Source organism: Saccopteryx leptura, chromosome 3 (genome assembly GCF_036850995.1).
Source record: "Saccopteryx leptura isolate mSacLep1 chromosome 3, mSacLep1_pri_phased_curated, whole genome shotgun sequence".
Taxonomy (NCBI): Eukaryota; Metazoa; Chordata; class Mammalia; order Chiroptera; family Emballonuridae; genus Saccopteryx; species Saccopteryx leptura.
This window is the reverse complement of record NC_089505.1, coordinates 31,716,254-31,788,342: the sequence shown is the minus strand read 5'-3', so window position 1 is coordinate 31,788,342 and position 72,089 is coordinate 31,716,254.

Sequence of the window (72,089 nt, the reverse complement as noted above, 5' to 3'; positions counted from 1 at the left end):
TTTGAAACTAAATGGCAGAGAATTTCATTTGTGTGGTCAAGCTCCTGATACTGGATTTAAATTTTCATTATTATGTAATTTAAGTGTCTGCACGTGGACTTTTCATAAAGATTTGTGCTTTCTACAAAATATAAATGCTAAACTGGATGGCCCCAAACTCCTAAAATAGGACCCCAAACACCCCTAACACCTGACAGTAATGCCAAGAAGCCCACTAATACCCATGTTTGTAAACCACAGAGACATGCTATTGAGTAAAAAAAAGCATGTCTAGTCTCACTCCTAGCAACAAGAAGTTCGTTTGGTGGCACAAACCATTTCCGACAAGATGCAAATAACTAAACCACTGACTAAAGTTGTCAACCCCCAAAGTGGGGATTAGGTTATGGAGAAAATAAAAATATTAAATGAAGTGCCCCTGATAAATATTGACTTTCTGGCAAATTTGGATGTCTTCATGCTAAATAAAAATATGAGGTTTCTTACTGACACCTGACCTATGAAGTCATCTCCAATAATGTTATAATACATTGGACAAGAAATGCAAAATAAATGAATGCTCTAACCGAGCCAAATTATTACAACAGCTTTCTACTAATCCTCTCCATATTATGCTTTCCTTTTGCCAATTACCACCCACTTCCTCAGTATGGTTTTCTTGGTTTATTGGAATTTCAGGCTGTCGATGTCATAAACTTACTGAATAATAATGACCACAGACAGAAAGTATAAACAAAACAATCATAATGTGACATCTTTGGGAGATAAATGTGAAACTGAGTCCAAAATTACTGAAAAATGTACAGGAAATAGACAAAGTTTGTTGGTTGGGTTAAGTTTATCAAATTCTACTGTGGGAATTCTAATTTTGATTTCCCTGCTTATTTCTGACTTCTTGTAAACAAACGTCACAGGGTAAGTAAGGTTCATCAGCATTTTCCACTTTCTTCTCTCTTAAACTGGGCTTAATGCAATATGTCATCATATTCTTCTATACAGGATGACAGTTAATTCAATAATTCTAAACTACCTGACCAGACAGTGGCACAGTGAACAGAGAGCATCAGCGTGGTAGCTGAGGACCCAGGTTTGAGACTCCAAGGTCTCTGGCTTGAGCATGGGCTTACCAGCTTAAACACAGAGTCGCCGGCGTGAGCAAGAAATCATTGGTTCAGCTGGGTCCACACACTGGTTCAAGGCATGTATGAGAAAGCATTCAATGAACAACTAAGGTGCTGCAACTAGGAGTTGATGCTACTCATCTCTCTCCCTTCCTGTCTGTCTGTTCCTGTTTTTCTGTCTGTCTATCTGTCTCTCTCTCTCTCGCTTAAAAAAAATAATTCTAAACTCTCTACAAGTGTATGTCCAAGTAAATTAAGTCATAAATAATATTCATTTTGATTGGGTATATGCCAGAAGAAAAGCATCATAGCTCAGTACAGATTATGGTGTGTGAAAAAGGAGGAATAAAGATGAAAATAATGTGTGATCCCTGTACTCAAAGGAATTTACCATCTTCCAGAGGAAAAAGACATATTCAAAAACGGTTTCAGGTGTCTTGGTGTAAACAAAGAGGTAAGGTAGAGAAGAGAGCAAGCACTAACTGCATGCTGGGTATAGAATTAGGTTTGGGATTTGAATGCTGATGTTACGGCACGAACTTATAAAAAGTCCCACTTCGTTGCTAAAATACAGTGTTCCTCCAGGTCTGGCCAAGCAGGTCACCTTTATTATTCAAGATTTTTATTTTTATTGATTTTAGATAGAGGAAAAAGAGAGAGAAAGGGGAGCGGAGAGGAGAGGGAAGCATCAATATATAGTAGTTGTTTCTCCTATGTGCCTTGACTGGGCAAGCCTAGATTTTGAACCAGCAACCTCAGCATTACAGGTCAATGCTTTATCCACTGCGCCACCACAGGTGAGGCAGGTCACTTTTAAATATATGGTATAATGATGTAGAAAAGTTCTAGTTTGGATTTCAGGAAAGCCATCTTTGCCTGAAGCCAAATATATATATTATACATATAATTTCCAGCCAACTGGATATAATACACATACAGTTCAAGAAAATATCATATAATTCCATTTACATAAAAAAATTCTGGCTTTAGCGTTTACAAAACAATCAGTGGAACTTATCAAAGAAAAACAATCCACCACAACAATGTTCTTTTGATATTATGGAGATAAAAATGATTGCTTGGTTGACTGATTGAACTCACTTTTTCGCCAATTGTGGTTTTATAGAAATACAATCCTGGCTCTATAACCCTTTTTTCTTTTCCAATTCGATTCATGATTAATTTTATGACCGTGGGAATGTAGTAAACTAGTGCCCCATTTGTCAATGGTTTAGCAATCAATTCTTCTGGGCTCTAAAGTGAATCAATTGAATAGACAACCTCTATGACTGGAGGAAAAGGAATATAAAAGTGTGAAACAGTCACAAAACAGGCTTGAGTTCTTTCCTGCTTTGTCACTTGACAAGCTGTGTTTTCCTGGACAAGTCGCTTCAGCTCATCAAGAGGAATCCCTGGTGATTATAAGAGAGTCAACACCTGTTTCTTCCAGCTCCTCTACATTCAAAAGAAATTAAGTTGGCCCTGGCCGGTTGGCTCAGCGGTAGAGCGTCGGCCTGGCGTGCGGGGGACCCAGGTTTGATTCCCGGCCAGGGCACACAGGAGAAGCGTCCATTTGCTTCTCCACCCCCACCCCCTCCTTCCTCTCTGTCTCTCTCTTCCCCTCCCGCCGCCAAGGCTCCATTGGAGCGAAGATGGCCCGGGCGCTGGGGATGGCTCCTTGGCCTCTGCCCCAGGCGCTAGAGTGGCTCTGGTCGCAGGGCAGAGCATCGCCCCCTGGTGGGCAGAGCGTCGCCCCTGGTGGGCGTGCGGGGTGGATCCTGGTCGGGCGCATGCGGGAGTCTGTCTGACTGTCTCTCCCCGTTTCCAGCTTCAGAAAAATACAAAAAAAAAAAAAAAAAAAGGAAAGAAATTAAGTTAACATAGGTTAGTATAGATTACAGTAGTTTGTTTTGTTTTGTTTTGTTTTCATCAGGAAGGCAGAAAAACCTGTGCTGTAGCCCCAATTCTGCCTCTTGGTGAGTGTAGGACATTATGTCCTTCTCAGGCCCATGTGCCTCTCTACTCATCTGTTAAATTCAAGTTGGAGTGGATGATCTCTCTGGATCTTTCTAGTTCTAAATTCTCTTTTTGAAAAAGAAAAAAAGGAAAAGGAAAGAAAAAGAAAAGCACCTCTAAGCTTTTAATTTTAATGCCAGTCTTCAGCTTGATGTGAATTAAATTGTCTGGGTTATAAACCAACTACCATACAAGGTTTATAATGGAAACAGCAAGTGACCCTTGGCTGCAGTAAGCTAACGGTTCCCGCTATAATATTCAGTTACCGCTCCTATCCCTGGGCAGCAATTGGTGTATTATGTAACCGTAACTATTGCATGATTACCCAATCCTTTCACCTAACCTTAATTGTACAGTCAGCTTGTGGCTCCCAAAATACCTGGTTCTCTTCAATGACATGTTCTCTGGGGTAGATGTGGCTGCCACCACCAAACCTTGCTCTTGCTGGTTTAAAATACCACTGTTAAGGGCAATTTGCAAGTACCGTCCTTTTTACAGTACATTATTTTTGTTCTTTTTTCTGCCTTTTTCAAACTGGCAATGACTTCCTGACCAAAGTAACCAAGCAATAGAAAAAATTCTGACAACTAATCAAATGCTCCGGTACAGGTAGAGTACATGCCGTCCTCTGACGTTAAGTCACAGACCGAGTAAAGCACTCCAGCTGGAGAGGAAGCGAGAAAGGATTCACATGAACTACAACAAAGCTGCAGTCTAATGGAACTGACACCGCCCCCCCCCCCCCTTTTTGCCATTGGATTTAACCTATACTCTCATTATTACATGTTTTGATGCTCAGAAAAAAAAATTAATGGCAAAATTTTTAAAAGAAGATTATTTTTACAGCACAAAATAAAAATAAACAGCTCAGTATATATCAGTTCTGAATCTTAAGATAAAACAATAGATTTAGCTAAAGGTGTGCATATCATCTAAAAGCTTAGTGATTAGAAATAATGTAAATCTATGCTCCTCAAAATAGAAAAGTCCAAAGACGTGTTTTTCAAAATACTGTACCATATTAATTTTTTTACTTATAAAATATTTACTTTTCCATTTTAAAAAACACGGATAAGTAGAAAAATAAAGTAGCAAAACAAATAATTTAAATAATACTCTAAACCTTTCGATGAATGTTTATTTTAACATAATGAAATACTACATTTATAATTTTCATACTGTTTTTATCAGTCACTGTCATATAAACATTTATCTATATTATTTAAATCCTTTGTGAATAATACTATAAGTGGAGATGGATTTTATCAGTCATAATATCCACATCCATTCTGGCTTTGAATTTTAAATTGTGCCCATTTTTATATATGTATTTTTGATGAAGAATGATGCAACGAACACCTTTCCTCCTTTTGACAGCCAAATATTTTGTTGAAGTAGTGTCTGTAGATACTGGCTCTCTTCCCTATTGTCCAGTACATTTCAGTTCAGTCTAGTGTGGCTCCCTTTTCTATCGTTTAACTGCCCCATCAACTCCTTAGTTTTCTGTTACATCTCATTTCTAGCCACTTCTCTTCTGCCTATGGTCCCCTGCCCCCTCTTTTTAAATCTCTGCTCATTCTATCCACTCTCCCTGGGTAATTTCATTGACTGCCATGATTTCAAGTATCTTTTTTTTTCTCTTTTTTGTATTTTTCCGAAGCTGGAAACGGGGAGGCAGTCAGACAGACTCCCGCATGCGCCCGACCGGGATCCACCTGGCATGCCCACCAGGGGGCGATGTTCTGCCCATCCTGGGCGTTGCTCTGTCGCAACCAGAGCCATTCTATTACCTGAGGCAGAGGCCATGGAGCCATCCTCAGCGCCCGGGCCAACTTTGCTCCAATGGAGCCTCGGCTGCGGGAGGGGAAGAGAGAGACAGAGGGGAAGGAGAGGAGGAGAGGTGGAGAAGCAGATGGGTGCCCTGGCTGGGAATCGAACCCAGGACTCCTGCATGCCAGGCCGATGCTCTACCACGGAGCCAACCGGCCAGGGCCTCAAGTATCTTTTATAAGCTGATAAAACCCAGAGCTCCATCTCCAGCATAGATTTTTCTCTTTAGATTCAGAACTATTGATATATATTCATTTATCTATTCCTCTCCACTTGGAGATTATTCAAATACTTCAAATTTAACTATTCAAAACTAAGTTCATGATTTTCATCCCAATCTTGCTTTTCTTCCTGTGTCTTTTTGTTTTCTTCTAGTTAACATCATCATCATCCAGCTCTGGTCACCCAACACAGGAATTTAGACATGATTGTGCATTTTTTTTCCTCCATACCCTAATTTTGGTGTGTTGGGTCATGTTTGATTGTGTTCAGCGAGCCCTCCCAGACTGCCTTGGCTGCCTATCTGGTGTGAGCTAAGGATGCTCCCATGTTTTCCCTGTCAGAGCCTGCCTTACACAAGTAACTTTTCCAATTTGCGTGTTTCTATCCACCACAGACAATAAGCTTTATGTCTATATTTACATCCACTTAAATATTTGCTAAATAAAGAATAATCTATTATGTTCTACTTATTGAAAAGGAAAGTAGTGATACTTTTGCTTCTGAACAGCAAATGCTTATTACATAATCTTTAAACATATGGAAATATCATAGATTTATCTCAAATACATGATGGCATTTATGGGTATGTACATAATATAATATTTTTCTCACCCCTAAGGAGTCTGTGAGGTATACTATATTCTTTTACAAAGTCACAGAAGTCAAGCCACACCTATATATCCCAGTAAGTGGCTTTTTACGCATAGTCTACCAACTTTTAACCTGTCACTCTATCACCCCAGGTCCAGTTAAATCAACTCAGGATGATCTATAAGCTTACTGGAGGTCAAACAAATGGCCTGATACTGGGGCTCTATTAAAAATTCTCTGTTGTGGATACTCTTACAGGACCCATTCAGATTCCCTTTCTTTGGAAGACACATACAGAGAATGTCAGGTATTGGTGGAAGAGTCAGAAAAAGCAACGCTATCTGCTTTAAGAGCAATAGGAGATTGTAAGATTTTCAGTGGCCATAGCTAGTTAGAACACTCGCGGCATTCTTAATGGCCATGCATGGAGTCCAGGCTCTGGGGCTGTGGAGGCAGCCCCCCACTGCCTCTCTTTCCTGAGTATCAGTGTGACTAGCCAAAGACTATCTAGCATCAACTAAGTTAACATTAGTATAAAACCTGCCATTCCATATAATGCTTCATTTATGTCACAGTTTATTACCTTCTATCTTTGACTTTTCAATACTATATCATTGTTTAAGCAATGCAATTAACTTTATAAATGTGTTAGTAAATTTTTCATCAATAAGTATCTATTAAGTTTGTTTGTTCACAATTATACATTCACTTTTATGTCATAGTTTTTCACCTTTTCTTAGCCATGCGGCTGGAGCTAGAAAACCCTCATTTATATCTATTTTCCAAAATCCTAGAATTTTGTAACTAAAATGGTAAAAGTTTTAAAAATGAGGTTTAATGTTATTTTTAAGGAAAATCATGTATATCTTTTTGCTTGTTGTGGGGGGGGGGGTGTTGTGGAATGGTCCTTGAAAGCAATAAACTGATCATAGAAATCAAAACTTATTCCCACCATAAGTAAAGCTGGACGATGACCCTCAGAGGTTTGGAGCCCAATGACAGCTCTGTTCTCATCAGAAGTGCCTGGTACTGGTACTGGTACTGGAGATGTTCTCCTTTGTCTCCCTCGGACTTGACTCAGCAACTGCCGTCTGCTGGTCATGGACTGGCATAGTAAAATGTTCATGGAAAAGAAGCGTCCAGGTTGATGGTTTGTAGCTAGGATTCCTTCCCTCACGGCTCCTAAGAAGGCTGGGTGGTGTTTAGTGGAATGCATATGGAGCCTATGCCCTGCCTATTCCTTATACATACATCTTAAGACATTGTACTACAGTCCCTTTAAAAGATTTTGTATTTCTCAGACATTTAAAATGGACATTGTCTGTGTTCTAGTAATGAGCTTGATCAATGGAGTTGTCTGTTTCATAACACATTTAGGCTTTCTAATTAGATTTTTGTACTGACATAGCTTTATTTTCTTTTTAATTTTTTTAATTCAAAATAAATTTATTTCATTTTCATCTGATAATATTATTTATGATTTTTTTAAATTAATTAATTAATTTATTTAGACAATTAAATTTAACAGGGTGACATTGGTCAATCAGAGTACATAGATTTAGAGAAAAAATCTCCACATCATTTGGACAGTCGATTATGCTGTATACCTGTCACCCAAAGTCAAATCATCTCTGTCACCCTATATTTTGTTTCTCTTTAAGCCCCTCCCCTCCCTCCACCCCTCTCCCTCTCTTTCCTTTCCCTCCCCCTGGTAACCACTGCAATTTTATCGATGTCCATGAGTCTCAATTTTGTGTCCCACTTATGTATGGAATCATACAGTTCTTAGCTTTTCCTGATTTACTTATTTCACTCAGTATAATGTTATCAAGGTCTATCCATGTTTTTGTAAATGATACTATCTGACATAGCTTTAAAAGAGGGCCGAGCGCGCGTGCATGTGTGTGTGTGTGTGTGTGTGTGTGTGTGTGTGTGTGTGTGTGTGTGTGTGTCTGAATAGCAGAGCTAATTTCTGCCAGCAAATCTTAAGGGAACAACCCAGTGATAGAAGCAATCAGGTTACCTGTGAATGTGTTTTTCTGAATGTCTTCATATTTATTGTTTTATCGTGTAGGTTTATTTTTAATACAACTTTTGGGGGCTTCATTAAGTCTTTTCAAAAATATCATTGTCAAAAACATCTGAATGCATATAAAAATGTGTGTTAGACCAGAATAAAATTGTTACTTGTACTTGAAAAGTAAAAAACAGACACACCACATATAAGGATAAAATTCTCAGTGCGAGACAGAGCCCAAACAACAAACACCCTGCTGAAGGACGTCCGGTTGGTAGACTCCTGCCCTTGTCTGACACTGATCAAATGTTCCCAAAACTTGCACAGCCACCCAGTGAAAAGCAGACATAAAACGGCCTTAGCCATTGGGTAGCTTATATTACTTATCCAAACAGAAAAGCACATTTTTAGGGCATGACAGACTGAAATGTAAGAGCATACAGTACAAACTGTACACTAATAAAATTTTGTCTTGTGTGTGGGTTGGAGGCATAAATTCTCATGCTAGACCAAGTTATCATCACATTTTTGGGTTTTGGATTTTCTTATTTTTTTAATAGTTCAAGAATAACCTTCTATTTTGTAAATTTAATCTTAACATTTTGGATTATAGAGAAAAGTGGATATGGTAATAATGCCATAATAAAAAAATGTCAGATAAATCTTTGGAAAACAGTAGAAGGCCATTTTCCAAATGATTAGTCCGAAGTCTAAGTTAATTTGGAATAGATTTCTGCTAAGACAGTGGCAAAACAAAACAAAACAAAAAACACCACAACCACACAGACACAAAAATAAAATTAAAAACCAAACTGATAATGTATATTCAGGACTACCTAGGTTGATGTTTAGGATGAGCCATTGAACATAACAAATAACTATGTTTATCAAGCTGGGTGAAATATTAAGGACAACACTATTACTAAAGCTAGGATGCCATCAATTATAAAACACTTCCTTCATATATAGCAGGTACAATAGTTTAAAATAATGCTATGTAATCAAAGTGCTGAATGAAACAACCAATAATCCCACTATACTGCAGCTGTAATAACTTTAAGATAATAAGAAAGAAAAATCACCTGCCCAAAACTCATAAGCACAGTCACCCTACAAATACTTGGATAGATTTCTGTACAGAGAGTATGTCCTCATTTACACCATCGAGCTTAACTTCTTAAAGCAGACATTTATTTTGTTTTACCCTCAACACAGAGCATAATATCTTTCCTGTTGAATTCTACACAGAAGTTTTTTTTTAAATTAACTTACAAAAACTTCTGAAAATTTGGATATTTTCAGAAGTTGCCCTCAAAGACTCTAGGAGAGATTTTGAGGACTATTTTAATAGTCAAAATACTATTTGCAGCCATAGATGGAAAGGATCGTTTTAATCAAGGCATATTTGGGACATAAAAGAAATTAATACATTAAATAGACTGAATTTCTCCTTAGAGGCCTATTCTACCATGCTTTGTCAAGGCATAGAAAAATCCACTCCTCAGAGGCCTCATGAAGATATTTTCCTGTAAAACTCTCAAGATTCAAGCTTAAATTATTAAATATTATTAAGAAAGTCTGCAAGTTTTTAATGAGATGCTACTGTATACTAACTAATATTTACATTCTAACAACGCAAAGGGTAAATAAGATAAACATAATTTTGGCCTTCTTAGAAGTTTAGTTTTCAATAATTTTTTTCTAATGTTTTACTATGAAATTGTCAAAAATACACAAATGTTGAGAGAAAAGTTTAAGGAACTCATGAGCTTATTACTTACTTTCAATAGTTACAAATATATGAACAATTTATTTTATTTATATCCCTATTCTCTTTCTACATTATGCCAAACCAGATTATTTTACTCAGGTTTTAGACATCTATTATTTTATGTGAAAATATTTCAGTTGGTGTTTATTTTCTTTTTTTATTTTTTATTTTTGTGTGTGTGTGAGAGAGAGAGAGAGAGAGAGAAAGAGGGACAGACAGGAAGGGAGAGAGATGAGAAGCATCAATTCTTCGTTGTGGCTCCTTAGTTGTTCATTGATTGCTTTCTCATATATGCCTTGAACAGGGGGCTCCAGCCAAGCCAGTGGCCCCTTGCTCAAGCCAGAGACTTTGGGCTTCAAGCTAGTGACCATGAGATCATGTCTATGATATGACGCTTAAGCTGGTGATCCCACACTCAAGCCGGCAACCTTGGGATTTTGAACCTGGGTCCTTAGCATCCCGGGCTGATGCTCTATACACTGCATCACTGCCTGGTCAGGCTCAGTTTGTATTTCTTAAAGACAAAAATTTTCTAAAAATCCATAATAACACATTACACCTAATAGTGTTAACAATAGTTACCTAATCTTAAAAAAAAAAAAAATTGTTGTTCACATTTCCCTGATAATTTATCACACACACAAAAACAACATCTTTTTACAAATAAGATTCTTGTTAGATTGTTATGTCTGTTAAATGTCTTTTAATTTAAAGTTTCCTTTGCATGACCCAGTGGTGGCACAGTGAATAGAACGACGGCCTGGAATGCTGAGGTGCCAGGTTCAAACTCCAAGGCCGCTGGCTTGAGCATGGACTCACCAGCTTGAGTATGGGTTCCTGGCTTGAGCACGGACTCACCAGCTTGAGTGTGGGTTCCTGGCTTGAGCATGGGGTCATAGACATAACCCCATGGTTGCTGGCTTGAGCCCAAAGGTCTCTGACTTGAAACCCAAGGTCACTAACTTGAGCCCGAGGTCACTGGTTTGAGCAAGGGGTCACTGGTTTGGTTGGAGCCCCTTGATCAATGTACATATGAGAAAGCAATCAATGAACAACTAAGGAGTCAAAACGAAGAATTGATGCTTCTCATCTCTCTCCCTTCCTGTCTGTCTGCCCTTGTCTGTCCATCTGTCTCTCTATCACTCACTCACTAAATAAATAAATAAATAAATAAATAAATAAAGTTCCCTTCTTTATAACAGATTTTTTTGTATTGAAGATGCAAAATCTTTTACCTAGCTGAGTTTCCCACTCTCAAATTTGCTGACCACATCCCCAGAATGTCATCAAACATACTCATTTTCTCTTAAAATTTTAAATAAATTATTAGTAATTTACAGAGTCTTGGTAAGACTCGTTTGATTTTTTTCTTCTTTTTTGTAAAGGCCCATTTATAAGTAATTTTTTGTTAAATATATATGTATTTAAAACAATGTTTTCAGATTTTATAAAAATCAACTGTTAGAACTCAAAAATAAAACTAGACATAGATAAAATATTTTTAAAAAATGATATCTAAACTTTTAAAACTAATAAGTGATTATAGCATGGTTGCAAATATAAGAATAATATTCAAAAGTCAATCATGTTACTACATATAAGCAACAGACAAGTAGAATTTAAAATTAAAAATACAATAGTGTTTGCATTGAATTCCCCCCAAATTAAATACTCAGTCATAAATATAACAAGTTATGTGCATATTACTAAGTAAAAGAAACCAATCTGCAAAGTCTACATACTGTATGATTCCCACTAGATGACATTCTAGAAATGACAAAGCTATGGAAATAATAAAAAGATCAGCAGTCTTAGGAATTGGTGGGAAGGGGCGTTAAGTAGTCAGAGCATAGATGAGTTTTAGGATATTGAAAATACTCTGTATGGGCCCTGGCTGGTGGCTCAGTAGATAGAGTGTTGGCCTAACATATGGACACCCTGGGTTCAAATCTCGGTCAGGGCACACAGGAGAAGCGACCATCTGCTTCTCCTCTCCTCTCTCTCCCTATTCTCTCCCTTTTCCTTCTCACAACTAGTGACTCAATTGGTTCAAGTGTGGCTGGGGCACAGAGGATAGCTCTGTGGGAGGATGACAGCCCCAGGTGCTAATAATAGCTTGGTACTCAAGCATTGGCCACAGATGGAGTTGCTGGGTGGATCCCAGATGGGGCACATGCAGGAGTCTGCCTCACTATCTCCTCTCCTCTCACCTAAAAAAATAAAAGAAAGAAAATACTCTGTATGGTATTATAATGATAGACACATGTCATCACATATTTATTCAGACTCATAGAAGATACAACACCAAGAATGAATCCTAAGGTAAACTATTTATTTTGGGTGGTTATGATATGTCAGTATAAGTTCATCAACTATAACAAATGTACCATCTAGTGGGAGATACTGATAATGAGGAAGGCTATGTATGTCTAGGGGCAGGGAGTATATGGGAAATCTCTGTATGACCCTCTCAATTTTATTGTAAACCTAAAACTGCTCTAAAAATATTGTCTTTAAAAATTAAAGATATTTAGGCCCTGGCCGGTTGGCTCAGCGGTAGAGCGTCGGCCTGGCGTGCGGAAGTCCCGGGTTCAACTCCCGGCCAGGGCACACAGGAGAAGCGCCCATTTGCTTCTCTACCCCTCCCCCTCTCCTTCCTCTCTGTCTCTCTCTTCTCCTCCCGCATCCAGGGCTCCATTGGAGTGAGAATGGCCCGGGCGCTGGGGATGGCTCCTTGGCCTCTGCCCCAGGCGCTGGAGTGGCTCTGGTCGCGGCAGAGCGTCGCCCCCTGGTGGGCGTGCCGGGTGGATCCCAGTCGGGGGCATGCGGGAGCCTGTCTGACTGTCTCTCTGGTTTCTGGCTTCAGAAAAATACAAAAAAAAAAAAAAAAATTAAAGATATTTAGACCACCATGATGTGTGGTCTTACCCAAGTCTATTGACCTGCGGAACCACATTTTCTTATTGGTATTAAAGATTCCTCCAACTCTGAAAGTCTAAGACTCTGAGATCAGTGATCTCAGTTTGAGATGACCAAATGACAACACCATTTACCAACATCCTCTTACTGTTCAAAGGCAGTTGGAAGAAGTCCTTATGACTTATTATTTTTATGTACCATCAATTTCATTCTCAGTAAGCCAGAAACATGTCAGATACACTGAAGCACCCACATTATTCCCTTTGTCTTTGTAAGAGATAAATGGTCAATATTGCAGAAAATGATATTGCCCTATCTTTGTACCATTTCCTCAAACCTCTAAATAAGGCTTAAGTAAATTCTTTTCTGATAAGGTGAAGATGTCTAGCAAGTAAAATAAATTTGAATATTTGAATTCAAATGAGTTACTTTAGTACACTATAAACAAGGGCAGCAACAGTTTATTATTGCATTGTTAATGTAAACAATCTTTATAAAATCCCATTTCATAGATAGATCTTCGGTAAACCACATATATTGTAGCTATTTAAGAGTTCAGGACTTTAATGTATGTATTTCTTTGTACTGGAAAAATATTGACTTTCCAAAGGGCATTCTTTTTAGTTTCTCATTTTCATGAAAATAGTTAAAATTAATAAATATTTATTAGCTTAAAATACGGTCCGCATGAACAATCAGTCTCCCATAACTCCTCGATAGTATTCATGATGTCCTAACGATCACATAAGAAAGCAAACTCTGAATTTACTTCAGACCTCTCTTTGCATTGAGTGTTTTCAGGGCGACATGATTTCATAGGTCAGGGATCTGCTACCAGGGAGTGCACACTGGTTAGCCAGCAGGACAGTCAGAGCCAGGAGGGGCCACCACAGACATCTGCTCAATCCTCGGGAGGTCGCGGGCTTGTTTGTGTTGAGAGCTCTCACTGCTAGACAGCAGAACTCCTTTAGTATTTGTTCCCATAATAGTCCCTAAGGCAATGACGCACAGCTGTGGAGAGGAAATAGGCTCTTTAATTTGTTAACCATGCCCAGAAAAGAAGAAAACAAAATGCTCAAAAGACACTATAAAAAGGCTTTTTAAAAGTCTTCTGCAGAAACAGCTAAAAAAAAGCAATATAAATTTTCCCCAAATCACACACACACTATATAGATATATATACATACATATACACACGCACACACACGCACACATGTATGCACATACATGCATACATATGGCTTGTTTGTGCTTTTCTATATAACCAAACTTTGATTCGAATCCCATAAAATCTTTTCTTCTGACTTTCCAGTTTCCCTTTCTCTTAGTAGTCACATTTTCTAAAGATTCTGCTACTACAAGACCTCTGGATCATTACTACTGAAAGGTCCCATTTAGAAGAATTTAGAAAGTCATGAAAACAGGCCTAACTTTCTATCCAGAGGATTGAGATTAAGATAAGAATGTGATTTCTTTAAATGAGAGTTCCAGGTTTTCAGAGCAGGAAGTTCAATATTGTAACCCAACTCTACCTTGTATACAGCCCTTACCTAAATCCATTTCTTTAAAAATAGTTTCCAATTTATTATGATCTTTATACATTTACTTTGGTTCTCATAAAATATTCCAAGTACTGCCATGCGCCATTTATGGCAGGGATACATTGTGAGAAATGTGGCATTAGGCAATTTTGTCGTTGTGGCAACATGATTGAGTGTGCTTTCACAATCTTCAATGATCTTGCCTACTACACACCTAGACTATATAGTATAGTCTATTTCTCCTAGGCCACAAGCCTGTACAGCATGTTACTGTATAAAAAGAACACAGGATTAAATCAAGCACAGGAAAATGATGGACTCCAGTGATGAGACAGATACGAGACGTATGAAGCTACTGCAGGAGAGCGGGCATCCTGCTTTAGAGAAAACTTTGTTTTCTATAAGTAGAAAGCATGCATCCTAAGATAATGATTAAAGCATACAGTATTATAGTAAATGCATGAACCAGTAACATAGCCGTTTATCATGATGACCAAGTGTCACGTACTGAACATAATTGTATATCCTACACTTTAATATGAATGGCAATGCAGTAGGTTTGTCAACACCAGCATCACCACAAACATGTGACTAATGCTTTGGGCCACAATGTTAGTATGATTACATCACTAGGTCATAGGAATTTTTCCGCTCTATTTTGATCTTATGAGACCACTGTCATATATGCTTTCAGTCATTGACGAAACATCATTATGCGGGTGCATAACTGTTTTCAACAAAGTAAGACCATACCATAGTAAGTTTCTGGGACCAAGACCCAGATAACAAGCTCTGTCAAGTTTAAACAGTTTGTCATACTTATTTCAGCAATTTAACTTTTCAAAAACTAGCCCTGGCCAGTTGGCTCACTGGATAGAGCATTGGCCCAGTGCATGGATATCCTGGTTTGATTCCTGGTCAAGGCACACAAGAGAAGGGACCATCTGCTTCTCTCCCTTTCCTGGCTCCCCTTAACTCCCTCTTCCCCTCCTGCAGCCAGTGGCTGATTGGTTTGAGCATGGCCCTGGGCACTGAAGATAGTTCAGTTGATTTGAGCATTGGTCCTAAATGGGGGTTGCCAGGTGGGCCCCAGTCAGGACGTATGCGGGAGTTTGTCTCACTATCTTCCCTCCTCTCACTTAAAAACAAACAAATAAACAAAAAACCAGCTCATTACAAATACAACTGACGTTCCCTGACTACCTCTCTCATTTCTATGGCCATTCCTTCCTCCCTTTTTGCCGTCCCAGAGATAACCGTCAATGTGGATTTGGTTATCATTTTCATGAATATTTATGCTATTATAACACAATGTCCAGTACTGCTTGGCGTATTTTCAGATTTTTACATAGATGATATCATACTGCATGTGTTCTTCTGAAGTGATCTTTCTTCACTTAATACTGGGTTTGAGATTTAGTCAAGTTGATATGTACAACTGTAGTTTACTCATTTTTTCCCCCACAATTGATCTGTCCAATGTTTTCAGTTTTTTGTTATTATTTCATGATCCTAAGGACATTTTCATATATGTCTCTGAGCACATATGCAATAGACTCTTCATATTTTCAATTTTACTTGATATTGCCAAACTAATTTTCACAATGAATGTAGCAATTTACACTTTCACAGGGCTCCACATTTTAGCCAGTGCTAGATACCTCCAACACTAGATATAACTTTTGTTAATCTGAGGGGTATATTTTTTATTAAATTTCCCTTAATGAATAGGATGACAGGAGAAGAGAAAGAAAACATGGAGCTGGGCTCCGTTGTCAATGAAAACAATCAGGCACTATGTTTGGATACCTATGATCAAAAAATGAAAAACCATCATGTCTAACAATAAGGAATAAATCATCTAGTAATTGATAAGCTAAAGTGATCTTTAAATCATAATACATGAGTGAGGAACTGAAATTTTAGGAAAGACTATATTTAAATGTAACTTTTTGGTTATATCTATGTGAAAGAGGCTTTCAGTAATATAGAAAATAAGGATAAGCATAACTGAGAAAGGAGGGTATTAAAAAATAGCTGAATTAAAATGCCAGAAATAGCATATGTTTTCATTGAATCACTCACATAAAAATATTACAAAAAATATAATATAGACAATGAGTCTGGGCAATTTTTTTCCTTGCCATAGAACTTTCAGCACTTTGTTCCTAAACTTCAGTTTCCTTAGATCTTATTCACAGATTTTTATGGTACTTTCCCCAACTTGTGAACTCATGTTTCAGTATGAATTCTTATAATAGCCTTACAAGGAAGAAATACTGACACAGAAGTCCACAAACCCAGTTTTCTATGTGGTGCAGTGGAAAGAATACTTTTGAAATATGTCACGTTTTTGAATTCTGCCTCTACCCCTTACTTAGGTAGTCAGAAATTTTTATTTATTTTGGTATCTCTCTTAATCTACAGTGTCATGTTTATTACTTTATATAATGTGACATGTCACACTTTCTGAAACTTTTATAAGGTGATGTCATAAATTCTAGATCTACCTTTCATGTCATCTCATTTTTTTTTCATATTGTTGCTTTATTTTTTCTATTATGTTTTATAGTTTGTTCTGTAAGAATTCCTTGGCTTTATATTTCTCCATGTTAATACTTCTATTTAGTTTTTTTTAATTTTTTTAATTTTTTACAGAGACAGAGAGAGAGTCATAGAGAGGGATAGACAGGGACAGACAGACAGGAACGGAGAGAGATGAGAAGCATCAATCATTAGTTTCTCGTGCGTTGTAACACCTTACTTGTTCGTTGATTGCTTTCTCATATGTTCCTTGACCACGGTCCTTCAGCAGACCGAGGAACCCCTTGCTGGAGCCAGTGACCTTGGATCCAAGCTGGTGAACTTTTGCTCAAACCAGATGAGCCCGCGCTCAAGCTGGCGACCTCGGGGTCTCGAACCTGGGTCCCCTGCATCCCAGTCTGACGCTCTATCCACTGCGCCACCACCTGGTCAGGCTCTATTTAGTTTTATTAAGATATGATTTTTAGTCTTTTACTATGAAAAGTTTCAAAACTATTAATAGAAAAAATATGAAAATAAAACCTAAGTATCTAGTCCCTGGCCAGTTGACTCAGTGGTAGAGTGTTGGCCCAGCATGTGGAAGTTCTGGGTTCGATTCCTGGCCAGAGCACACAGGAGAAGCGCCCATCTGCTTCTCTACCCTTCCACCTCTCCTCTCTCTCTGTCTCTCTCTTTCCCTCCTGCAGCCAAGGCTCCATTGGAGCAAAGTTGGCCCAGGCATTGAGGATGGCTCTATGGCCTCTGCCTCAAGCACTAAAATGGCTCCAGTTGCAAGGGAGCAATGCCCCAAATGGACAGAGCATTGCCTCCTATTGGGCTTTCCAGGTTGATCCCAGTTGGACGCATGCAGGAGTCTATCTATCTGTCTCCCCACTTCTCACTTCAGAAAAAAAAACACACAAAAAAAACCAAAACCCCTAAGTATCTACCATTGAATTATCTTTTACAATTATTAACACATGACCAGTTTTGTTTCATCTACCAGCACTGATTTTCTTAAACTTTAATTTCCATACTCAGATTTTCCATTTTCGTACTCTGTTTAATTATTTTTCTGGGTTAACTATTCACTTTTAGCATTCTGACTTGATTTTGCAGGTATGAATTATTTGATTACTCAAATTTGTGGGCTCCTTTTCACTGTATTCTCAAATGTTTGGTGATTCTTGGTTGTGTTCTCAATTTTATGCAGAAATGTTTGATTATATTGTCTGTGGTATGTGTTTGCACAACTCAAGGAGGGGTGAAAGGTTGCGATGAGCTGCTGGAATTTGTGCAGCAGCCTGTTTGCAGACAGATGTTCTGGAAGAGGCAGAATGGACCACTGGACCGAGAGCCTCAGCAGCTGGTCTCGTGGGTATGAGTAAACCCTGCTTCTAGCTCTGGCCATGCACTCGGAGTTCTGCTCATTTCTAACTCATGCCACCACATACTGGTCCTTCCAGCCAAGAAATTATCTACCAAGACTTTGATCTAGATGCTCCTGCTATTGTACTAGCTTAATTACTCCAAGAGTCAGCCCGGCTCTGTCTCTTTCCCCTTCGCCACTCCCCCAGCCCCAGCTTCTGCTCCCATTATCTGCCTAGAGTGACCTCACTCTCGTTTGCTTTCCATCTTTCAGTTATTTCTCAGAGCTTCTGGTCAGGGAGAGATTTTTGTTTTCCTAGTACAGTTACAAATTTTAAGCTTTTTATTTTCTAGATGTCTTATGATAGGGATTAAGAGTGTAGGCTCTAGATTCCAGCAGCCTAGATTGAACCCTGGCTCTGCTATTTCCCATGTAGCATTGAGTAAGTTTATTAACTTCTCTGCCTCTGTTTCCTCAACTGTAAGATGGCAGTCAAAATGGTTCATGGGTTGTTATGAGGATTCAATGTACTGGCATCTAAACTGCTCAGAGTACACAATTCAGTGTACAGATGTGTTATGAAATTGTGCACCTGAAACCTGTATAATTTTGTTAACCAGTGTCACCCCAATAAATTCAATAAAAAGGAAAAAAGTTTTTCAGAAAAGTGCTTGTTTCTGAGTGTGGTATAATTCTAAAATAGAAAGCCAATTTTATTAAACTTGCCAAGCAAGGGAAATATGAATTAAAAAACACAACTTCTTCAAGCAAAGTTTGAAAATATCTTATATGTACTATTTCAAGCAAGCACAGATGATTTTGAAGAACTCTATAAAAACCTGGGATTTATTCTGATTGGCTCCTAGAGTCAAGCAGGACCACTTTAACATACCTGGCATCCTGGTATATTCCAGATTAAAGCTGGTTTGTTTTTATCTTGTAGTTTGGATATGATTCAAAGAGCCAAGTTCCCCAAGGCATATAATTTTAAATGAGAGGGTTTCAAATGTTATGTCCTCGCTGTTGGTATGAGTCAAAGAATAAGGCTTTCGTAACTCCATCCTTAATGGTCACCAGCTGGAGCATTATAGAACTTAACAATAGTAAGTGTTCAATAAATGTTACTTGCTATTCTTACTGTTACTATTTAAAGTAAGCATTGTTATATCTGCACTTTATATGGCCAGATGTGCCAGTTGTTACTTTCTTTTACTATTTGTGACCTTGGGCAAGTTACTGAGCAGCTTTCATCCTCTTGTGTTTCATTAGCAAATGGAGATAACAATACCTATCTCATCAGATTAGATTGCCAAGAAGACTAGAAATAAAGTATTTAATTGCACAATCATGGAAATTTTTGAATAAATTATAGTTCTTACAATAATTAGATATCCCATTCTGGCTCAAGTAATTAAAATATCTGCTAGAAAACATAACCGTCCTTAGATTAATCCATGACCAGCATGCTCATCAGGTGGGAAGATTGTGCCGTCAGATAAATGTATCATCATTTAATGCTCAGGGTAACTGTTTATTTTCTGACCCAATAGGAAGAGCTCGCATTTTCTCACTGTGGATTAATTAAGAATGGTGTGATTGGCATCATTGTCAGTCAGGGCATTACTCTGCTTGAGCTGTATCAGCTCAGAATAGTGGGAGTCAGGCTGTCACAGCAGGATGCAATGGTAGCCTACACCGTGGCCCTTAAATAGGGGTAATCTGGGTATACACAAAAACTTTAGACAATAGAACTCAAGGTAGTTAATTCCATTTGTATTCCTACCTCAAAATCATCTGCCTGAGGACGCAAAAAAGTGTCTGTTATAAAAGTGGACTCCACTCCCCCTCCTGTCCTCTCACTCTTCCCCCCTTCCTCTCTGTTTGCCCATTTTTCACTCTGTAAGAGAAAAGCACACCCAGGGGGACACGTACTTCAAGGATGTCAAACAAAAGGATCCTTTAGGTAATGTCACCTTGCTACTCAGGGAGTTTCAATACTCAGCTTTCAGCAAAAGTGAAGAAGGACCTAATCAATCAACCCATTAACTGATGGATTGTTAAAATGTGTTCAAAGACGGATAACTATGCGATATTTGGTACAAAGTCAAGAGTAGTTCAAAGAACTGGAAGTTAGCACCATAAAAGCCACTTTTTCACATTTTTTTTCTTTATGTGATTAAGTTTTTGGTGTTTATATCCATGAAAATTAAAAAGAAAAAGTAATACTAGGCCCTGGCCGGTTGGCTCAGTGGTAGAGCGTCGGCCTGGCGTGCAGGGGACCCGGGTTCGATTCCCGGCCAGGGCACATAGGAGAAGCGCCCATTTGCTTCTCCACCCCACCCCCCTCCTTCCTCTCTGTCTCTCTCTTCCCCTGCCAAGGCTCCATTGGAGCAAAGATGGCCCAGGCGCTGGGGATGGCTCCTTGGCCTCTGTCCCAGGCGCTAGAGTGGCTCTGGTTGCGGCAGAGCGACGCCCCAGAGGGGCAGAGCATCGCCCCCTGGTGGGCAGAGCGTCGCCCCTGGTGGGCGTGCCGGGTGGATCCCGGTCGGGCGCATTCGGGAGTCTGTCTGACTGTCTCTCCCCGTTTCCAGCTTCAGAAAAATACAAAAAAAAAAAAAAAGTAATACTGAACTCTGTCTCATTCTAGCAATAAGTGATATTCCTCTAGAGATACGTGACAATGAGAATAGGAAAGCCCCATAATCTCTCTGAGAACTGCATTTCTAACAGCATTTTACTTTTTGTCTTAATTGTTATCAATATTGTAATATATTGCTTTTTTTAATTGTATGTTAATAATAAGTGTCATGATGACTCAACTACAACAAAATACTTAGTACATAGCTCCTCGTGGTCATAAGAAAGTTGAACACTTTTAAATTTTGCTTTCATTTATTAAAAAAATATTTAGTCATCATGTACTCTGATTAGGCCCTGTCTAAAGTGTTAGGAATTCAGCAGTGAAAAAAAAAAAAAGGAAAATAAAATTTTTAACCATGTGGATTTTACATTCTAATAGGTAGAGTTCAGATAAAAACCAAATAAATGCATGTAAAACATAGAAAACTATGATAGGGTGTTTACTAAGACTTTCAAGCATAATCTATATTAGAATAATATTCATGGAGAAAGCATGTGTCTAAGGAAAGGATGACATTAAAATGAAAAGCTTGATCACGCATTTAAAACATGGATGGTGGTGAAGGCCATCTGGCTCTAACCTTAGATTCCTCTGTAATGTTAAAAAATGTCCTAAAGGTTTCATTTTGTCATTCTTTAAAATACACTGGAAATCTCACTTTTCAGAAAAATGTAGATATTGTCTTTAAAATATACAAGAGAGTACATAGTTTTGTGGAATCATGTGGGCCAATTTGAGGATCACTGGGTAGAATGTGCGAATTCTGACCTTGGGAGCAGGCAGAGTTTGAAGTATCTCTGTAAGCAGTGCCTAAAAGCTGGATTTTATTAAATCAATTTCAATTGGGTGATGAAATATTACTTAAGGACCTGAGTATAAATTCATGTTAGTTGTTCCAAAATATTTGTTTTATATTTATGTCAAAGCAAACAATTTTCTTGAAATTTGAAGACTAAATACCCTTTTCATAATAAAGTGATAGAACAACTCTTTCTGATGTTTAATTAAAACAGATTTTGTTAAATCTCAGAAAAAACAAACCCTGTTTATTCTGAAGATATTGATAAATTTTTAGGGGGGGGAAAAAAAAAGACTTGCTTTATAATATCATCATCATTATCATCATATCTTCATCCTAATTTAATTTGGAAATTATTCCTAATCATAATAGAAAATCTTTTGTGTAAACACATTCCTCAGAGCTCCTGAGACCTGTGATGTTGGGGGAATATGAGCCCTTCTAAAAGCATATCTGTTACGATTCTGCACATTCAGGACTGTACTAACTCAATTCTTTTGATTACTGGTTTCTATCCAAAGGAAGAAAACTATTATTGGTGAAGCTAGGAGGGCTTGTCTCCCTCTAGTGGTTAGTGTGTTATACTAATAGTTATTCTAAAATCAAAATACAGTCAGTATTTTATTTTCTCAGTAGTAGTGAAAAATGACTCTAGCCAAGATACTACTGTTACTTTCTAAGGATTTCTGTCAAACTTGTCAAGTAAGTAATCAGTTGGAAGAGGCGTAATTTTAAATAAATGCATTGAAACCTGTGGTTTGAATATATTGTCCAAAATTCCATGAAAACTTTCCCTGCTACAGGGAAAAAAATTTGCTTATAAAATGTAATTATTATAGTTTGTCCAGGTACCTTACTCACATTGTAATGGAAAGAGACATTGAAAAGCTTGATTTAATTTTCATATCAGGCATTTTATTTCGATACCTACATTTGAAATGATATATATTAGCATATGCTGAAGGTAGATGGTACAGTTTGGAGCTTTTCTTAACAGAAAATATAGTGTGTGTAATTAAATTTGAAATATTGCTTACCAAATAAAGACACTAACTTCTAATGGGTCTCCTTGTCATATCCAGTTTTTTCTTTGTAAAAGCATGTTATAATGACTACTTTTTCTTTTTCTTTTTGCAAACCCATATGGATAAGAGATTAGAGATAAGAAAATAAGTTACATATCTATTGAAATTGTATTATAAAAATAACACCATTTTTTGAAGGATGCCACAAATTACAAAAGATTTCAGATAACTTGTATTATTACCCCCATTTTCATTTAAGAAAGATGTTAATGAATCTTCCACTCTGTGGAGTAATATTGACTGTATGTTAATCTATGCCTTTAGAAGTCCAAATTCCTTCCCCAAGCTTTCTGTGAATGCCCAGAGGGCTCACATCCTCAAAGTCATCTCTGCCTCTGGGCTCCTGCATTAGTGAAGTACAGGCAATACAGCAACCCCGACATGGAAGCCAGATTTATACTTAATTTCTAAAGAGCCTGACCTGTGGTGGCGCAGTGGATAAAGCGTCGACCTGGAAATGCTGAGGTTGCCAGTTTGAAACCCTGGGCTTGCCTGGTCAAGGCACATATGGGAGTTGATGCTTCCAGCTCCCCCTCCCCCCCTTCTCTCTCTCTGTCTCTCTCTCCTCTCTAAAATGAATAAATAAATAAAAAAAATAAATAAATAAATAAAATTTAAATTTCTAAAGAAACCCAAAAAAATCTAAAAAAAAAATATCCATTTAACCCTGGTTGAGTGAGTATAGTAAATGTGACTGATGATTGGGAGGAAAAAACAGAAGAGAAAGAAGTTTAAGATCACATTCGTTCAAACTTCCACTTGAACATTAGTAGCTGGGCTCTACAGATGTCTCTTGGCTCTTCTCCACGGGGAAATTACAGTGGTCCTTCTCTCCACCTGCTCCTTAGACCCACACAGAAGGATTTATGACAATAAAATGCCTTCCTTTGAAAGGAATTGCAAGCACTTTTATGTGTGTGTGTGTGTGTGTGTGTGTGTGTGTGTGTGTGTGTATATATATATATATAAAGAAAAAGAAATTAATGTTCAGATGCACAATTTCACAGGAATTCTGTGCTGAGTACTTGAAACAAGAGAGTAAAAAATGGCCTCTAGATCTTAAAACTTTCTATTCTATTTGTATTTTTTTAAAAATCACCCCACAGAGAAATGCTTGCTTATCGGGTGAGTAGTTATTTCTTAAGTACACTATGGATTTAATGTGCAAGCAACTCAGAACAGAGGTTTATCCAGAACAGGCAGAGGAAAAAAAGTGTCTTTGTTTTTGATTAGGCCATTTTTATTTTGTAACCTAGAAATGGCTTACACCAAGACCTTAAAATCTGAGACAAAAGAAATTTTTATATCTAAATTAAAATTTTTTAATATTAGAAATGAAGGCAACAAACAGCCTGCCCTCACTTTCATTAGCAATAAAAATAGGTGATCTCATATGAATTATTCCAGGTTTGGTTTGACTTATTTTTTAAAATTGTGGTGTTTGGAATATCTCCTTCTAAGCCTCCTTAGATCTTTGGCCAGTTTTTTCTTGGCCCCGATTACCAGGAGGAATAAACAGGAATTAATCAGTAGAATAAATGGGTAAGATTAGAGACTTGCCTCAAATTAAGTAAAGAACTTCATGTTGTACAGTGTTAACATGGTGTGGAAAAGTGATAGACACCAGCTAGTATTACCTACTTGTGTTGGCAAGCGTGCTACACACAGACTGAGCAGTCCTTTCATGCCATAAGGGAATGTGTTTATTCCATAGCTTAAACTTGGCTTGACATGCTGTGCTGGAATAGTTAAAATATTTTAGGACAAGGATCAAATGGAAACAGATCATGGCCAATGACTTCCATGGTTATTTCCTCTCTCCGGGAAATTGGAAGCTATGTGGGCTTTTTTATGGGAAAAAAAAAAAAAAAAGATGGCTGAGTATAGTCAGAAAAATTTTACAGATTGTAACTCCCAAAGGATATATATAATTCATATTGGATAAAGAGAAAAGATGATAAATATCATGTATCATGTATTTCACTACTACAGTATATAGAACTAATCTCTCTAATTCTTCAAAATAAATAAATAAAGCCATTTTTTTTCCTTGTCAGAGTCAGTACCCTCTGTTTTTTCCATCACCTGCTAAGGAGCTGATCTCCATAGATAGCTCTCCAAAGAAACTTGCCTTCTTTTATTTATAACCTTGAGTATCTTTCCCCCTTAAATCTGGACTTCCCGTGTGACTCAAAAACAGTAAAACCTGGAAGGAGGGATGCTGTGTGATAATGAGCCTTGGTCAGAGAAGGGCTTACTGATTCCATCTGTCTCTTAATTCACTCTCTGAGCCTTGAGCCACTAAGAAAAAAGAGTGTTCCAGAGGACAGGTTTTGGTACATAACATATCATATGAGTATCTTGGAGCTCAAGAAACTCCCAGTCAAGCCCTGTCCAAATTGTAACGTAGGGAAACAGTTGTTTTATGTCACTACGTCTTGGGGTTGTTTGTTATGCAGCAGTGGATAGCCAGAACACTTGGTTTCCATCTACCCACTTCACAAGTCTCACTATAGATTCCACAGCTTCTGGGAATCCTTTATTGACCCCCAGAGTCTGGATTAGACATCCCTTCTAGGTAATGCTTCATCCTTGCAATTTACATGTTGTGTTATAATTGTCTGTTTACTCTTGTCTGAGATTTGTGAGAGCAAAGATCATGTCTGAACAGATAGGTCATCATTATTTCTTCAGACTTAACAGTGCCTGGTAAACATAATGAGCAATAAACAAACATGGCCCATTAAATCAATAAGTGCATTTCTGATGCAGGTAAACACTGATTGATCCCTTACCTCATTGGAAGTAAGCCCTTTGATAGTTAATTTTCAGCTCCCAATAAAGGCAGTCATGCACAATATATCTTAACAAAATGTAAGAGTGACATGCATTCCACAAGCCACTTAGCCACCTAAATTAAATTATTAAAATACATAGAGAATTAAGAAATAGATCTGGGCAGTCAGAATTATGTTTCTAAACATTCACTGAACTCTGTTGTTCTGGGTTTAGAAGCAATGAAAGTTTGATTAATCTTGGATCAGTGTGAGTGTCACAGATTTTGTAGATAAGAATTTTAAGCCTGTGAAGATTCATAATCTGTGTATTCTAACTGAAGAAAAATGTCTTCTTGTCTCCTCTAAATAAGGTGTCTGTGAACTGGCAAAAGTTAGGAGAAACAAGTTCATTTGTGACAATAAAACTGTCATGAACACGTTTGAAATGAAAATATGCAAGTAGGAAAATTTTACAAGATGCAGATGTCATGTAGAGCAGTGAATTGAGACAAAAGACCCAAAAGATGGAATGGGCAGGAATTTTTATGAAATGAATAAGAAATCAGGGAAAGTGAAGTACACATATATACACAATGTGATGACACTGTGTGTCACTTAGTGGGTTTCTAGAATCATCTGAAAAGCAGGATATGTTTCCACAAGAATCTGACTCTGACTGAAGAATCATCATGAAGAAGGTTCCAAGTATTCCTGAGCACCCAACTCTGGCTAATGCAGACGTGACTTTGGTCAGTCTTCTTAATTCTTGGAAGGTGCCATAATTCTTTATTACACCTACCTCAGCGCTCTTCTATCATTTTGAATCTGAGAAGGCAATCTGGGATAAATGGTGTTACAGCTTCTCCCACACACAACCACCGCACACATTGCCGCCTCTGTGGCAATCTTCAGAAGATGAGATCCCAATTTACTGACATATAAGTGAGAGCTCAATGTTTCCTACAACATATTTCTTACCAAGAATCTTCTATAAAAGAAAAATACAGTATGAGAACAGTGGACCAATGGAACCATACATTTTCCCTGATATCCTACAAAATATATTCTATGTTTCTTTTTTTTTTAAGTGAGAGGCAGGGAGGCAGAGAGACAGACTCCTGCGTGTGCCCTGACCAGGATCCACCTGGCAACCCCCATCTGGGGCTGATTCTCTGCCCACCTGGAACCACTGCTCCATTGCTCAGGACCTGAACTATGTTAGTGCCTGAGCAAGGCATGGAGCCATCCTCAGCGCCCACGGCCAACTTGCTCAACTCCTTCAAGCCATGGCTGTGTGAGGGGCAGAGAAAAAGAGAAAAAAAGAGAGAGAGAGAGGAGAGGAAGGATGGGGAAGCAGATGATCACTTCTCCTGTGTGCCCGGACCAGGAATCGAACCTGGGACTTCCACATGCCAGGCTGACACTCTACCGCTGAGCCCACTGGCCAGGGCTAACCTATGTTTCTTTCTTTCTTTTTCTTTTCTTTTCTTTTCTTTTTTTTTTTTTTTTTTTGTATTTTTCTGAAGTGAGAAGGAGGGAGGCAGAGAGACAGACTCCCACATGCACCCAACCTGAATCTACCCAGCAAGCCCTCCAGGGGGCGATGCTCTGCCCATCAGGGGCACTGTTCTGTTGCAACCATTCTAGTGCCTCTGGTGGATGCCATGGATCCATCCTCAACATCCGGGCCAACTTTGCTCCAGTGGAGCTTTGCCTGCGGGAGGGGAAGAGAGATAAAGAGAGAAAAGAGAGGAGGAAGGGTAGAGAAGCAGATGGGCACCTCTCCTGTGTGCCCTGGCCGGGAATAGAACCCAGGACTTCCAAACACCAGGCCGATGCTCTACCACTGAGCAAACCAGCCAGGGCCTAATCTGTGTTTCTTAACACATACAATAATTTTTGTGTTTGCTTGTAAGGTCTTGGTTGTCAATTGCGTGTTTTATTATTTAAAGATTATCTATAAGTACATATGAAAGGAAAATCCTCTCTGAAGTCAATATTATTATTCTAGTTTTCCCCAGGGAGAAAATGGAAATAGAGTTGAGAGGTTACATGTCACAAATTAGAATACAATACATTACAAAAACACCACCTAATTCATCAAAGCCTTTTTCTTCCACAACTGTCTTGTCTCTCTGAATTCAGAATCATATAAATTAGAACTCAGTATGAACTTAGACATGTAGTAGTTAAAACTCCTTATTATAGGCCCTGGCCGGTTGGCTCAGTGGTAGAGCATCAGCCTGGCATTCAGGAGGCCTGGGTTCGATTCCCGGCCAGGGCACACAGGAGAGGCGCCCATCTGCTTCTCCACCCCTCCCCCTCTCCTTCCTCTCTGTCTCTCTCTTCCCCTCCTGCATCCAGGGCTCCATTGGAGCAAGGTTGGCCTGGGCGCTGAGGATGGCTCTATGGCCTCTGCCTCAGGCACTGGAATGGCTCTGGCTGCAGCAGAGCAATGCCCCAGATGGGCAGAGCAACGCCCCCTGGTGGGCGTGCCAGGTGGATCCCGGTCAGGGTGCATGCGGGAGTCTGTCTGATTGCCTCCCCGTTTCCAACTTCAGAAAAATACAAAAAAAAAAAAAAAAAAAAAAAAAACCCAAAAAACTCCTTATTATAAAAGCAAGGCCTAGAAAGTTGAAGTAAATTGCTCAGATTCACAGAGCTGGTGGCAGAGCAGGATTTCTCTGCTAATGTTCTTATAAGGTTATTTGACATTTAACCTATTTCTCAGTGAGACTCAGATAATCAAACTTCTGAACCACACAGGAAGTAAAATTCCCTTGAAGAGGAGAAGAAATATTTTAAATTCTGTGTCCCAAATAACTAAAAACAATTCATAAAGATATACTACTTTCTAAAAGATATAATTTGCCCTCTAGGTGACACAGAAAAAAGTATGACGTATTCCCAAATACAAGCAGCCAAGGTGTTCAGATTTTTTCCAATATGTATCTCTCTCAATCAAATATGATATTCTTACTTCCTGAAAGGGAGAAAAAGTTAATCTATAATAAAACAATTTAAAAGAACTGATTTAGAAGACAGTGGCTCATTTTCTTTTAGTGAAATAATCTTTTGGATGGCAAGAGAAATATGGAAGAAAGGGCTGAACATGAGAAGAGACAGGGAAAAGAAGAGAGTTTTTTAAGGGAATCAGATGCATAGTTATTTGAATATAGTTACACTGAAGAAGAATTCTAGGCTGACCGGGGAGTGGCACAGTGGATAGAGCTTCGACCTGGAATGCAGAGACCGGTTGGAAACCCCGAGGTTGTTGGCCTGAGCATGGAGTTGCTAGCTTGAGCGTGGGATCATAGACATGAACCCATGGTCCCTCGCTTGAGCCCAAAGGTCATTGGCTTGAAGCCCAAGGTCACTGGCTTGAACAAGGAGTCACTGGTTCAGCTGCAGCCCCCTCCCGCCCCCCCCGTCAAGGCACATATGAGAAAGCAATCAAAGAACAACTAAGGTGACACAACAAAGAATTATACTTCTTGTTTTTCTTCCTTTCTGTCTGTCTGTCCCTATCTGTCCCTCTCTCTGTCTCTCTGTCTCACTGCCTCTCTCTCTCACAAAAAACAAAAAATTAAAAAAAGAGAAGAAAAAAAAATCCTAGCACAATTTCACTTAGTGTATCTCCCTGCTCCTGTCTTAGTTTGTCAATCATGTCTCTCCATCCAGTTAATCCTTAGCCATTAGGAATTTCCAAATTGCCAACAGATTACTTAAATAAGGCATAAAGTTAATTTTTTTTTTTCAGAGACAGAGAGAGAGTCAGAGAGAAGGATAGTTAGGGACAGACAGGAATGGAGAGAGATGAGAAGCATCCATCATTAGTTTTTTCTTTGAGACACCTTAGTTGTTCATTGACTGCTTTGTCATATGTGCCTTGACCGCGGGGTTAGAGCAGACCGAATAACCCCTTGCTTGAGCCAGCGACCTTGGGTTCAAGCTGGTGAACTTTGATCAAACTAGATGAGCCCATGCTCAAGCTGGCGACCTCGGGTCTCGAACCTGGGTCCTCTGCATCCCAGTCCGACGCTCTATCCACTGCACCACCGCCTGGTCAGGCAAGGCATAAAGTTAATTTTTAAAATAAAATTTTAATTGGTTTCTCATCACAAAGACTTTTAGTCATTCTTTCTTGAGGTTATATTTTCATAATATCCTTACTATATAACATTTTATTAGCTTTATGACTGTTAAGTATCAAAAAAAAATGGCAGCCAGCAAGCCCTACAGCAGAGGAGTAAAGGTAAGTCCATGGACAAGTCAGAAGTTCCATGAGCTTGAGAACAGCACTGGTTTCTTCACACCCCCTTATCAAGCTACTCATTAGCGTATTCTTACTGAAGTCAAAGAAACTGATCAAAGACCATATCTTTAGAAAGAAAAAAATTATGATGTGAAGCTTAGTTTCCTTCCCAGCAGTGAAGTAAGAAAAGAGTGAACATCGACTTGCTTTAGGGTTCTTACTGGGGCTAAAATGCAGCTGCTAAAATCTGCTCCAAAGGTCACGACAAAGATACCCCATAAAAACAATAACTTTATAAAAGAGTTCTTCTAGAACCCAACTTAAAATGTGGCATTGAAAATATTGGGATGCAGAGGACCCTGAAAGGATTAAAAAGATTTCGATACCTAGAAATAGAGCACAAATCTTACAAAATCATTTGGGCTGGGAAAGAAAGAGCATTAAAAATCCAAATCTCGGCCCTGGCCGGTTTGCTCAGTGGTAGAGCGTTGGCCTGGCGTGCAGAGGTCCCAGGTTCGATTCCCGGCCAGGGCACACAGGAGAAGCGCCCATCTGCTTCTCCACCCCTCCCTCTCTCCTTCCTCTCTGTCTCTCTCTTCCCCTCCCGCAGCCAAGGCTCCATTGGAGCAAAGATGGCCCGGGCGCTGGGGATGGCTCCTTGGCCTCTGCTCCAGGCGCTAGAGTGGCTCTGGTCACAACAGAGCGATGCCCTGGAGGGGCAGAGCATCGCCCCCTGGTGGGCAGAGCGTCGCCCCTGGTGGGCGTGCTGGGTGGATCCCGGTCGGGTGCATGCGGGAGTCTGTCTGTCTCTCCCCGTTTCCAGCTTCAGAAAAAAAAAAGAAAAAAAAAAATCCAAATCTCTTCACCTGTACTTTGTTGGCATCAGAGTATAGGCACGCATTAGTATAGTTAACATAATGCTTGCATTTTTTTTTTTGCAATGTTTTCCCCTTTCTAAAATAACAGGAAACTTCAGAAAATCTTGGGCAACCAAGTTACCCATTTTTTATATTTAAGCTATCTAGCCTGTGATTTTTGGATGAGCATCTCTATGCATAACTGAGGATAGCTACATATGTATAGATAAGGTTAGAAACTGATTTGTATATATCTAATCATAAGTTCTAGTCATGTAAATAATTTTATTTATTTATTTATTTATTTAGAATTTGGATATGATTAGCTGATATTTTGAAATGAGAAGGAAAATAACTATTTTAAAAGCATAAAAGAAGCCCCAGACATTCTTTTACTAATGAGTGTCTTTGTTGTTTGGTGGGTGGGTGAGGTGGAGTATTTCTTTCCCTTTAGGGGAAAAATAATATGTCCCAGGAATGCTTCTTGAGATAATTTAGGGTTTGCCTGGATAACTGTCAGTGAAAGTTGTATGGAGAACAATATGTGCTGAAGACACCCTTGTCCATGTGAAAATATATGTACTTGGTTCTCCACGTTCTTTTATTTAGTCTTTATGGCATCCCCATAACACATGCATTTCATGAGTCTCACTTTATAGATAAAGATTTTGAGAATCAGAAAATTAGAGACCAAACAGGTCTTTTTTTAGAGTTTAGGGGTATAAACTTATTTTATTTCCCCAAGCAGAAATTTCTATTGAGTTGCTCACAAATATGTTCATTAATTTTTCTCTTTCCTAAGCAATGATTATATTATCTCTTACTTTATTGGTGTATTCAATAAATATTAGAGATTACTTTACTATATGACAAGTACTATTTAAAGTACTGAGGTACAGGAATAAAGTAAATACAAAGCATTATTCTAATGAGGGGAGGTTTAGAGCAAAGAAACAGGCAAAAAATATATATAGGTATATCAGTTGGTATTAAATGTTATGTAATAAAAAGGCAGGAAAAGGGACTATGAATTGCCAAGGTACAAGAAGAGTAGAATAAATTAGTCAAGAAAGTCCTCACCAATAAGGTGACTTTAAGAAAAGATTACATTGAAGAAGTCACCAGCATTGCCAGTATCTGGAGGAAGAGAATTCCTATTAGAGCAGTTAGAATAAAGTCCAAGGCAGGAAAGGGATGATGTGTTTGTGGAACAGCAAGTGTACCAGGGTTACTTGAAGAGAGCTTCCTGGAGATTATGAGGGTCACGTCATAGAAGACCTTGTAAGCTTTGGTAAGGCTTTGGTTTTGGATTTGAGTGAGATGACAACTCATTGGCAGGTTTTGAGTAGAATTCTCACTATCTGATTTGAATTTCCAAAGGATCCCTTTGGATGCTATATTGAGATTAGTTTATGTAGAAACATAAGTGGCAGTTGGGTGGCAGTCAGGTAAAGGATTTTTATCCCTGCTTGGCTGGGATTAATTTATGGGAGGACAAGTTGGCAATAATTAATATATCTTGTCTATGTGTTTCCCCATTAATTTCAGCCTTCCCAGATTTTAAGACTTAGCCTTATATGGGCTTCATGGAAACTCCTTCTGGCAGTCCATACAACCATTCCCCTAGTGGTGACAGGAGTTAATGCTTATTACTTTATCCTTTTCATTTTGTCATTTTTATCTGAAAACAATTTTAAATGTTAATATTTATGAAAAAATTTAGCTTTGACTGAATTCTGTAGTCATTTCTTTCTTTGCATCTTCCCATACCCCTATTTGACCTTTCCTATTTTGGTTGCTTCTTTTTTTTTCTGTACTTTGAGGTTTTAAGATGTCTATAAAAGTTATATTATAGATAGATTGGATTCTCTTCATCATTCTTGTTACTTTTGAGTGGTTTCCTTTATAGTGTTCTTTATTTCTTCCCACTGATGAGAGTTTCCACAAGCCATCACTTTTCCTTCTGCCTGAAGAACTTCTCTTAGGATTTCTTGTAGTACACATTTGCTGCAAATGAATTCTCTCAGCTCTAATATCTTTGTCATTTTTATTATCTTGTGAAATACACTTATTCTTGATATTCCACTTTTATAGTTTCCATTTTTTTCTGATGAGATTTCCCACCTGTTCATACATATCATTTAGTTTTGCTCTGATGTTCTTTAATAGAATATTTATCATAGTTATCTTTAAAGGCCTTGTCCAATCTGTGATATCTGTGCTTTCTTATTTTATTTATTCATTCTTTTTTTGATTTTGGATTAGATCCTACAGTTTCGTTGTATGTCTTATAATTTCTTGTTTGCTTACGTGCTGTGTTACCATCTCTCTTAAGCTATACTTTCACCTGATTCAGGCTTAGTTTCTTTAATCACTGCTGGTACCTTTCTGCGCTTTGTCTTTTCTTTTGTTAGCGTATTTCTTTCTTTCTTTTTTCTTTTAGAAAGAGAGAGAGAGATGAAAATTATCAGCTCTTAGTTGTATCACTTTAGTTCTTCATTGATTGCTTCTCATATGTGCCTTAACTGGAGTGGGGAGAGGGAGCAGGCCGAGCCAGTAGCCCCTTGCTCAAGCCAGCAACCTTGGGCTCAAGCCAGCAACCATGAGATCATGTCAGTGATCCTATGCTCAAACAAGCAAGCCTGTGCTCAAGTACTATGAGCCCATATTTAAGCCAGAGACCTCAGGGTTTCAAACTTTGGGCCTCAGCATCCCAGGTCGACACTCTATCCACTGTGCTACCACTGGTCAGGTTACTTTGTTAGCATATTTCTTATCACATCAATGTTTTTTTAATGTCTCTTGAAAATAGCGAACTACTTTATTGTGAAATAACCAAGGCCCTGGTTCACAAAGCACTTGCAATCTAATTGAAATTTTAAAACAAACAAATGTTTCAGTTCTACTTTGGAGAATGCTGGCTCAGAGCAGTAAAGGTTGAGATCAGGGTGAATAAAAGTAGTCAGGGAAGATATTATGAAGGATGAGGATTGAAAAGTGGGTTAGATATTGAGTAACAGAGAGGAAAAAGAAACATTTTTGGCAGAAAGAAGAAAAAACACAAAAGACATTTGCAGGTCTGTGAAGAAAGAAATATGATGACAACAGAGATTATGTGAGGTTTGAGAAAAATCATGATGAAAGAAATTTTTTTTAAAAAATTCTCCTTTTTTTCTTATAAATTTTTCCATTATGATGAAATGGTATGAGTAATATAATCTACCTATACTATTCCAGTACTTCTATACAGAGAACTATTAATGGTATTTCTTACCAAATATCTATATTTTAACCTCCTTGCTCATTAAATTAATTAAAATACAATTAAGATTTTTCCCACTTAGACTTGACTTTTGCTCACAACTCTACATTTAGTCTTATCTACAAAATGTAAAAAAAAAGATAGAAAAGTAAAAAAAGAATTGTCAATCAAGTGAATATTTCATCTCTGAGGGATTAAACTCCCAGTATGAATAATATAAACTGATTCATTTTTTTTCTAAATTTACCAATCTATTGTTAAAGTAATTGAAGTATCTGTGTAATGTCAATGAATCATGAAACCCAAATTCATAATTATCATTTTTATTTGTTATTTGCCAAGCTAGAAACTATTTTCCATAAATCTTTAAATTATCTTCAAACTCTCTACCATGACCTTTAAATTCTCAGCTCTGCTGGACTTCTAACACATCAAAAACTCCATCAATATTCTACAAAGAACAAATAATAATCACAAAATGTGTCTACTCTGTGGCAAAAGAAATTCCTGACAGGTTCCTCCCTAAATAAAAATAAATGGAATGAATCCCATAAAATTCATGTGGTCCCCACAGAAATAGTTGAACGACATCAAGACCTCAAAAATGTCTGGTTAAAAACATAAGAACCACAGTGGGATAAACTTCCTATTGACGAGGTCTCTCAGATCATGGAATCCCCATGAAGAGGTGATCACTGAAACCTTTGAAACACACACTGGACAAAACACTAAATAATAAACATTGCAGAGCAAAACCTCTTATCTCCAAATATTAAGATTTACAGAGATTTGTGTAATACTTGCATTTTTGCCTTCTATCTAAAGCTGTTTATTCAGTTATAAATTATATAGGCATATCTTGCCTCTCTGGTTTTGATCCAGCATCTCTGACTTTCTAGAGTGTTGATGATCAGTGAAATGAAACAAAAATGTCAGTGGATAGAACTTCAGCTTGGGTTCAGTCCCGGGTCAGGGCACCCATGAGAAGTGATTATCTGCTTCTCTTCTTCATCCCTCTCCTCTTTCTCTCTCTCTTCCTGACTCACAGCAAGTGAAAAAAGAACTCACCGACTCAAAGTCCTAGGATTGCAGCATGGTCTTCAGCATTGGTGATAGGGCTCTATATTGATTCCTTATTCAATCAATTGTGGGGCAAATGCCCTACATTTATGAAAGATCTGGCTGGAACAAGGCTACTTTCTGTGGCTTTGGAAGAGAATAAAGTTAATTAGGTTGCCAGGAATTAAACTCATAACCTGTCCTTCATTAACTTTATTCTGTGCCTGCCATACAATGTAGAACTAAATTGCCATTTAAGAAATGAGTACAAGTATGCTTAGTAGTATTTAAAGAATCTAGGTAGTATTTAAATTGGAATAATTGTTATGACAAGGTTTAGTCAAAAGTGATTAAAATCACAATATATTGTGGAAGTAAAAATCTGACCATGAAGATACAGACAATAGTAATAATGTCCAATAAAGATGCAATATATAAATAGTGACTCAACACTTCAGAAAAGGAGATAATATTTTATGCTCTTGGGAGTTATTTAACCTAGAAACTTCAACTCTGCTTGTATATTTTCTTTACATAGGCTATAGACATGTATGTAAGAAAGATTTGAGTTAGTCATACCTGTTATATAAGCACCTTGAAATGTTATTTGTATCATCTTTCAATCACTCTCCCCTCCTAGCGTTAGGAGAGGGACAATTTCTTTTCTTATTTGCACCACAGTTTCCAACTCAGTTCCATCGTATCCTGTAATGGGTGTGTATGTATGCAATGCCTAAGCAACTGAGAATTCAGTATCTTGTTTATTTGCTTCTCTTTGTGATATACAAAAATAATGCATGGAAATAGAGCTGAAGTAAACAAGATGAAAGAAACATTACCATAGAAGAATGCTAATTAATTAATTAGTCCACAGTTAACTATTCAAGATTTCTAGATATCTTCCTCAAGCCACTAACAGTTTATATGTCACAATTTGCATAATCAGAGAACTCTAGATCTATAAATCATATATAGCAGTCCCCTCTTACCCCTGGTTTTGCTTTCCATGGTCTCAGTTACCTGTGGTCAACCACAGTTTGAAAATATTGAATGAAAAATTCCAGAAATAAGCAATTCATAAGTTTGAAATTGCATGTCATTTTGAGTACCTTGCTTCATTTCAACATATAGGCATTGCCTCATCTCACATTATCATAAGAGGAAAGGTGAGTATAGTACAATGAAATATTTTGAGACAGAGAGAGTCAGAGGGAGACCACATTCACTTAACTTTTATTAGAGTATATTGTTCTAATTGTTCTATTTTTATGAGTTATTATTATTAATCTCTTATTGTATCTAATTTATAGATTAAACTTTATCACAAGTATGGATGCTTAGGAAAAATATATGGCTTTTAGGGTTTGGTACTATCCATGATCTCAGGCATCCACATGGAGTCTTAGAAAATAATAAGAGGACTATAATAAAAGATTTCTGAAAAACAATGTGGCATATCTGATTTAATTGATCACAAGTTTGTTGTCCCTTAATTCCTCTGAATGGGATGATGGGCAAAATTTTACTCCTTACCAGTTGCATAGCACAACCTAACTTGTGTGGTTCTGGTGTTATATATATGTATATATATTTTTGTGGCTGGCATGTGAGTCTCTCAATAGCCTGTATCCTGTAGCTATGGGCCACTGACGTGTTTCTTCTGTTGTCCGCAGGACATTTCTGCAGCTAAGTTGCAGTTCATATGACACTAATGTGGTCAGTACATGTTTTTAATAATTAAAAACATTTTTTTTTCAAGAAGTGACTCATTTGGAATTCCTCACTCTACAGGGTTTGGTTTTTCTGAAGGTTTGTAACATTAGCTAGAACAACCTTGTCATATTAGCAAAAGAGGAACTACTGTCTTTGATGGCAGATTGACAAAGCTACTTTATCCCTGGAGTCATTTTATTATATTCCTACTGTTTTTTTCCAAGAAGGCTGGGACCACCTACTCGCACATTGAAAACCACAGCTGAGATCTTTCCCTGTGACCCAGACACATGCCCTCTCGACTTCCCTCCGTACTGAAGGGAAACATCAGAGCCCAGGGCAGAGGAAAACAAGCACTCGCTCTGCTTTCTTTCTCTGTGGGAAAGATGAGCTGAACCCAAAGTTAATATATTTTTAAAATCTGAGAAAAAAAAACAGAACAGATTTTTAAAAAGTCATTCCTTTAGCCCCATCGGTATGCCACTTACAGGAGTCTTACAAAGAAAACTTCTGTTGGAGTGGAAAACACTAAACGAAACCCATGTTATGTGAGACTTCAATTCCCCGGAGCCAGGCAAGGCCAAAGAATCAGGTCCCTATACTCTTGGACTGTTTTCATTAGTTACCAAGAATGTTTGTACAATTGGTTTTAGCCACTTCATTACGAGCCCCCTTCATCTGCTTGATACAGTCAATACTAATCAGCTGAAGCTCATTTTAAAAAGCTACTATTATATACAACATACTCATGAGGACAGACAAAGATGCAAAAGAAAAAGAAAAATTGATCTGTTGCTCATTTTTAAAAATGTTCTTTAGTCACCAACTGTATAGCTGCACTATTATTTCAACAATACAACTTTGCTACAATTTCACTGAATCAACCAAGTGTGAATCCTGAGTAAGAACATATTTAATAAGCCTGACCAGGCAGTGAGCATTGGACTGAGACATGAAGGACTTAGTTCAAAACCCTGAGATCACTGGCTTGAGCGCAGGCTCACCAGCTTGAGCACAGGGTCGCTGCTTTGAGCGTGGGGTTATAGACATGACCCCATGGTCATTGGCTTGAGGCCCAAGATCGCTGGCTTGAGCAAGGGGTCCTTTGTTCTGCTGTTGCCCCTGGTCAAGGCACATATGAGAAAGCAGTCAATGAACATCTAGGGTGCCACAACTAAGAATTGATGCTTTTCATTTCTCTCCTTTCCTGTCTGTGTATCTTTATTTGTCCCTCTTTATGACTCACTGTCTCTGTCAAAAAAAAACCCTCCAAAAACCAACAAGAAAAAAACCTACTAAGAAGTTTTCCTAGGCCTAACAGGGCTCCAATTTTAAAATACAATGTCTACCAGTCATTTCTACACCGAAGCCTCTCAAGCAAATAACAGTTCATGGAGAAGCCTGCCTTGAACTACCTACCTGCTTCTGCAGTGAACTGCCTGCCTGCACTGTTTCTGCCATCAGTTCTTGTAAAGATATTCCTAGAATGTTAGTTCAATCAACAGACTAAGGCTTTCCCCATCCAGTCATAGCTACGAAGATATACCCCATTAGCCTCTTCACTGACCAATCAAAGTGGCTCTATTCTGACCAGTCATGACAGTGCTTTTTAGACCAATTAGACTTCAAGGATTTGAAATCCTTATTTGCTTGAGGATGGACCAGTCAGAGGCTAGGGCCAGGGACTCTTGTCTCTGGTTCTGAGAGGGAATTTCCCTTTCCACTGAAGACTGAAGACTGCATTTCCCTGCCTGGAGATGAAACAGCAAAGATGTCTCTCACTGGAGCAGAGCAGATCAGCATGGAACAGAGCAAAGCTATCCTGCCAGAGAGGGGACTGGTCCCAAGGCCGTCTCATAGCCTGTGCTGTTTTCACAGCCATGCTGTATTACAACTGAGCTCTTTTGCACTGAATAAAGTTTCCTTCTTCACTGCACCCCAAATTGGGGATTCCTGTTGGCGTTAAATTGGTGCCAACAACCATCAGTTGCAAATGTAATAATGTGATTTATGTCTTAATGCTTTCTTCTTGGAAAGGGTACATTTGGCACAAAATATCTAATTTTACACAATCAACTCACAGACCCTGAGCCAATCTTGTGAAACCATTGGCTCATATAAAGCTAAATCACATAATATAATTCCTGCATACAGCTTCTTCCATTTTTTTTTTTTTCAGTTACTATATTGTGGCAAATTTAATTCAACAATACTGAAATGGGAATGGCTGGGCTATTTGGTGCTTTGCATGATGAACTCCCCCTTTTCTATTAAGAACAGAGATTTATTTTTATCAATGCCAAACAAATTAATTTACCAGAATGAACTTTAGATCAGTGTTTTTCTAGCTTTTTGGAGTGTGACTCAAATTAGGAAATACATATTACATCAAATCCGACATATATATCATCCAAAACAAATTTTTATGAAAGAATAAACATATTTATTTTTTTCTCTTGTAACAAAATTTATATTTTAATTCATTTTTTCTCTTTTTTAGTAAGAATATTTAACATGTGATCTACCCTTTAAGCACATTCTTAAGTGTACAATACAGTATTGTTAACTATAAGTGCCATGTTGTAGAGTATACTCATTCTAATTTTATATGGTGCTTTCTAATATGTTCTGTTCTGCTCTATCCTAATAATGTGAATTTTATTTATTTTTATTACTCTTTTATGTGCCATAAATAGTAATTTGAAATACACGGTTTTAGATAACATTCACACTGGAATTGAAAGCCTGGCATGGAATGAAATTGCACCTAAAACAACTAGGAATAGTCAACTTTTATTGAATACTGAGCCAAGCTCTTCTTTTATTTATTACCATATAAATCTCCATTATAACCACACAATCATCTATAAATGAAGAAAATAAAAGGGCAAATATCTTTCCAAAAATTACATAGCTAGTTAGTGGCAGAGCTTTGCTATAAACCTAGGACTACTCATGCTCTGAGCCACTGAACACCTAGACAGAAAGTTGAGTCCATATCCTAGTTCTGGACATAGCTGGTTGATGCCAGATTCTCCATATCGCAGAGGATACTTAGAAAGCCTTCCATGGCTCTGAGAGTATCTCCATAACTCTAGAATATTTACAGCCTCCTCAATGCTCCTCAGATGGTATATGTCCTTCATTAGGCAGATAAACAACAGACCCTGGTCTACCCAATGGGAAGGCTGTGAGAGTTCTTTGCCTGAGATTAGCCTTTGCATAAAAGTTAGTTTATTCTGAGGCCTAAGGGAATAAATGTACTGGATGACTTAGGTAGAATGATTAGGTAATTTAACAGAAAAAAATAATTAATAAATTGTTTGAAAATTTAACATTATTCTGAATTAAGTCAATTGAAACAGCCAATCTAAATGAAAGCCATAGATACTGGTAAAAGGAAAAACAAAGGCTAAGCTCAGTTTAGCTGTGGAGCCAAAGGATGGGAGGTAGATCTCTTATAGGGAAATAGTTATTATACATTTTTAACTAGAAAAGACACTTTTATATATATATATATTTTTTTTTTCTGAAGCTGGAAACGGGGAGAGACAGACGCCCGCATGTGCCCGACCGGGATCCACCTGGCACGCCCACCAGGGGGCGTCGCTCTGTTGCGACCAGAGCCACTCTAGCGCCTGAGGCAGAGGCAAAGGAGCCATCCCCAGCGCCCGGGCCATCTTTGCTCCAATGGAGCCTCGCTGCAGGAGGGGAAGAGAGAGACAGAGAGGAAGGAGAGGGGGAGGGGTGGAGAAGCAGATGGGCGCTTCTCCTGTGTGCCCTGGCCGGGAATCGAACCCAGGACTTCTGCACGCCAGGCCGACGCTCTACCACTGAGCCAACCGGCCAGGTCCTAGAAAAGACACTTTTGACCTTAATTTTTTTTCTGACTGAGTCCTCTATAACATCTAAAATTATTCTAAATAATTTTAAATCATGCCTATTTAATGTTTCTTTACCTTAGGAAAAAAATACAGATATAGTTACAGTTAAAATTTAGGGCCATGATTTTTATGATATAAAAATGCCCATACATAATATATGATCTTGCTTGCCCCTCCTAGAATGGAAACTCCATGCAAGCCAGATTTTTGTCTGTCTTCTCATTGCTGTATTCCCAGAACTCAACTTCTAGAAGTATTCTTTAGCTACTTATATTATGAATGGTTACTTTTTAAAAGTAAAAAAAATTTTAACTATTAAAAATTTGTTATAAGTCATTTAAATATTCCTTTAAACTATGCATTAAAACACAATTTCCTCAAGGTTATATTTATTTGTTTTTCTGTTTGCTTAACAAAAACTCTATTACTGTTTATACTAGGAGCTGAATATAGACTCTGCATAACATTCTTTCAAATATTTAAAAAATTTTAGATCACCAAAACCTATAGATAAAGATGCTGTAATTCTTTTCAACTTTAGAAACCAGGGGTCCATTTCTCTGAGAAAATAGCTTGTGATAAATTTGTGCATGTTGAGTAGTAAGCAAAAAATATTATTGACAAATAATTCTCACAGTGATTGTAAATCGTTATAAAAATAGTTAATGGTGAAGAAGTGTGAGGTAAAGAGCCAGGTGACTAAACTATTCCCTGAAGGAAAACTGCTCATCTGTGAGAGATATTTTTCCTAAATTGAACCTTAGTAACAACACTGGTCTCATACACAGGTTTTTTAATTACTCAAGTCACTGATCAAGTAGAAACAAGTCTATAAACTCCTTGATGAGATGGAATATTTTTTACTTACTCAAGCAAACAACATCCTACACCAAAATTCCTCTCAGAGGTGCAAAATGTGCATGGCATTTGTTTACGTATAAAGTTGAGAAGCAGATCCCTAGAATAATAAAAACAAGAGTCTTTTTTACACTAACCACATAGATAATTATAATAAAAGACTCTGATGAAAGCCGGGAAAACAGTTTCTCATGTTTCTCCCAATTGATATACATCTGCATATTTTACATAGACTTGGCCTCTAGGTCATACAGATCCTAACAGATGCACACAGACTTTTAGATCCTGTTCCATTCATTCGCAAGATAAAACAAAAATTCTCCTGAAGTCTGAAACCATCATTCGCTTATGAAAACTTACTTGCTTTAACGGCAGATTCTAAAACAAAAAGGACTTTCATGGGTTTAAGTCAATACTTACATTTCAGGAAAAAGTATGTGTGTATGCACTATAAATAGATTTATGTGCTATTATATATGTATGTATACATGTGTGTATATTATAAATGGATACACACACACATATATGTGATATATATATGATATAAAAGTGCCCGTACATAATATATGGTCTTGCTTTCCCCTCCTAGAATGGAAACTCCATATAATTAGCCCTAGTTTCAGTAACTTGTGTATCTTCTCACTTCATTAATTTAAACTCACCAGGTTTTACTGTTTTACCCTAAGGACGAAAGCAAAATTCAGGTTACCCTCCGGTTTATGTGTCACCTAGTGTTTGCCCTCTAATTTTCCTTTCCTTTATTGCCAGTTAGTGATGCATTTATCTTACTCAGCATTTTTGTTGTTTTCAACAGGAAGTTGGGTGGAACATCTAGTCTACCATACTGTCAAAATCAACAGCTGTGTTTCATCGGTTCTTTTTAAAAATAAAAACATTAAATTCAACATCACAAAAATATATAATGAGTTTCCCACTCTATGCTTCTAGGTAAACATATTTCATGTATAATATGTATTCTATTTGTGGCAGGACAAGTAAATTAACTGTTATGTCTTATTTAAAGTAAGGATAACCTTTATGCTTATTTCATAGCTTTGTAGTGAAGTTAAAATGAGTTAATATCCATAAATTTTCATAGTGCTTGCCAAGATATTCAGTATGATGGTAAAAGCCTAGCTATTAGGCTTTTATGTCTATATCTTTAGAACAAAATTGTATAACATTGATAGCTTTCTGTTAATGAATGAAGCCCTGTTCAGAGACACATATCCATTTACTAATTTAAAACTATTAGAAATGTAAACAGAGTTTGAAAGAAATATTTGTTAACCAAGTGTCAGAAATTGTCAAGACTATAAAACAATGTAAAACAGTGAGTATGTGTGTAATATGCATTCAGAATCAAGTAGTAAAAGAAAATCAGAATGTGCTATGAAAAAAGAAAGAAAGCACAGGTGGCAGCAATTAATACGGCATTGTTAACACATCACTCTACAATAGTCGTTTTATGAACTACAGTACTTTTGCTTTGAAGGCAGCTGTACATTCTGTATAAAAGACAAACATTTAAATATAAAGGTCCTAATGTCTTTGCCTCATGTCCCTTCTGTTGTGATCTTATATTCTAAGACTCTTGGATTTGAACAGGTGATTTGTGAAGAATTCTAAACCATAAAATTTATGACAACAAAACACAATTTTACCTGTTCCTGAGTAGAGCATGAAGTTGGAAAGCCATTTGGATCCAGGCTTTCAAAACAATATGTACAGAAACATTGAGGATAGCAATAAATGGATAAAGAATCTAATGAAGAAACATCCGCTTTCTAGATGTTCCCTTGTCATTTATTGCCCCTACTCCTGTGAATTGATGAAAAAAGTCTTTAGCTCCTTGATAACATTGATCACTGGGACAAAAATGGATCTCTTCAGCATTTTCTTTTTTTCTTTTTTTTTTTTAAATGGGTTTTTGGTGAATGAAAGATGATATAGGGATGGTATCTTAGGAAGCGGAGGGCTGTTTGTTCAGAGATTGGGGACAAGCATGTGTAGTTTACATTTGCAGCTTCCCACAGTGTTATGGAAACACAAGTTAGGCTTAGCCTGAAAAAATGGCTCTCTGTCATTCTCTGGATGTGTGCATCTTTAGGGCACAGGCTGCCAAAACAAACAGACGCCATCAGATTTCTTTCCACCTCCCACATAAGAGTGGCCTTATTGAGGATGACCTCTAGGATGGCGAGAAAGGACTCATTCACCCATCACCGCCTGTGCCCTCCCCAGATTCTTAGACCGCTCACTTGAACCCTGCAGGGGATGCAGACAATCAGCAAAGGAATGTTTTTGTAAACACCAGTTTTCAGACAGTTCTTCATCAGTGAAAAATGAAGACATCCTGGAGCCTTCCTCTGCCTGTGCTGTGTGAACTGGTTCAAGAAAGTCAGGAAAGTTGGCATTTAAAATGCCACTTTGCGGTTGAGCATGGGTTTTATAGACCTACATGTACAAGCAAATATATTTAATTTAAAGGTACTCATAGCGGGACCTGAGATTTGCCCTTGTTGTTAAATAAGAGGTGTCAGAATGTGTAGAGCTGAAAAACATCTCAGAGATTAATTAATCCAACCTTTTTTTTTTGCCTCCTAAAACGCCTTGCTTGTAACCTAATAATTTCTCACCACCCAACAAAATGCTTATTATGCAAAATTTTTTGAATATTTTCATAAATATGCCTACCATTCCCCAACAACTCTGAAAACTTTTTTTTTTAAAGGCCACGGGCCTAAATAACTTGTTATTATTTACAGTGCGAAGTTCATTCTGATGCATACGTATGGTGAGACCACAGAGAAAATACTGTCAATTTGAGGGAAGAAAGATACATTATTAAATATCAGCACTACAAATATCATGATTATAATCACCAGATTCTAATAGTATTTTTATTTGGTCTTGTTTTAAAACCAATAAGCCAAAAGCAAGTATTTCTGTCACGGCCGCCTGAGATATTCTAAGTCCTAACCTTGGTGTCCTGAAAAATGGGACAGAAGTGAGAAACAGCTCTTGCTCACAGAGAGTTGGCGATTTTTATATAATACAATGCTCAACTGCATAGCACCTATCATTAGGGAATCCAGGCAAAAAAAGGAAGTCGAGCGTAGTACGGGAAACTTGACAGAAGAGATAGCATTTGAGTTTCACTGTGGTTACAAAGGGAGAGCTTTCACTTTTACTCCATTGAGCATGGTGCTCCACACAGAGAACGGTCTCAGCATGGAGCGGCTTTTAAGAGCTATTCCTGACCACTTCACTGACTGAAATGGCCAGCAAAGGAATAAAGTGGGATTTACAGACCACACACACACTAGCCATTAATTTGATCTTCTGGTCCCTAAGTAGTAGTGTTTCACTTACCAGTTCTGTCTTCTAAGTTTAAATACAACACCTGGTGGGAACAAATGTTAAGTGTAGAAACACAAACACAATAGTGAAGTAAAAGTCAGTTACAGTGTTTCATCATGAATTAGTGCCCATAGCTTAAGTGTACTTTTCAGATTTTCCATATTAAGTATTTCATCAGCAGTTAGCATATAAAAATGTTTTGTAACATATTGATGATGTCACAATGGGATTGGCAAAACCAAATTCAGGGGATAAAAGGCCTCAACTGTTTTCTTCAGTAGCAAAGCATAGCGTATAAGGGACAGTTCTAACCACCCCATAATAGGAAAGTATTTATAAAATTGTACCACACATGTTTAATCATATGCACAAGTCAGCACACTCACCACTCGACCCAACAAATTTTCAAACTTGTTTCAGATATATTCTATTAGTAGTTTACTCAAAGACAGATTATAGTCATCACTTTTTATGAAATGGAAAGATATATAATTTACTAAAAGCAAGTCTAAATATATATCTATTTAGAGTATATACAGATGTATAATAGTATATAAATCTATTTCTAGTATACACACACATTTTCCTGAAATGTAAGTATTGACTTAAACACATGAAAGAACTTTTTCTGTTGTTGTTATAGAATTAGCCATTAAAGTGAATGCTGTCTTAAGTAAATGATGGTGTCAGTGTTCAGAGGAAATCTCTACATTGCAATTGAGATGAACAAGATCTAAAAGTGTGCATCTATGAGAATATTATTGACCAAGTTTCCAGAACATGGTAAACTGGTGCATCAATTACCTTTTGCTGTGACAAATTCACCAAACCCCATGACTTAAAACAATAGTGATTATTTATTATCTTTCAAAGTTTCTCTGGTCATGAGTTTGAACAGGAAGCACAGGGTCAGCTTGTCTCCATTCTGTGATGTTGGGGACCTCAGCTGTATGACCAAAGTCTGGAAGTGAAATTATCCAGAGCCCCTCTCACTCACATTGATGAGTCTGCTGGTGATGTCTTCTGTGCTGGCCGATAGCTTAGCAGAGCAGTCAACCGGAATATCTGTGTGTGGCCTTTCCATGTGGCCTGACATTTCATAAATGGAGATCTGGCTCCTAGGGCAAGTGTCCTGAAAAAAAAAAGCCTGGCAGAGCCTGACCTGTGGTGGCGCAGTGGATCAAGCATCAACCTGGAATGCTGAGGTTGCCGGTTCAAAACCCTGGGCTTGCCAGGTCAAGGCACATATGGGAGTTGATGCTTCCTGCTCCTCCCCCCTTCTCTTTCTATCTCTCTCTCTCTCTCTCTCTCTCTCTTCTCTAAAATGAATATATATATAAATAAAAAATTTTAAAAAAGCCCTGGCCGGTTGGCTCAGCCGTAGAGCGTCGGCCTAGCGTGCGGAGGACCCAGGGTTCGATTCCCGGCCAGGGCACACAGGAGAAGCGCCCATTTGCTTCTCCACCCCTCCGCTGCGCTTTCCTCTCTGTCTCTCTCTTCCCCTCCCGCAGCCAAGGCTCCATTGGAGCAAAGATGGCCGGGGCGCTGGGGATGGCTCTGTGGCCTCTGCCTCAGGCGCTAGAGTGGCTCTGGTCGCAATATGGTGACGCCCAGGATGGGCAGAGCATCGCCCCCTGGTGGGCAGAGCGTCGCCCCCTGGTGGGCGAGCCGGGTGGATCCGGGTCGGGCGCATGCGGGAGTCTGTCTGACTGTCTCTCCCCGTTTCCAGCTTCAGAAAAATTAAAAAAAAAAAAAAAAAAAAAAAAAAAAATAAAAAAAAAAAAAGGCCTGGCAGAAGCCACACCCTTTTTATGACCTAGCCCCAGTAGTCACATAGTATCATCTCCACATACTATGTTGATTGGGGCTTTTACAAACCTCTGCCCAGACTTAAGTAACAACAAACATGAATTCGTGTCAGTAGGAGGAAAGGTAAGCCCATACTCTGGAAGGGCTCTCAGAGGTCCTCTGAAGTAATGGATAATCTATTTTGAACAGGGGGACAGGAATCGTGTGTTTTCCCTGGTTCTTTTCTCAAAACACACCTTATCATGTCCATCCCAAAGGATCGCTACTGTTCTAAAAATTAAAGTTTCCCCATCTGAATATGTCATAATAGACCATTTATCCTCCAGCCCCTCCTTATTTTATTAGTCTTATCTTTCACTTTCTGTCCTACACCTGGTTTTCATTACACAACAGTATTTTATTGTTAAAAAAAAAAAATTAGATCCTGGCCTGTGGCTCAGTGGATAGAGCATCGGCTTAGCATATGGACATCCTAGGTTCAATTCTCAGGCAGGGCACACATGAGAAGTGACCATCTGCTTATCCCCCTTGCCCTCTCCCCCTTCTCTCCCTCTTCCCCTCCTGCAGCCAGTGGCTGGATTGGTTCAAGCAATGGCTCCAGGTACTGAGGATAGCTTGGTTGGTCTTCAGACTCTAAAAATAGCTCAGTTGATTTGAGCATTGGCCCCTGATGGTGTTGCCAAGTGGATCCTGGTTGGGGTGCAGGCAAGATTCTGTCTCATTATCTCCCTTCCTCTCACTTAAAAATAAATAAATAAAATTTAGAAAATTAAAAAAGTAAAAATTTAGGCCCATACCAATTAAGATTTGACTTTGGTGACCCCAAACTGTCCCATTTTGGACTGGTTTACAGAAAACCTCGGCTTTTTAAATCCAATCCCTTCATTTGTTTATTTGGCTTCTGTGGTTGTTAATATTGCTGTGTTTAATGGCACTGTTTTGTCTATTCCTTGAGAATAAGGCCATGAAAACCATTCCTGAAATGACGCTGATTCTTCAGGTCTCACCTGGAAGCTAAAAGGAGAAATGTATTTTGCATATTTCAAAGGCTGCAAATAGTTAGTCAGGCTCTGGGTTTATTCAAACCGCTGATTTCTAATTTGTAAAATTCTTCAAATAGTGTTGGATATAGAAAACTCTGTTAAAATTTTGCTTCTCTAAATTATGCATGGGTTTGGTCATTTCCTTCTAGTTAGCACTGCCTGTGCTTGGCATTCCCCTTTGTTAAAGGTACATCCCTGAACTACCTTTCCAATGAGAACTTATTCCATATGTTCCAGCCTGTCGGCAAGTATCTGTGGTGCAGCTCTTGTGTGCCAGGCACTGTGAAAGATCCTTCCTTGGTATTCCATGGTAAATAAGATTCTCTTTGTTCCTGCCACTATGTTATAGTCTAGTGATTATACAAGAAGCTGTGGCATTATTTTATTTAAATCCAAAATAAGATTATTATATTATTATCTTGAAAATTTATAAAAAGATTATTTTTTCCTACAACTTTCTACTTAAATTTTTCTTATTACAGTTTGATTATCTTAACCATTTATAGATATGAGACAGAACTTAACTAAAAAGAAAGTACATAGAATAAATAAAAATAATATGAAACATAACACTGTGGATTTAATAATCAATAGACCTAAGTGATTATAGGTAGTCTGTGAGGCAGCCATTTCTTCTGTATGCTAAAAATTGGTCTTCATGAAATGAGAGATGTCCAAAGACAGAGCTATGGACCTCATGTTTTCTGTATGCTGTACATTTCAAATAGAATGCTTTGGCTTTCTTTATTTTTGAGGAAATATTGTTTCTTTCCTACATAGATTAAACATAACATTTAATAAGAATTTATCACAATTGATAAAGTATTGATGACTTTTCATGCCAAAAAGTACCCGTAAGTGGGTCATGAGATAACTATAGATATCACAACCTCAAAGATGATAAAATCCATGCTATGAATATTTTCAGGAGATGTATAATGTCTATGTCAGTTGTAAACACAAGTAAAATAGTTTAAATAATTCTCTCTTACTTATGAATCTTCTTTTTCCCAGCCTCAAATAATGCTGCTTTGCTTGCTTACTTCTAAAGTCTCTTCCAAATAATAGAAGGAAACAATGATATGCAATAAGACTGATTATTTGTAGCAATCCTAAATGTACACTTTATTTATTTTCTGGGATTGCTACAAAATAAGTGAGGTCTACTAAGTTTTGGAAATTTAAGCGGTTCTCAAGAAATGTTCCCTCAGGTAAAAACAACAGTAAGACAGAGAATGAATCACTGCTGGAAGGGTTTTTCTCTCTTGTAAAAACAATGTTCATAGAAAATTGACCTAAATTCAATATTCAAGCCATTTTTCATATAGAGATAACTTTCCAAGCAACCTTGAAGCAATTTGGAAGAGATTTCTCCCTTAATTAATTTTCCTAAAAGTTTTGTGGAAATGTTAACCTTCTTAAACATACCACAGTTTTTTTTTCCAATTATCTACTAATATTTACTATATATATATGTTTCCTTGTATGTATATTTGTATATATAAAAACATATATGATATTTGTTTATAGAAGAACAAGGCAGATCTGAGAGAGGAAAATGGACAGTTTATTTTGCTGCCTCTGCTCCTAAATATTATCAAAACATCCTCCTTTGCTGCTTATTCAAACATTGGCAAATTTCTTAGCAACAAGCACATATATTTGGGGTGTATTTTTTCAGTTACCACATCAGTGTCAGGGATAAGAAATATTATCAGGTATGTACCTTCCAAAAATACCACATTATCAAAAAAATAATATCGCACCAAGTAGGTCAACCATTCATTAAAGTCTGGGCTAACAGCAATCACAGACTAATGTCAAGAAAAAGTAGGTCTGGCACAGCATAGAGAAAAGCACTTTGTCTGCAGCAGACCAATCACTAAAATTGGATATGAAAGAGGAAATTGCTTCCTCTTCAAGTTTTAATTATTTTAATCTTTAAGCTTTCATTCATTCAACAAATATTTGTTAAGTGTGTACTACATTAAAGACACCAGGGCTGGGCAGTGTGGTCAATGGGGAGTTGCTGTTCAACAGGTATGAGTTTCAGTTATTCTGGACCAGGGGTCGTCAACCTTTTTATACCTACTGCCCACTTTTGTATCTCTGTTAGTAGTAAAAGTTTTTAACCGCCCACCGGTTCCACAGTAATGGTGATTTATAAAGTAGGGAAGTAACTTTACTTTATAAAATTTATAAAGCAGAGTTACAGCAAGTTAAAGCATATAATAATAATTACTTACCAAGTACTTTATATCGGATTTTCACTAAGTTTGACAGAATAAATCTTTATAAAACAAATTACTATAGTTAAATCTATCTTTTTATTTATACTTTGGTTGCTCTGCTACTGCCCACCAGGAAAGCTGGAACGCCCACTAGTGGGAGGTAGGGACCAGGTTGACTACCACTGCTCTAGATGAATAACTTCTAGAGATCTGCTGTACAACAAAGTGTCTATAGTTAGCAATACCGTGTTGAGCACTTCAAAAATTTTTAAGACCCTGACTGGGGAGCTAAATTAATTGGAGTGTCATCTTGATACACCAAGGTTTCAGTTTGATCCTGGGTCAGGGCACATACAAGAATCAACCAGTGCATGTACAAATAAATGGAATAACAAATCAATGTTTCTCTCTGGGACCCCCCACCTTGTCTCTTAGAAAAATTTGGTAAGAGAGTAACTCTCATGTTAAGTGTCCTTACCACAAAACACACACACAAACCTACATGCACACACACACAAAGAGATACAGGGAAACTTTGGGAGGAGCTAAATATGCTTATTACCTTAGTTATGGTGATGTATCAGGGATGCTGACATAGATTCAAACTTATCAAATTGTATACAGTAAATATGTGCAGTTCTTTGTATTTCAATTATATCTCAATAAAGTTGTTAAAAATTTAATAACAAAAAAAGAAACTTTTCTGGACATTTTGGATGTAGCAGTAACAAACAAGTCTTTGTTTTAATGGCTTTTATTTTCTAGGAAGGGAAGCAGAAAACAAACATAATAAAATGTCAGTTAGTAATATGCTAACATTACAGATGACACATCTTAAGTTTAAAACTTTTCAACATCATCATTATCATACTAGTCGACATTAGCATTGGCCTTACCACCTTAAAATGCCTTTTATTCAACACCTACAGTAATGATCACTAACTAAGCTAAATACTACACAGAGCAAGATAAAAGATACCATCTCTGCACTCCGCAATCATTTTAAGCAGATGAAAATGCCACAAGTCAACAAAGGAACTTCTAATAGTCATGTAAAATTAATTGGTAATCAGTAATTGGTATTATTGAATGGGAGGCTATAATTACAGAAGGAATAGGAAGTGTTATGTAGATCGCTTGTCTTGTTTCATGAGACGCAAACTGACTTCTTCAAGTTTTCACAGGAAAAGGAACAGGCTCACTGAACTCAAATGGTTGCCCTGATGTTCCCCTCTCATTCAATTATTCTAAGACCTTGTTGGTTAGCCTTTGAACCTTTCTGTTGTAGCAGAGTCAGAACTCTGGTATGAACAAGGCAGACAACCATTAATACATGTTTCATTTTATGGCTTTGCAAATTTAGATGGTAACAATTGGTGGACTTATTCAAAATTCCCAAGAAATAATAAAATGGACACAGTACATTTCTATTCAGGCAGAGCCTTTTGTATCAGGTGATATCACAGGGTGCTGGCCAGGCAATAAATTACTGTGCCTTGGGTCACATGTCAATGCATGATACAGTGGTCTATAGAAGTATATCTTTTGATTCATGTTATTGCAGTTAAGTGTTCTGAGTTAGCAAGTTTTTCAAGATGCGGTAGTGAGTAGGAAAGAAAATGAAAAATGGGAATGCTATATTGAGTGGAATTATGTCACCTGGAATCAACAACAGAATAACCCATTGAATTATCAGTTTAATTAGCTATCCTGCTGTGGATCTCAGGATCTCAAGGTAATGTGAAAGAGAACAGGAAAAATTAATTGGAAGAAATAAAAGTAAATGAGAGGAGCAGAAATTAAGTAAACTACTCAATCCAGAGGGGCATGTGTTGGTGGTTATCTTTAGGCACATAAAGATAACATAAGGAAGCTGGACCTATCAGAAGAAAAGGGGTTTGTTATAATGGAAGGTAATTGTTAAAGTGGGATGGATATAAAACCACTTTTTCCTTCTTCTTAATTTTGCCAGAAGCCAGAGCTCTCTGTGTGACATGAAATCGCAAATTTTCTGTTTTTATGTGGATACTTAACAACATAAATACAGTGTTAATGTTCATGAATAATTATGAACATTAATAAAAGTAAAGAAGAAGATAAAAGCATGAAATGCATAAACCAGCAGAATCCTTCCAAGACTGAAGGAGCAGCAAACAAATATCTATTAACAGGAATGAATTGAATACATCTCCCCAAACCACATAGCTCTCTCTGAACACACTCAAAGACTCAACTCCTTGTCTTCCACAGGAAGAGGATATAGCGCCTGCCAGTACAAATACTTACCGTGCACTCTACGAGACCCCTGTTCCTTCCCAGAGGGTCCAGCTCCGTGCTAAAAAGCACAAGGAGAAGCAAATGGTTTGGAAAGAAAAGTTGTTGATGTCTCTTTTCCCCAAAGGTCCTTCCAGCAGTAAATGAACACATACAATCTGTGTTTATTTTCTTTTAAATATATTTTTGAAAATATTGTGTGATCCAAAATATGTGTTTTCAATTTTACTTGTCAGTCCCTGGCCATGAGTGATGTATTTTATCCATATTCATAACCATGCACAAACTTGCTATTCATAGAGCTCACTCTGCAGCATACATTCTGAAGGCCAGGAGGAATTTCCCTGTGTGGCCTGCATATGGCCATCTTCTACCAGAGCCTGGGCTCCAAATCAATGTTTGCGTTCCTCCTATGGTTCAGGTTAAATGTAAAGGAATGTTGTATGTGGGTCTTCTTTCAGAAAATTAACTGCATTTACATGTCCAGGGAGGATAGGACAGAGTGTTCATAAGCTCTTGCTAGCTTCAGGAATGTCTAACATGGTTTCCTGTCATAAATATTCCTTTAAAAAAAGTTTTAGAAATATGCCAGCTCAAACTCACTGCAGCCCCTTCCAGCACCAGCTCTCTGTGGCAGTGGGAAACCAGCACCGCAGTCCCCAGAGCCCAATACCGGGAGGTCATGGGCATCCCCGCTGCGTTTTCCTTCTCCTCAGTGTAAGGGAGACACTCCCCCTGGGAGTTTCTTCTGGGTGGTAAGGGTGGAATTGTGGGTGAAATTGCTCAGTGTTTGTGCACAGCCTGGAGAGGAGGTATGTTTACTAAGGGATAACTTCAAAGTCATCTCAGAGAGGAAGTATCTGTCCCCATGTCCACCCCTGCTCCAGAAAAGGGGCTTTCAGTTTCAGGTAGGAATCTTGGTTGGAGCTTCCTCGTTTGAGTGACGACTGCCAGCCCTTTACCTTTGCATTTTGATGAGGAGGAGGCGGTGGCTCATCACGGGTTCCTCCTGCTGTCCAGGCTGGGAGGGTACCACGTGATACATGCCTGTGGGTTGCTGCCTGGGAAGATCTGGCCGAGAGCAGCGAGTGAAGTTACCTCTTAGGTTAAAAGAGCGAGCCCGAGGCATTTCACTTTTCAGAGTTCTTCACCCAGTCACATCTTCCCGCTTGGCATTCATTCCTGGGGCTCCCAGTGAACTGAAAGTGAGACTCTATGAAAATACACACGGGAGAGGGAGGTGAAGGAAGGGCATTGGTTGCTCCTCTGGGATCTAAAATCCTAAGTTTCTCTGGTTTCTTCACGCCTTTCCTTGCATGGCTGTCCCACCCCAAATAAGAGATCCTCCTGCTTCCTTTGATTTGCTCTCATTGGAAATGTAGGGTCAACTTTGGGAAGAAAGCCAGAGACACAGCCACAGAATGCTCTTTCTCTGCTGAATGGTATTTCTCTGAGTAAAACAGGACCAGAAATTGGGTGTGTTTTTTTGTATATACACTTCCCAGATGTAGTTCTCAAATTTCCCACAATGCAACTCAGGAAGATCCTGTTTTTACTATTAAACTTGGATTTATTTATGCAACGCTTTTGCAATCACTGTTTTACATGTTTTCTAGCTCACTGGCATAAAGTTAATAACATAGATCAAGACCAACTGTGTCAACAGAGACTAAGGAATTGAAACGGCCAATTCTTTGATGATATTTATAACTCTTGTACAGAAAATATGTCAGTAATTTTTATAAATAACAGGTAGAAAAGTTTGATTTGCATTCTACATATAGCAAAGGCAACTTCATCAAGGTCCCTCATATTAATAACTTATGTACCTCTCTTCCCAGAAGACACTTATATCCTACTTCACTTATCAATTGTTGACTCAATCGTGTATCTAGGAATGGATTAACAAGCACCTACATTCTCTGGAAACATAGAGAATACCAGTCAAAAAGATATCACTTTCTTTCTTTTTTTTTTTTCTTTTTTCTTTTTTTATAATTTTATTTTTTTAATGGGGTGACATCAATAATCAGGATACATATATTCAAAGATAACAAGTCCAGGTTATCTTGTCGTTCAATTATGTTGCATACCCATCACCCAAAGTCAGATTGTCCTCTGTCACCTTCTATCTTGTTTTCTTTGTGCCCCTCCCCACCCCCTTTCCCTCTCCCATTCCCCCCTCCCCCCCGTAACCACCACACTCTTATCAATGTCTCTTAGTTTCACTTTTATGTCCCACCTACGTATGGTTTTTTCTGATTTATTTATTTTGCTTCGTATCATGTTATCAAGATCCCACCATTTTGCTGTAAATGTTCCGATGTTATCATTTCTTATGGCTGAGTAGTATTCCATAGTGTATATGTGCCACATCTTCTTTATCCAGTCATCTATTGATGGGCTTTTTGGTTGTTTCCATGTCCTGGCCACTGTGAACAATGCTGCAATAAACATGGGGCTGCATGTGTCTTTACGTATCAATGTTTCTGAGTTTTGGGGGTGTATACCCAGTAGAGGGATTGCTGGGTCATAAGGTAGTTCTATTTTCAGTTTTTTGAGGAACCACCATACTTTCTTCCATAATGGTTGTACTACTTTACATTCCCACCAACAGTGGATGAGGGTTCCTTTTTCTCCACAGCCTCTCCAACATTTGCTATTACCTGTCTTGCTAATAATAGCTAATCGAACAGGTGTGAGGTGGTATCTCATTGCAGTTTTGATTTGCATTTCTCTAATAGCTAATGAAGATGAGCATCTTTTCATATATCTGTTGGCCATTTGTATTTCTTCCTGGGAGAAGTGTCTGTTCATATCCTCTTCCCATTTTTTATTGGATTGTTTGTTTGTTTGTTGTTGAGTTTTATGAGTTCTTTGTATATTTTGGATATTAGGCCCTTATCTGAGCTGTTGTTTGAAAATATCATTTCCCATATAGTTGGCTTTCCGTTTATTTTGTTATCAGTTTCTCTTGCTGAGCAAAAACTTCTTAGTCTGATGTAGTCCCATTCATTAATTTTTGCCTTCACTTCTCTTGCCTGTGGAGTCAAATTCATAAAATGCTCTTTAAAACCCAGGTCCATGAGTTGAGTACCTATGTCTTCTTCTATGTACTTAATTGTTTCAGGTCTTATGTTTAGATCTTTGATCCATTTTGAGTTAATTTTTGTACAGGGGGAGAGACTGTAGTCCAGATTCATTCTTTTGCATGTGGCTTTCCAGTTTTCCCAGCACCATTTATTGAAGAGGCTTTCTTTTCTCCATTGTGTGTTGTTGGCCCCTTTATCAAAAATTATTTGACTATATATATGTGGTTTTATTTCTGGACTTTCTATTCTGTTCCATTGGTCTGATTGTCTATTTTTCTGCCAATACCATGCTGTTTTGATTGTCGTGGCCCTATAATATAGTTTGAAGTCAGGTATTGTAATGCCCCCAGCTTCATTCTTTTTCTTTAGGATTGCTTTGGCTATTCAGGGTTTTTTATAGTTCCATATAAATCTGATTATTTTTTGCTCTATTTCTTTAAAAAATGTCATTGGAAGTTTGATGGGAATTGCATTAAATTTGTATATTGCTTTGGGTAATATAGCCATCTTGATTATATTTATTCTTCCTAGCCAAGAACAAGGTATATTCTTCCATCTCATTATATCTTTTTCGATTTCCCTTAACAATGGTTTATAGTTTTCATTATATAAGTCCTTTACATTCTTTGTTATGTTTATTCCTAAGTATTTTATTTTTTTTGTTGCAATCGTGAAGGGGATTATTCTTTTGAGTTCCTTCTCAATTGTTTCATTGTTGGCATATAGAAAGGCTATTGACTTCTGTATGTTAATTTTGTATCCTGCGACCTTACTGTATTGGCTTATTGTTTCTAGTAGTCTTTTTGTGGATTCTTTGGGGTTTTCGATGTATAGGATCATATCATCTGCAAAAAGTGATACCTTTACTTCTTCTTTTCCGATATGGATGCCTTTTATTTCTTTGTCTTGTCTGATTGCTCTGGCTAGAACCTCTAGTACCACATTAAATAAGAGTGGAGAGAGTGGACAACCCTGTCTTGTTCCTGATTTAAGGGGGAAAGCCTTCAGTTTAGTGCCATTTAATATGATGTTAGCTGATGGTTTATCATATATGGCCTTTATCATGTTGAGATATTCACTTTCTTTCTTAAGAAACAATACGGAGGAGCAAACCAACAATTACTATACAATGTCATATAACATAATTTAGAAGATGGGCTTAAGGTGCTATAGAAGCAAGAGGTCCATGTCGAAGTCATTTTGGCAAGTGGGGTGTCAGGAAAAATTTAGTTGGTTCTTGACTCATGGGTAAGATTTACTGGGTTTGGATATGGTAGGGAGTTTCGTGGATTGTTCTAACATGTGCAAATGCATAAGTATGAAAAAGTATTAGGAAGCTGAAGAATCTACGCTTTGCTAAGTCTGAAGTATAGTATGCACTTTGGGGACACCAGGAGTTACGGTGGAAGAATTAAGTAAGGGAGTGACTGATTAAAACTTGGATGTCACGCTATGAAATTGGCAATTATCTAACATCCTCCCCTTCCTGGGAAAACCAATGCACTATTTTGTCAAGAAAATGATCTAAAGTTAATATTTTAGAAAAGATCGTTATGACAGTAATATTGAAAACTGTTTAAGAAGAAGAGAGGAGCAAGGCTGAACTCAGGGAGGTTATTAAGTAGCTACAACAATTGGGTTTCAAAGAAAAATAAAGAATCATAAAACTCTGAAGGGGAAACACTCTATAAGTTCAGTGCCCAGTTAGGGGGAAGGGTGAATACATGAGTGAGGGAAATGTCAAGAATTGTAAAAGGTTGAAGATCTTACCCTACTTGTGATCTAACAATTTAGCCTGCCATAGATTCATGGATGCTGATAGAAGACACAAGTCTCTTAAGCCAGAAACAAAGGACTGCTTATTTCTCATAGCAGTAGCGATAGCCAGAGTATGTGCATTCTTGTGCCCATTCATTGAACCTCTATGTCCACATGGTGACACAAAGGACAGTCAGATGATACATGTAAACAGAATAGTTTGTATTATAGAGAAAAAAAACCAAACATCTGAGTTTAGGTAATCCAAACCAAATCATGAGCACTAAGCCTGCCTGCCCTTTTCTCTGGAGGGAGGCACTATATCTGTCTTCCAAGACTGTAAGCATGTTTGTACTTTGCTCCAAAGAGAGACACTACCTCTATCTTTCAAGCCTTTGCACTCTCCAGACATCCTTGTAAAGATGATGCAAAAACAATGAACCTTGCTTGCAAGATTTGCAGAAATGCAAGACATCCATAGAGAACTGTCCTACAACAGAAAACACCAAAGGAAAAAAAAAATTAGAATCACTTTCCAATCCTGTAGCATGAGCAACTAGGTGAAAGGACAGCAGGAAGAACAGGAGAAGAAGGTTTGGTTTCATGTATGTATCAAGTATCAGTTGGGAAACCCCCATACATGTATTTTCAGCCCCAAGGTAGCACAGATTTCTATGACTGCTAATTCTTTGGTTATAATTGTTCATCTCTTCCAATAAACCACAAGTTTCTGGAGCAAAGGAATGCCTTATTCATCTTTATAGTTTCTCATACTCTGTCTTCAGTCTATGCCATATAAACCAGAAATAAGAAGTCAATTTATTTTAAATTTAACATTTTCACTTGAGAAACTTTTTTTTTCCTTCATACCATATACTTTGAAAATTATCCAGTAAACCAAATTATCTTCAGAAATCAAGTAGAATCTTCTTTCTTTCTTTCTATTTATTTATTTATTTACATAAGTGAGAGGAAGAGAGAGAAAGACAATCTCCCGCATGCACCCCGATAGAGATCCACCAGGCAACCACTGTCAGGGGCCAACATTCCAAACCGAGCTATCCTTAGCGCCCAGAGCTGATGCTTATACCCATCGAGTTACTGGCTGTGGGAGGGAAAGAAGGAGAGAAGGGGAGAGGGTGGGGAGAGAAGCAGATGGCTGCTTATTCTGTGTGCACTGACCGGGATTCAAACGCTGGATGTCCCTACGCTGGGCCGACCCTCTATCTACTGAGCCAGTTGGCCAGAGCCGTTGAGCAGTTTCTGTAAGCAAGATTTTAAAAATATTACTTACATGCCATTAATAGTTTATTCATGGATGAATATAATTTCCTTATACCCTGCCAAAAAGATGAATTGCTGTAATATATATTTTCTTTCTTAAAGTCATTCATTAATGGCTATAGTTACTTTGATAGAAAAATAAGTTGCTTTGTAGAGAAAATAGTGTTATCTCTATTAATTTACAGATTAAATACAAAATTTTAATATCTCTGAATTTTAACAGCACAATTAGCATTTTTCTTGTTGTTAACCTTTTTAAAGATACAATCTGTTTATAAGTGTTCATGTTCTGCAGTTGCTATAGTTTCCTGAAGTCCCAAGGTTTATGTCGCTAAAACCATTACAGCATAATAAAGTAGTTTTGATATTACTGAGGGAACAATCAGTGGTTTTGTATACTACCATTGACTTACATCTAAAAATTTAATGTCTGCAGTTTTTTCATAGGTGAAATAGTAATAACAAGGAAAATTTGACCAGAAAGGAGAGTTTGTAGACACTTGATTAGAATGGTTAAGAGCAAGGTTACAGAGATTTTGTTAAAATTTTTCGTAAGTCATATACTTCTTCCTTAAAGGGTTCGGCTATTGTATTAGTTTCCAAGGGCTTAAACAACAGAAGGTTGTAGTCACAAACTTATGGAGGCTAGAAGTTCAAGATCAAGTTGTCAGCTGGGCTGATTCCTTCTGAGGGCTGTGAGAAAAACTCCACTCCTTGTCTTCCTCATCTGGTGATTTCTCAAGAATCTTTGGCATTTCTTGGCTTACAGACATACCATCCCAATCTATACCTTGAAATTAATATGGAGTTGTGCGTGTGTGTGTGTGTGTGTCCAAATTTCCTGTTCTTATAAAGACACCACTCATATTGGGTTAGAACCTGCCCTAATGATCTATTTTAGCTTGATTATATCTATAAGGACCTTATTTTCAAATAAGGTCACATTCTGAAGTACTGAGGTTTAAGACTTGAACATATGAATTTAATCAAATTTTTTAAACCTTTACTTATTAATTTTAAAGAAAGAGAAAGAGAGAGAGAGAGAAACATCAACTTGTTGTTCCATTTATTCATGTACTTATTGGTTGATTCCATATGTGTCTTGATTGGGGATCAAGCCCATGACCTTAGCCTATTGGGACAATGCTTTAACCAACTGAGCTATTGAGCCAGAGCTCAACATGTGAATTTTGAGAAGACACAATTCATGCCATAACAGCCATTAATACCCAAACTCTCACTTTAATAGTTAACCCTTTTTTTAAATGCATTTGGGTTTTTTCTCCAGAGCCTACAGTCTCTCTCAATGACACACACTAGGCAATAAGGAACAGTAAAACTCCAGTGGCCTGACTGACGTTGGTGGTTCAGTGGATAAAGTGTTGACCTGGAGTGCTGAGGTCGCCGGTTGGAAACCCGGGCTTGCTGGGTCAAGGCACAAACAACAAGCAACTACTACTACAAGTTGATGCTTCCTGCTCTTCCCTCCTTTTCTCTCTCTCTTTCTCTCTGGTCTCTAAACTGAATAAATAAAATCTTTTAAAAATATTAAAAATAACAAAATAAAACTCCAGTGACCTTGGTTGATTAGAAAATAATCTGTTTCTCAAGTTTTATAATTCAGATCTTCAGGCACAATTTTTCTTCAGCATAAGCAAGAATTAAATTCCAATTAAAGTGAAATGATAGTTTGGTGCATTTTCACTCTCAGCTTCTATCTAGAATTTCAAAAATCAAATAAAAGATAATAAATTATGTACTTAATTATGTCAGTGTTTAAGATTGTTCTGCACACATACTAAGTTCTTAATAAATATCAGTTAACCTTCTTTTTATATATATAGTGATTATAAATCTTGGGCTCAAGCAATAATTAATTTTTTTATTGTCTACAAATCAAACTTATTCCCTTACAGAGTATCCATTCATTGGGTCATAAGGAAATTCCATCTTAATGGGATTCTAATGCTTTAACTTTAGAGAGCCTTACTGAACTATCTTGTCTGTCCAGGTATAGCTCTTCCTAGTTAAAAAAAAAAATTCCTCCTTATCTCATTCTCCAAACCACTCCCTTCAAACTCAAGCCTTATTTGGACATAAGTTTTATGGCACAGTGTACTCAAACCTGACTCATCAGCTATTAGAAACCTTGTTCTCTTTTCCTTGGGACAATGAAGTTTTAATATTCAAATGTTCCAAGAAAGTGTAATAAATATTTTTATTTTCCTTTTGTAGTAAATTTAAAAAAGGAAACTAAGGACAAAAGAATTATATTGATATAATAAAATTTACATCCTCACTAAACTAGAGAACAGGGTCAGACTTGTTAAATCTACCTCTTCTTATATTTTGAATTGCTGAGTAAATAAATAAAAGTAGTTCTTTTTTCTTCCTCTTTTTTTTTATTTTAGTAAGATGAGGGGAGACAGAGAGACAGACTCTGGCATGTGCCCAACAGGGATCCACCCATCAAGCCCACTAGGGTCAGATGTTCTGCCCATCTGGGGTGTTGCTCTGTTGCAACCAGAGCCATTCTAGCACCTGAGGCGGAGGCCACGGAACCATCCATGCACCCAATGCCAACTCACTTAAACTAATTAAGCCATTGCTGAGGTAAGGAAAGAAAGAGATTAAGATAGAGAAGGGGTAGGGGTGGAAAACAGATGATCTCTTCTCCTGTGTGCCCTGACTGGGAATTAAACTCAGGACATCCACACACTGGGCTGATGATCTAGCACTGAGCCAACAGGCCAGGGACTAAAAGTAGTTCTTTATTGATATAGGAAAAGCCCTCAGGTATCCTGAAGGAAAGAGTAGAGGGATAGGCTGTAAATTGTAGTTCAAAGGTGTACATTTTGTAGTGAGAATATACATGTTCAAATTCTAGTCCTTGCTGTTTGACCTATTTTGAGCCTTGGATTCTTCAATTATCAAAGAGAGCGATAATCTTTCAGGATTTTCTTGAAATTTAGAAATAATTTATCTCAATTGCTCGGCATGTTGAAGTACTTCACATGTAGGTAGCCGTGTTATTTATGATTATTATTGTTTTGTTCTTATTGTTTTATATCCCCAATAAATCACAAATAGCTTGGCACATAGTTGCTGTAATGAAAGGTTACCTATGAAGAGCTGAAGCTTCCTCATGACTTCTATCAGATAGTATGGATTTATAGAATATTAAACTTGACTGTCTTATTATAGGATACTGAGAGAGACAGAATAATGCCTCCCAAAAAAATTTATGTACCAGTCCCCAGAACGTGAAGATGATTAAATTAAGAATCATGAGATGGGGCGATTATCCTGGTGAACCCAACATAAACACAAGAGTCCTGAGCAAAGAGAGCAAGAGGGTCAAAGTCAGAGAAAGATGAGAGAGGCAGAGGCAGAGGTAGGAGTGATGTGCCTGGAAGACTGGGTGGCTTAAACAACAGAAATTTATAAGTCTTCTAATACTTCAGGAAGTGATTCCACTGTGGGAGAGACAGACCAGCCAGAATTGTGGCAGACTGCTGAGATTAGCTTCCAGCGACAGCTGACTGCCAGTTTCCCAGGCACAGTGATCGGGCATGAAAAGTTTGCACTGTGGGAAGTCATTCTGCAGCTACGTTCCATGGCACATCTTCATCCTCTAATTCATTTGATTTTATTAAATTTCTTTTTATATGACTTGCTTTGGCATTACAGAATACTTTAGGTAAAGTTGAAAGAAGAGAGTTGATATTCCAGAATATAGGGGACAAGAAGCAAGAAAATCAGTAATCAGTGGATAGTAGTAGGGATGGTGAGTAGTCAACAGACAGGAGAGAGCTGTGTGTAGGCAGCTCATTGGCGAAGCTCTGCAGAGAAGAGGTGAATGTCAGCATTCTGTGGTGATTTGTATGATAGATTCTTCTAAAGGGATGCCTGCCAATAATGCTTTGTCACTAGCTTGTTGACTATAAAGGAAATCAGATGCAGCTAGTTAACAGGTCAGTGGAAAGAAAATACAGTACGGTATCCTGGAACCCAAATGAATAAAGTGTGAAAGGGTGATCATTTATGAAAAATGCTGGTGATGGGTCAGATAAGGTACAGTCTGGGTGGTAGCCTGAGATTTACAATTACTAAGCCAATTTATATTTAATACAAGCATCTGTTTTGTGCCCAGACAATGCTAGATATTCAGGCACATAATGAAGCACATAAATTTTTCTCCCTTACTCTATATTTCCTGCTCTTCATTGTGAGTGGGTGTGGCAAGGCATCAAACTTTACTGTCACTGTAGTGTTGCCTCATTCCCACTCTGTTTCTCCTCTCTATTCGAGTTGCTATGAACACTTTGTTTTTCTGAACAATTCCACTCCGTCTACTTATCTACTTCATGTTCCTTCATGTCATCAATGTCTTGACCTTTGTCCACCTAGCTGTACTTCAACCAAACACAAGAGTCTCAACCTCTACAGAAATATAACCCTCTTTTTTTAAAAAAAAATTTGACTACCATTTATTAGGAGTAACCATATGCTGGCACTGAGCTAACATTTTTCATGCATGATTTCTTTAATTCTCAACACAAAGAGAAAGTCCTGTTGTTATTATTATTCCCATTTTCGAAAAGGCACAATGAAGATAAATAATTTGCCCAAATTTACAATTAAGTCATAGATTTCAGTTTGCAATTGAGGTTTGTTGGCTGATTCCAGAACTGAAGAGCTTACCTTTTATACTGTTCTCTCCCATTGCCCACTCTGCTCTCTCTCCCCACTCCCTGCTCAGGGAGCATCTTGTTTCCCGATGGTGCATGAGACTACTTGTGGGGTACTTCTTATGTTGTTTGGGACAAAATTTTATCTATGTCTATCTCCCCGTTAGACTCTGACACCTTGAGAACCTACACTTTTCCCCTTTTCTCTGTCTGGTATAGATATGGGTAGATAGTAAGCAGGTCCCTGGTGTTTGTTGAAATGTCCTTCTCCTGCAGAGAAGAAAGGCCCTCTATGTATCCGAAGTTTGATATTCATCATAACAGCAATATGTTTTCTGGTTGTCATATACAAACAAATATATTAATAGGAAGTTTTCTTCTAATTCTAGTTTTACCACATTTACATCCAAGATGACATCATTTAACTGTTATTTTTTTTAAGCTGGACAGTTATGATCGGGAGGAGAAAGCAGACAAAAATAAATTTTAACAGACAGTTTGATGCAATTGATGCTGTTTTCAAAGAAGTGCTCAGTTTTCAGACTCTAAGAGTTCAGAGTAAGTAGCAGAAACCAAGAGAATGCTAAGAGGACATTTTCACATCTTTACTTCCTGTGTAACGGTAGTTGCACTACTGAAATCATCAATTCTATTCTAGAAAGGATGTTTTAAATAAAGGGACAGATGCTTATATATTTTTGCTTTTTAGGCAGAGAGCTATAGTTCTTTATTAAAATAATTAGAATTTTAATTAAAACAATATTAGATGTGGCAAGATATATCTGGACCTTTTACCCTTAATCAAAAAAAAAAAAAGTATGTACCTTTATTTGCTAATATGTGAAGCATTTTTTTTAAAAAACTGTTTTATGTCTATTATGGTAAAAGGCTGCTTGGAAATTCTGTAGACAGAAACACCAGTTCCCATGAGCCCTGCCTCCTAACTGGATCTGGAATCTGGACTCACACTGAAATGTGCCCTCTTGCTGGCAGCCCCACCCTGGGAGAACGAAGGGAGCTCCCAGCAGGCATCACCTCTACCTGTGCCAGGCTGTGTTGCTCAGGACCTTCACCTCAAGAGGTCTATTATCTTTAAAAAGTGAAAAATACAATCAACCTCAAGCATTTGGACCCCTCAGGGAATGTTGCTATGGATAGATAGTTTGGGGTTCTAGTAATTTACTCCTTAAAGTATCATTTGTAAGTTTCAAAAGTAATTAATTGGAACAGAAATCTTTTTGGACATCACTTTATGTCTTTTTTTTTTCTTGAACCAATAATCAAATGTCATTGGAGATTTTCTTTATCACTAAGTATCACCAGATTGAACATTTCTAATGATCTCTGTGGCAAGACTATGATAGTTCTGGGGTTTATTAAAATTATAAGGATTTGGGCCCTTGCATTAAATGGCTCTCTATATACTTTGTAGGTCCAGGAGCCGTGAACGCCATCGCCACCAGGCAGGCATAGGTTCCCATTAGATTCGGGCAGATGGTAAAGAAACTGCGGAGCCGAAAACTGGTGGGCCATTCTTTTATGCTATCTAGCCTCGCACCCAGCAGGCAAGTAAACACACACAGGGCTCCAAAACCCACTCACACATTCTCCAGTTCCACAACCAGGAGAACCCTTCCCAGTTTTTCCTAGAATCAAAGGCCTGCACTAGTCTCAATCACCTCTGGTTCCCTATCTGCACACCTTCTCCCTTCTCATCTCTGCACAAACTGGCTTCTCTTTTAGCACCCTGCCATTTTGGCTTCCTTCTCCAGCACTCTGCAAAAAATAGCCTCGTTCTTTCTCCTTCTTCTCTTCTCACAAACTTTTTTTGGCACAAAAATGCCTCCTTCAACACACATTAACATAACAAAGCCCCTTTCCAAGCAGAAAGGCAATTAGCAGCCTCACCTGGGCAGCGCCATTCACATGGGCAGTGGCCATTTTAACAGTAAAAGTGAGCAAACCCAGAAAATACAGATTTTGCAAACTCATTTGCCCAACATACTTATAAAATGTGGTTGTTGTTTTTTTTTAACCTTGTAGCATCTTTCCATCTTTTCTTATGTACTCAATTCCTCTTCTATGAATACAGATGTTAATGAGCACAGATCTGAAATGCCTTGGAAGCAATATATGCCTACAGTAACAACAGGTGAGTTGAGTGCTACAACAAAAACTGTGATGTATGTACAGTAACAGTAAATACTAAAGTGAGGGCCAGATATGCCCTTCCAAGAATACTGGAACTGTGCTTTGGTGCTTTGGTTTGGTATGTACATTTTAGTGACTCAGACCTGCTTTATCATTATTAGTTTTTGTTCCTGGTTTGAATAGTATTCCAAATACATAAGGTTGCCAAGTAGATGAGTTCCTTAATAGACCAGGTGCTGAAATAATAAGAGCGTTTATCTTACACCTGTACATTTATGTTCATCTGCATATTTCAAACAGAGCTTGAATTATATAGTAGTTAAGAGACTGAGCTTTCTAAACTGGCCTGGCTGCTTTCTTAACCACTTAGCAGCTTTGTGACTTTAGGCAAGTTGTTTAACCTTTCTGTATCACTCTTGTCTCATCAATAAAATAGAGGTGATAACAGTCTTTATCCCCTGAGGCATGTGTGAAGATTACATATGTAAAGTCCATACCACTTTGGCTAGCACACACTAGGTATTCAATGAATGTTAGCTTTTATTAAATTCTTATTGCAAACCTAGAATTGTGGATCCTGTGTGTGAAATCACTAAGATGTTCAATATCCATGGTTCATCTGAATTCTGCTTCCTGCAAAGATGTTTTCCCAATGTAATTGGCTTATCTTTAGTCAAGAAAACTTTGGTCTACTTTTATTTTGGTGTTTATCTTGTTGTACCTACATTAAAGTCATGGGAAAAAGCTTTATAGAAGGCAAAAACTATAGTATTGATCATCATCCCCACCAGCACCTAAGACCAACCAAAAACTAGTTGTGAATTGAGAGTAGACATAAGTTTATGCATTTGGCAGCTCTTTCACTCAAAAATTATATGTATAAATGACATCTTGAGGAACACTCCTGATTAATGATCATTTTATTGAGAAAAATTTGCCCTGGGACTGAGTAATGTTTACCAGAAAAATCAAGTTTTTTTAAGTGAGATTTTTGGGCTGCTAAATCTCAGCTGTGCAAGTCAGTAGAAAAACCAACCACCCAAAGAATGTGACTTTCAGTAATAATAGCAGCACTTTTCCTCTCCTGCCCAGACCTTTCTCTGAGTCAAGGAAAATCAATACCCTGCAGGGGATTTTCCAGGTTCATTTCCTCCAACTTTGCCTTGCTCTGGCAGCGCGTGCTGACAGCCCAGATGGAAAATGTTGAAACATGTGTAAGGGTGTTCTTCCAACTACATCAAGCTGAAGCCTGTGGAATATCTTTGATATACCTATTCCCTTTTTCATACTCTTTCAAGTCTCTCAAATTAAGAAGGGAAGAATGTGGGTTGAACGCACAACACTTTACCAGTGATAACTGGTCTGTTTGAATCACTGCTTATAGGTTATAATACTTAGGTAGTTCATGTTCTATGAAAATATTCATGAACTCCACTCAAAAATCTGTTATGATTGAAGAAGAAAAGTTGCACTCTGTGGGGTGTATGTACTGTATCATCACTTCTAAAGACAAAATATTGTCTTTGAGGGAAGTTTAGGAAGAAGGAGAGATTCATGTTAGGTAAGGAGGAAGAGGAAGGAAGAGAAGAATTGTTCCTTTGAAGAGAGAGAGGAACTTGGCCTTTGAAGAAAGTACAATCAGCATGTTCCAAGTTACTTGATTTGCAAACATGCCCTTCCCTTACCCCCACCTGGCTGCTCCACTTCCTTGATTTACCTCCTCTAAGGAGACGCTTCCCCCCCCCCCCCAGCCTTCCTTGGCCTCTTGCAGAAAACAACCAAGCTAGACTGATCTCTTTGCCCCACCTTGTGGCTACCTTGAAATGCCTTTAAAAATAAGATTGTTTTGTTTCTTTTACTCAGATTCCCAGAGCTTTTATGTAGCTCTTCCTTTTCTAATTAAGTTTTTTAAAAACACAATTTAAGGTATCTAAAAATTTCTTGCATATTATGAAATAATATGTCATATACTATTTTGTAGTTTGGTAACACAGGTTGGTAAGGATGACTTACCGCCAATTGTATTCATGTATTTTTAGTTTTTTAGACTTAAATTTTTTAGACTACTGATTAGCAATAAATTTTAATGATATAAATAAAGTTATTTTTCTGTTGAAAAAAACTTAAAACAGAACTACCATGGAAACAATGAAATAAAAAGATAAATATATGTAATAATAATAATAAAAATTTTATGTAAGAAAGATATGGAGAAAGAATCATTTACTGGGCTTGCTACAGTCAACTTAGGGTTTCAGAACTTTATTCTCACATGTCACTAGAAGCCCACAAAAATTGGCTGCCCTTATGCTTTCGAAAGCAAAGGCCTTCTCAAATCATCTACAACAATCATAGGCCTATTGTTATTCCATCCCTCCCAAACAAAACTCTACAAATAGCTTGACCAAGTGATAGCGCAGTAGATAGACCTTCGACCTGGGATGCTGAAAACCTAGGTTTGAAACCTTGAGGTTGCCTGCTTGAGTGCAGACTCACCAGCTTGAGTGTGAGGTCACTGGCTTGAACGTGGGATCATAGACATAACCCCATGATCGCTGGCTTGAGCCCTACGGTCACTGACTTGAAGACCAAAGTCACTGGCTTGAAGCCTAAGGTCACCTCTTTGTGCTCAAGGTCTCTGGCATGAGCAAGGGATCACTGGCTCAGCTGAAACCCCCTGGTCAAGGCACATATGAGAAAGCAATCAATAAACAACTAAAGTGGTGCCACAACAAGTTGATGCTTCTAATCTTTCTACTTTCCTGTCTGTTTGTCCCTGACTGTCCCCCGTCTCTGTTCTCTCTCTCTCTCTCTCACTAAAACAAAAAATCTACAAATAATTGGTATCCCCCAAATCCTTTTTGTTCCCAAAGATTCAGTCACTTAGAAACTATATGGTGTCTTAGATGAAGAATAAGTTTCCATCCAAGAGCATAGTTGAGTTGGACCAATACTCATTCCAGTGTTTGGATTGGGTTCAAGATAGAAGAAATGTGAACAAAGAAATAGAGACATAGAAGTGTCCAGAGATGAAAAGAAATGTTGACTTTAAAGAAAATAGCAGAAGAAGGAGATTTCTAGATTTAAAAAGAAGCTTCCAAACTCTCAGTTATTAGTGGAGGAAATAAAAAGACATAACCAAGCTGAGATAAGCCTTATTTGTAACAAGAGTGGAACAAGAGCCAGGCATCTCTGATTTCTAGCTCATTGAACTTTCCCATAAAAAAGGAAAACAGTCAGGGCATGTTGAAATAATGCTAATAAGTAAGAAAGTGACAGTAACACTTCCTTTGAAATCTAGACTTACTTGAATGTGTTGTTAGGTCATACTTAATACATACAGTTCTATGTAGAAGGAGAAGATCTAATCAGAATGGTAAGTAAATCAAGCCACCTTGTCTTGCATTTCTAGATGACTCTATGGAAAAAGAAACAAGATCTAATCTTGGATATCTTGCCAATCACATGAGCATGTATCAGCATATTGTTAAACTAAACATTAATTATGTGAGTTCTGAACTTATTTTACTCATGAGCTTGTAGCAATTGCAGACACGGTCCTTCAGTTTGCGCAAGGAACCTCTGGAGCAAGCTTAGAATGAGGCATTTGGTGGGTAATGTTCGTCTTGACACAATTCCAGAAATGCCAAACTTCTGTGTAGCTGTTATCTGTTTTAATCTCTCCTAGTTATGGATTTCAATGGAAACTCTCTATATATACATAGGACAGCATGACATCTAAGTTTTTTTTTCAAATTGAGCTAAGGAGAATATCCTTTTTGTAATGCCTCATAAGAACTAGGACAATTGCTATTTTTTTTCTTTAGGTAAGAGGAGGGGAGATAGTGAGGCAGACTCCTACATGTGCCCCAACCAGGATTCACCTGGCAACCCCATCTGGGGATGATGTTCGAGCACTGAGCTATTTTTAGCACCTGAGGCTGATGTGCTCCAATGGAGCTATCCTCAGCACCTGGGGCCACACTTGAATCAATCAAACCACTGGCTGTGGGAGGCAATGAAGGAGAGGAAGGGGAGAAAAAGGGGGTAGAAGCATATGGTTGTTTCTCTTGTGTTCCCTGACTAGGAATTGAACCTGGGATGTCCATATGCCAGGCCAATGCTCTATCCAATAAGCCACTGGCCAGCACCACTGACAATTACTAGTTTTTAAAAGACTGCTGTATCTGCACTTGAGGGCCAATTGATGACAAACAGTAAAGCCAATATTAAGCTTCCCCAGGACATGATGAGCCATGATTCACATTACTCTTGTTGAGCACATCAGAGGCAGACACACTGAGACACCTGTAGTTATGTGATGTCAAAGAAGTGTTTGCTACAGGCTTTGGCCTGACAAGTTGTGAACATATCTTAGCATTTCAGAGGCATTACTGCATTTTCCAAATACTGTATAATGCATTCATTTTTTTATGCTGCCAAAATGTGGAAAAGACAACATGGAAAGTTGCCTATGTCTACAGGATTATACTTCCTGTACATCTCTGTGATCTGCACACACACATTAAGAGCTGGGCTCTATGAGGAGAGCAATTACCACTAGCATATTAGATTACTGAGCTACTAATCTTTATATAGTACAGGGTGTCTAGACATTCGGACAGCAAAGCTGAAGTGGTACAACATAGTGGCTAGGAGAGTGGTCTCAGAATCATGTCACCCTAGTTTTTCAATATATAAAATAAGAATATCCTTTAGATTTGTTACAAGTATTAAACTGTATAATGCAAGCAGTGTACTACTCATTACTGGAATGACTGAGTGTTCTAAAAATGTTACCTATAAGCAGCATTAAATGATGCCAATACCCTGGATTGAAAGTGAAAACAAGACAATAATCCAGACTTTGTTTAAATGATTAGAAAGATTAAAATATCTGAAATCATTTGATCAATTGAATTTTTAAAATTTTTAAATAACTCACTTAACCTGTGGTGGTACAGTGGATGTTCAAAACCGTAGGCTTGTCCAGTCAAGGCATATACAAAAAAAATTAAAAAAAAGATAAAATAACACAGACTTACCCTTAAATTGCCTTTTTCTAAGTAGTTCACTTAATATGGGGTGCCTAGCCTACTGTTCTATGTACTTTGGAACAATAAATATTTGTAAAATAAATGAATAAAAGAAAAAATTACTAAGTTCTTTGTTATGCATCACATAATATATGATTTTTTTCTTTTAAACCCTAGGCCAAAAGGTCACAGATTTTTATCATCAGCCTTCAATTGCCTGAGCATATATGAGAACTGAAGGAAGATCTAAATATAAGTCAAGGAATATTCTTATTTATCTGATCATTTAAATGAATATGTTCATTACTAGTGACAATTATGTTAGTCATATTAATAATAATAATCTTACTACTGTAGAGTGCCTCACAATTTTTAAAACTGTTACATAAAATATTTTACTTAGACTTCATGGGTGAAGTAAATGGAACTCATCGTTATTTTATAGAAAAGAAAAATTTTCAGGCAGATTGTGACTTGACTACGGTCATATAAGTAAATGAGAGAGGACTGTATATGACATGCTCAGATGGATGGATGGATGGATGGATGGATGAATTATATATATTCTATATTCTAAGTCTACTGCTTTTTCTACTACAACAAAAGAAATTTAAAATATGTATCTTAGTGCTTATATAAATTCTTAATTTTTACATGTTTATGACAAAATAACAGCATATTTGAATAGTAAATTAATCTGCACAAATAATTATTGGCACCTACTAGGTATTAGGCATTAGCAATGCACAAGGGCGAAATAAAGAACTTCCTCAGGGAGTTTATATTATTATTATTTTTTGCATTTAAAAAAATATTTAGAAAATTAAATTTAATGGGGTGACATTGACCATTAGGAGTACACAGGTTTCAGGTAAACATTTCCACAGCATTTGAACTGTTGGTTGTGTTGTGTGCCCATCACCCAAAGTCAGATCGTATATTCTAGCTGGGATTTGGAGAGCACAGAGAAGAAATACTACAATAGAATAGTGAATGTTATCTTTTCAGCCACTGGTAGTTTATGGAGAAGATAAAATAGAATCATACAATAAAGACTATAATATAGGACATGGCAGGGAGATTAATGTTTCGCAGGGATAATGAGAAGGCTTTTCTGTGGAGATCAATAGGGCAAAGGCAGTTGCAAAATGTGTTGAGAGTGACCTTACTTTTTCTTTCAATAATTCTTTGTTTGTAAATGGCTCTTAGATATCTATATTTATATATCTCTATCTATCTATATTTCAATATTGTTCATTATAAGCAGTCTATTAATTTATAAAATCATTATCTTTTTTATTCTTACTTGTAAACATTGAATATTAATTTTTAAAACCTGTTGCTAATTCTCAGTCATTTTAAAGCTACTTATAATTATATTTAACAGTGAGATTGTTTATGCTGATATTTAGAAATCTTTTTTATCTCTATCTTTTGCTCTAATTGGATTGAGTCAAATTTTAGGAACTAAACTTTTCCTTTTATTTTTTTAAGAAATTCCATTTATATCAAATTTATATCCATTTTCTCATGAAAATATTGGTACCAAATGATTTAAGACCAACTGGAGTAATACAAAAAGATTGTAAGGGCAGAAACAGATGAACTTGCTCTTTTTCCAGAATTTTAATTGGGTAATCATTATTGGGTTTTTCCATGAATGATACTTAGAGGAAATCCATGATTCAAACCAAACACAGCTAAAGAGATCTGGAATCATTCACCATAACAAATCTAGATGTATAGTAAATCTCAAATAAAAACCCAAGGAAAGTCTTACAAAGAACGCTGTAACTTTATAGTTATTGAAGAATGTTGCAATGGAACCCTACAAAACAAAACCAACTTCAGCACAAGAGGATCTCCTCCTGACCAGCACTGGTACCTGCTTATGCATCATAACGGCATGTCAGGGGACAGAATCCATGGCCTGATATCTGCTGTGGATTTCAGGCATAGGAATAACTCACAGGCAAGGGAACTTAGTCTGTCCAGTCCATTGATTCAACGGTGAACAGTAAGATGATATCTGCAATTTTCAAACAAACACAATATAATACCTGTTTATAAATCCTGGAGCAAAGAATTAAACAATGGTACTTCTATGTTCAGGAGTAAATAAGGTAAATATATGCATGCAGAAAATATGCAACAAAGGATGATAAGAAAGTAATAAAAATAAAACATAGTTGGGGAGAAATGAAGTTATAAACATTTATTCACTATGTAGCTCAAGAATTTCAAGGC